At 43.4% G+C, this 71,646-nt stretch overlaps 1 protein-coding gene across 1 annotated transcript; it reads right to left on the bottom strand.

The window, feature by feature from the left end:
- Positions 1 to 29,350: 29,350 nt before the first annotated feature.
- On the bottom strand, positions 29,351 to 33,655 carry LOC145675218 (uncharacterized). The gene is made up of 3 exons (XM_081745598.1): positions 33,561 to 33,655; positions 30,080 to 30,693; positions 29,351 to 29,976 (listed from the first exon to the last, which is right to left on the bottom strand). Exons 1-3 carry the CDS (start codon positions 33,653 to 33,655, stop codon positions 29,351 to 29,353), a joined length of 1,335 nt encoding a protein of 444 aa, XP_081601724.1.
- Between the last annotated feature and the right edge of the window lie 37,991 nt (positions 33,656 to 71,646).

Raw genomic sequence — 71,646 nt, 5'->3', positions numbered from 1 at the left:
CCTTGCCATTTCGTAAGTTAACTAATTGCTGTGATTCAGACATAGTTGAAGCGTACGATTGACATGATCCTACTCTCGTGGTTTCCCGACGCTGTATTGCCTGTTTTTTTAATTCTCTCTCTCTTTGAATTGACAGTGTTTTGCTGGAGTTCCGGGCCTCAGAATTCGGCCCCTGCCTCGCATTGGAAGTACAAGTATGTGATGTAGTAGGCATACGATGTTGAATCACAGAGACGCGACTATCGCAGCCTCGAACAGTATAGGTGATGAAGAGCAGGCTACTTTTTGTACTGAGTTGTTACTAGGTCGAAGAACAGGATTGGGTGCTGGCCTGAAATTGAGCGGTCTGATTGGTCATCGTGTTCACCAACGAAGTTGTCCGGAGTGGCTCTCATAATGGTTGTCGTCCTGTACAGTGAAAGATTCTTCATTAGTTGAAAAACTCAGCAAGCATATCAATGAAAATTGACATCTTGTTGAACATATCTTTTTGTTCTCTAAACTTCGGTACATATTTCTTCACAATAGGAAATAATTTGGAAAGATCAAATTCTTTTAATAATTGAAGAAAGTCTTTAAATGTGTTAGTTGTATTGCCTTCTGGAACTGGAGTAGGTGAATCAGATGATGGAAGAGGAGGCCATGAAGTGCGGTCTTTTGTACGGAGAGAGTTGTTTGTAGTACGTTTGGGTATTTCGCGCTTTTGTTCTGGTGTTTGTTCAGATGAAGGTGTCTTGAGATTTTTCCCCTGGATAAGTCGCTGGACTCGAGGACATCCTGTGTAGTTTGCCTAGTGGTTCCCCGTACAATTAAAACACTTGGAAGGCGTGAGGCGATAATGTTTTGTGCAAGCAAAAGTCCAATGGTGTCCTGCACATTTGACGCAACGAGGTTGCGCTTTGTAAGTACTTTAGCCATGGCCAAAACGCCGAGTCGCGAAATCTGTTTTGTTTTGGTAATTGCGTGTGTTATCGATGGTGTGCGTAGCCGAAACAGGTCCTATGAAGTGACCCTGTACTTGTGGTCCTGCACTGAATGTGGGAGTCTGCCATTGATGTTATCATGTTGGATGTAAAATGGTGATAAGTGTGAGAAAGGTTTATTATGAGTTATTTGCTTAGACGTGGGTGGTGGGAGAACGTGCCTAGGTAGGTTGGAGGGCATGATTGTATGTTTTTTTTACATTGCTAGGCTAGAATGTAGGGTATCATGTGGGGATTCGTTGCGGTTTTTTCTTCGTTAGTGAAACTGTGGTTAAAGAACCGTTTGTGCAAGATTTGTCTCCGTATCTTCTATTGAGTTGGATGATTACATTCTTGATTGGTAGCAGTCGAAATTGTTCATAATACAGCTTGACATCATCTTGAAAATAGTTGGAGATTTTCCTAATCCAAAAGCACTCTGGTCTCGATACATCGGCTATATTATATCTGGAATACAAAGGATGTCCATAAAGGAGCGTGGAACGAATGATCATTTTGTATAGATATATCTAGTTTTTAAGGTTCAACGAAGGAATTATGCCAATTCTGTAGATGCCTAAAAAGGTGTGAATAGCTTGCCTTCTAACATCTTGTACCTGGGCGTTAAGAGTGAGTATTTTTTCAAGCACAACTACAAGATATCTGGCTGTAGTCGTGATTGGAATCTCTTCGTTTTGAATTTCGATGCTATTACAAATGTGGATGGAATGAAGAAAATGAGTTGTGTATTTGGAGGATTATTTTGCAATTTCCATTTGAGACACCATTTTGCAAATTGAGCAATTTGTTTCCGCAATCGGATAAGTACATTGCATGTAAGTAACGTGGTGGTCCCATATGCGGTGTCATCTGCGAAGAGCCCAAGTTCTGTTGTAAACTTCGGATTGATGGGTGTGTCGTTGACATATAGGAGATAGATCAGAGGTGCGATTGGTGATTCTTGTGGAACGCCACGTTGGATGGAAGTATTGTAGGAGTATTGGTTGTTAAGTTTAATCCTGGTGGTTCTATCAGAAAGAAAATTATGTATCCATCGAATAATTGTTGTATTTAAGTTGTAGCTGGTTAGTTTGCACAGCAGGCCACCCGGCCAGACGGAATCAAACGCATCCGTGAGGTCTAGAAATGCTGCACCAGTGTTGTGTCTCTTTATAAAAGCTAATTCAATGTCATGACAAATCCTCCTGATGTGGTCGATGGTGCTGTGTTGAGGTCGAAAGCCAACTTTCTGTGGGATTAATAGCTTGATGTTGTTGAAGTATTGATGAAGCCGTTTGACCAGTGTTTTCTCCATGATTTTTGAAAAGATATTTTAAGTGCTATTGGTCTAGGATTGCTGGAGAGATTAGCTAGTTTGCCGGGTTTAGGAAGGAGAATGGTGTGTGATGTCTTCCAAGTTGAGGGTACATATCTAGTGTAGAGACTAGCGGGATATAAATCAGCAAGTTTGACATGTAGAAGTGCTGGACCAGTTTTAAGATGGTGGGTGGTGATCTTGTTAGTTCCTGGAGCTGTGTTCTTCCTGCGATTAATGGCTTCATCAACTTCAATAGGGTGGATGTTTCCAGTAAATCAGCAACGGAGGGAGGATGGTTATCAACAAGCTTTCAGGCCTTTAAGAGTGGCTATAATCGTCTTAATGGTATGGGCGACTTCCTCAATAATATTCTGTTCTGGTGTGATAAATCGAGGTTCCTGAAACTTGGTGGAGAAGACATTAGCTAAATGTTGAATATTATCTTGTACATTTGGTTGATCGACGTTATCGATGACGGTTGGTAGTTTTAGTCTACTCCAGATTTTATGTATTTTTTAAATTTGTAACTTGAACTTGGAGATATCCTTTTGTAGTTGATTCAATTTCGCACAAAAGGGATTGAATGGTTCTTCCTTGAGTGTTTTAATCATAGTTTTAATGGTTCAGATTAGTTTAGTTCAGTCGTGAAACGGTTGAAATTTACAAGAGAATGTATGTTTTCTCCTTGATGGTTCTTTCCAGTTAGTCTTCTTGCTTTTTTTAGGCCTTTTATATTCGTCGTTGGCGCCATCGGCATCTGATTGCATACCATTAACATCATGCTTCAAATCTGGGTGACGGCCAGGTGCAGAAGGCAGCGGGAACGGCTTAGCGGAGCCCTTCATCATTTTTTGTTCAGAAGGAGGTAGATCCGTTGGATAGGTTTCTGGCATAGAAATGTGTCTTTGCGGAGGAATAGCTTCTAATCCTGTGTATTCATACTGTAGATCAGCAGTAGTCATATTTGGTGCAGCAGTTTGCAAGAGACTAGGTTTCATCGTGAAGCTCAGGCCCTCCGTGGGAAAACAAGTAGGATAACTAGCTTGATTTGACGAAAGAGCGTTGATTTTCATGTCACAGTCCGAGTTACGTGTCTCCGAAACTTGATTAAGATCTGGGTTACTACTGATATTCTAATGCTAATTCATAAGAAGTTGCACTTGCCCAAGCGCAGCAAAGTCTAGCAGAGTACGAAACAGATAAGTCTGGCACGACTCAGCTTCCCTGATGATGTGAGACCGAATGGCGATGTTCTGACTTCCAGGTTTACTATTTGGATCCCTTGCCTCTTAATTCAATGAACTAGTAATTGAATGATGAGAAATTGAAAAAAATTAAATAAAATTTTTCAGTTTAACGTTCCACAATTATGCCGGTTAGGCTAAAGGAGACGGTGATGATGAGTAATGAATGAAATGGTGGAATAAAGAAAGTGGGAGGAAACGGGAGAACCCCGATAAAACCCACGCACACAGTGTTTGTCCACCACAATGTTCACATGGCGGGGGCTGGGATCGACCTCTACCACTGAGCCACCGCGGCCACCTGATGAGCAATTGAATACAAAATTAGAGATGCAACTGTCGCAATCCCTGTTGAATGTGATGATGGATCTAAAGAATTTATAGTGATCAATTTCTAGTAAGAAGAACAAGATGGGCTGGTTTGTATTCTTCGGAGAGGACGATTGGCTGGTAACTTGTCCAATTGGTGTCGTCCGGAGTGCCCCTCATAAGGGTGTGGTCCTGTACTTGGTTTCATGAAGTTAAGGTTTTAATGGCTGATTTCTTCTATTATCTCACGAAGAATGAATAATTTTGTGAGAGTGTCTGATCCTTCCATGAGGAGACTAAGTGTGCTTTGGATAGGTTGAAATAGTTGATATATTTGCGGTTCTTGAAGGATTACATAAACCAGTTAGTGGAAAGGACAGCAGTCGTCCCCATTGGTTCTTCTTTTCCGTCTCTAGTAAGAGCCGTAAAATTGTTGGATGTGTCTACAGGTGAGAGAGGTGGTGTACGTGGCTTACAGGTCTTCTTCGGGGGACGAAAGTCATCAGGAAGTGATACCAAGCTCTCTTGAGAGGCATGCAATGAAGGACTGGGTGTGGTCCTCGCAGACCCAGTACGAAGATAAGCCAATACATCTGCTTGAGAGGCTGATGGTGACTGAGTAGTGGTGGAAGCTGGAGAGAGGTGATTTAGTGGTGGCGAAATTGCTCCGTAGATTGCTCGATGATGTTGCATAAGGTGGGGGCCGGAGCACCAGCCGCACGTCACTTTACGTTCCATGGTGGCAGTTGTGTCAAGTAAGACAGGATCTGGAGGTATGGCCAGACGAAAATTTTTATTTCGCCCTTGCCATTTCGTAAGTTAACTAATTGCTGTGATTCATAGTTGAAGCGTACGAGTGACATGATCCTACTCTCGTGGTTTCCCGACGCTGTTTTGCCTGCTTTTTTAGTTCTGTCTCTCTTTGTATTGACAGTGTTTTGCTGGAGTTCCGGGCCTCAGAATTCGGCCCCTGCCTCGCATTGGAAGTACAAGTATGTGATGTAGTAGGCATACGATGTTGAATCACAGAGACGCGACTATCGCAGCCTCGAACAGTATAGGTGATGAAGAGCAGGCTACTTTTTGTACTGAGTTGTTACTAGGTCGAAGAACAGGATTGGGTGCTGGCCTGAAATTGAGCGGTCTGATTGGTCATCGTGTTTACCAACGAAGTTGTCCGGAGTGGCCCTCATAAGGGTTGTGGTCCTCTACAGTGAAAGATTCTTCATTAGTTGAAAAACTCAGCAAGCATATCAATGAAAATTGACATCTTGTTGAACATATCTTTTTGTTCTCTAAACTTCGGTACATATTTCTTCACAATAAAAAATAATTTGGAAAGATCAGATTCTTTTAATAATTGAAGAAAGTCTTTAAATGTGTTAGTTGTATTGCCTTCTGGAACTGGAGTAGGTGAATCAGATGATGGAAGAGGAGGCCATGAAGTGCGGTCTTTTGTACGGAGAGAGTTCTTTGTAGTACGTTTGGGTATTTCGCGCTTTTGTTCTGGTTTCTGTTCAGATGAAGGTGTCTTGAGATTTTTCCCCTTGATAAGTCGCTGGACTCGAGGACATCCTGTGTAGTTTGCCTAGTGGTCCCCCGTACAATTAAAACATTTGGAAGGCGTGAGGCGATAATGTTTTGTGCAAGCAAAAGTCCAATGGTGTCCTGCACATTTGACGCAACGAGGTTGCGCTTTGCATGTACTTTAGCCATGGCCAAAACGCTGAGTCGCGAAATCTGTTTTGTTTTGGTAATTGCGTGTGTTATCGATGGTGTGCGTAGCCGAAGCAGGTCCTATGAAGTGACCCTGTACTTGTGGTCCTGCACTGAATGTGGGAGTCTGCCATTGATGTTATCATGTTGGATGTAAAATGGTGATAAGTGTGAGAAAGGTTTATTATGAGTTATTTGCTTAGACGTGGGTGGTGGGAGAACGTGCCTAGGTAGGTTGGAGGGCATGATTGTATGCTTTTTTTTTACATTGCTAGGCTAGAATGTAGGATATTTTGAGGGGATTCGTTGCGGTCCTTTCTTCGTTAGTGAAACTGTGGTTAAAGAACCGTTTGTGCAAGATTCTGTCTCCGTATCTTCTATTGAGTTGGATGATTACATTCTTGATTGGTAGCAGTCGAAATTGTTCATAATACAGCTTGACATCATCTTGAAAATTGTTGGAGATTTTCCTAATCCAAAGCACTCTGGTCTCGATACATCGGCTATATTATATCTGGAATACAAAGGATGTCCATAAAGGAGCGTGGAACGAATGATCATTTTGTATAGATATATCTAGTTTTTAAGGTTCAACGAAGGAATTATGCCAATTCTGTAGATGCCTAAAAAGGTGTGAATAGCTTGCCTTCTAACATCTTGTACCTGGGCGTTAAGAGTGAGTATTTTTTCAAGCACAACTACAAGATATCTGGTTGTAGTCGGGATTGGAATCTCTTCGTTTTGAATTTCGATGCTATTACAAATGTGGATGGAATGAAGAAAATGAGTTGTGTATTTGGAGGATTAATTTGCAATTTCCATTTGAGACACCATTTTGCAAATTGAGCAATTTGTTTCCGCAATCGGATAAGTACATTGCATGTAAGTAACGTGGTGGTCCCATATGCGGTGTCATCTGCGAAGAGCCCAAGTTCTGTTGTAAACTTCGGATTGATGGGTGTGTCGTTGACATATAGGAGATAGATCAGAGGTGCGATTGGTGATTCTTGTGGAACGCCACGTTGGATGGAAGTATTGTTGGAGTATTGGTTGTTAAGTTTAATCCTGGTGGTTCTATCAGAAAGAAAATTATGTATCCATCGAATAATTGTTGTATTTAAGTTGTAGCTGGTTAGTTTGCACAGCAGGCCATCGTGCCAGACGGAATCAATCGCATCCGTGAGGTCTAGGAATGCTGCACCAGTGTTGTGTCTCTTTATAAAAGCTAATTCAATGTCATGACAAATCCTCCTGATGTGGTCGATGGTGCTGTGTTGAGGTCGAAAGCCAACTTTCTGTGGGATTAATAGCTTGATGTTGTTGAAGTATTGATGAAGCCGTTTGACCAGTGTTTTTTCCATCATTTTTGAAAAGATATTTTAAGTGGTATTTGTCTAGGATTGCTGGAGAAATTAGGTAGTTGCCGGGTTTAGGAAGGAGAATGGTGTGTGATGTCTTCCAAGTTGAGGGTACATATCTAGTGTAGAGACTAGCGGGATATAATTCAGCAAGTATGACATGTAGAAGTGCTGTACCAGCTTTAAGATGGTGGATGGTGGTCTTGTTAGTTCCTGGAGCTGTGTTCTTCCTGCGATTAATGGCTTCATCAACTTCAATAGGGTGGATGTTTCCAGTAATTCTGCAACGAAGGGAGGATGGTTATCAACAAGATTTCAGGCCTTTACGAGTGGCTATAATCGTCTTAATGGTATGGGCGACATCCTCAATAATATTCTGTTCTGGTGTGATAAATCGAGGTTCCTGAAACTTGGTGGAGAAGACATTAGCTAAATGTTGAATATTATCTTGAACATTTGGTTGATCGACGTTATCGATGACGGTTGGTAGTTTTTAGTCTACTCCAGATTTTATGTATTTTTTAAATTTGTAACTAGAACTTGGAGATATCCTTTTGTAGTTGATTCAATTTCGCACAAAAGGGATTGAATGGTTCTTCCTTGAGTGTTTTAATCATAGTTTTAATGGTTCAGTTTAGTTTAGTTCAGTCGTGAAACGGTTGAAATTTACAAGAGAATGTATGTTTTCTCCTTGATGGTTCTTTCCAGTTAGTCTTCTTGCTTTTTTTAGGCCTTTTATATTCGTCGTTGGCGCCATCGGCATCTGATTGCATACCATTAACATCATGCTTCAAATCTGGGTGACGACCAGGTGCAGAAGGCAGCGGGAACGGCTTAGCGGAGCCCTTCATCATTTTTTGTTCAGAAGGAGGTGGATCCGTTGGATAGGTTCCTGGCATAGAAATGTGTCTTTGCGGAGGAATAGCTTCTAATCCTGTGTATTCATACTGTAGATCAGCAGTCGTCATGTTAGGTGCAGCAGTTTGCAAGAGACTAGGTTTCATCGTGAAGCTCAGGCCCTCCGGGAAAAAAACAAGCAGGATAACTAGCTTGATTTGACGAAAGAGCGTTGATTTTTATGTCACAGTCCGTGTTACGTGTCTCCGAAACTTGATTAAGATCTGGGTTACTACTGATTTTCTAATGCTAATTCGTAAGAAGTTGCACTGGCCCAAGCGCAGCAAAGTCTAGCAGAGTGAGAAACAGATAAGTCTGGCACGACTCAGCTTCCCTGATGATGTGAGACCGAAGGCTTGTCTTGATAATAGCGATGTTCTGACTTCCAGGTTTACTATTTAGATCCCTTGCTTCTTAATTCAATGAATTACTAATTGAATGATGAGAAATTGAAAAATAAAATGAAATAAAATTTTTGAGTTTAACGTCCCACGGATATGCCGGTTAGGCTAAAGGAGACGGTGATGAGTAATGAATGAAATGGTGGAATGAAGAAAGTGGGAGGAAACGGGAGAACCCCGATAAAACCCACGCACTCGGTGTTTGTCCACCACAATGTTCGCATGGCGGGGGCTGGGATCGACCTCTACCACTGAGCCACCGCGGCAACCTGATGAGCAATTGAATGCAAAATTAGAGATGCAACTGTCGCAATCCCTGTTGAATGTGATGATGGATCTAAAGAATTTATAGTGATCGATTTCTAGTAAGAAGAACAAGATTGGCTGGTTTGTATTCTTTGGAGAGGACGATTGGCTGGTAACTTGTCCAATTGGTGTCGTCCGGAGTGGCCCTCATAAGGGTGTGGTCCTGTACTTTGTTTCATGAAGTTAAGGTTTTAATGGCTGATTTCTTCTATTATCTCACAAAGAATGAGTAATTTTGTGAGAGTGTCTGATGCTTCCATGAGGAGACTAAGTCTGCTTTGGAGAGCTTCAAATAGTTGATATATTTGCGGTTATTGAAGGATTGCGAAGGCGTCTTGGAAATTGGGTACGGTTGAATTTGGATCTGAATCTGGCATAGAGTCATTTGCTTGGGTACTGGGCGGTAAAGCCTTCTTTTGAGAGTTAGTCTTCTTTGCATAGGTTTCAGCGGCAGGATTCGTATTAGGCATAGGTGGCACTAGTTTGGATGGGTCAGAAATTAAGGCTGGAAAATCTGCAGCTGTTGGAATTTTCTTAGGTGGTGTCCGTCGGGACAGAACTTTGTATATAATCGGACATCGGGAGTAGTTAAATGGGTGGCCTCCCCCACAGTTTGGTACTTCACTGCACAATCTGGAGTTTTCCTGGCACAATCCTATGTTAGATGAACACCAGCACATTTTACACACCGGGGATGAGCATGACACGAAGATTGATTATGTTCTAAGTGTTGATATCGATAGCATTGAATGTGAGGCTTGCCTTTGTATATTTCAATTTTGACTTTGTAAAATTCTAAAATTCCTAAGGAATAAGTATCTTTCACTTTAGGTGTCTTCTGTAAAGTTACAAGATAGAGGGGTATAAAGAAACCTCCTCTTCCTTTCATTTGTTGCACTGAGATAGTGGGATAACCACAATTTCGCAAGTCAGGTTTGATATTCACTAGTGATATATCTATAGGAAGTCGTCTAATGAATCCTTTTAACAGTGAGTCTTCCTTGATTTTTTCAATGCATATTGGAGTCTGTACTGTTCACAAAAGTGAATCAAAGCATCATAGTCCTGTTGATTGTCGCACTGAAATTTAATGCGATTTGGAAAAACTGCAGAATACGGGATCTCCTTACAGATAGAAGTGGCACCGTGTGTCAGCTGATATCCTTTTTCTTTCCGGTAGTCGTATATGGTAAGAGATTTTATAATCCTGGTGAAGCCTTGAGTAGATTTTGTCTGAGAGGATGCTTCAGAGGTGGAAACACTCTTAACAGTGTTAAGTTGGGAAACTTCCATGTTCGAGATTGATTGGTCTTGTAGGTTAGCTGGCGGGTCAGTGAGCGTAAGTGGATGAAATCTGTTGGCTATAAGTAAGGGTATGGAAGGAACAGATCTGGGTTTGAGGGTATTCTTTGCCGCTTTAAAGGGCGGTTGATCAGATGAGGAAGAACTGCCGCTGGCCATTTGATCCTGAAAAGAGCCTGAGGAGAGTTGGCGATTACTTTTGGAATCATTTTCTGTGTGGGAAGCATTATCTTAGTCCATATCAGATGCGTCCGGAGAACCATAGACAAATTGGTGGTGGGAGCGATAATGAGGGCCTGAACACCATTCACATGTAACCGTAGATTTCGTGAATATATTTGTATGCAGTAATACTGGATTATCTGGATAAGTAATTTTTGCTTTGATTTGACTACCGTCACTGATAGTAAATACAGCTTGGTGTTTCTCTTGATTGTCTTCCACGTCGAGAGCACAAGAAATATGCGTCCGCACTCCTTCGACTCAGCTCTTGTTCTAGTTATTTTATTAAATTGATGTGAGAGCGCAGGTTCGCAAGTTTGTCGTGACAATTTATCGAGATGGAGTTCCGGGTCAACCAAAGCCCTTGCCTCTTATTTGACGTGAAGTTGCATATGAAGTGTGCTCCTTTGAGTTTGATCCGAATCAGCAACTGTCGCTGATTTCATCGGGTATATGTATTATGTTACTTCAAAGCTGCGGGACTGGTCGTATGGTCAATGGCTGATTTTTCTGAGTGGTGATTTAGCCGATCGTGTGGTCGTGGGTGTCTCGCATAGAAGTTGAGTCTGTTTGCGTAGTTCAGGTTGGTGATTCTGGGAGTTCCAAGAGAAGATGTTTGGTGGCTGAGGTCTGGCATAGATATGACGATGAGCTGGTACAGTGCCGATGGTGCGTAGAATATGATATGGTGAATGCTGTATGGATTGCCAGAATGTTTGACGTCTGTGGATGATGATTTCTTCTAGGTATGGAAGATCTAAATCCTCGTGGAGCTGTGCAATTCTGGTGTCTGAGAGTGACCAGTGATTTGTCTTGCTGCAAAGTTCTGGACAACTTGTAGTTTAGCTCGGTATGATCGAGCTGCGTGATGCCATACAGGGCATACATAAAGCATCATACAGCGAATCATTGCGCAATAAACGTGTTTTTTCGTTTCCAACGTGAGCTGTGAGGAGCGGAGTAGACAGGAGAGTTAACCTAGTCGCTGACGAGCACGTTTTGCCAGGTATAGAAGGTGATGACGATATGTTAGTTTCCTACCCAGATATAGTCCTAGGTACTTGGTAGAAGTAACTTGTTGGAGGCGTTGGTTATGAAAGGTGAGTCGAACTGGAGTTTCCATTCGTTTCTTGGAAAAGACGATCACAGCATCTGGATTGATGCCAATACGCCAGCGAGTGGTCCAGTCTTCAATGCGATGTAAATGGCGTTGGGTCCAGAGTTGAGCATATTTGATGTTCCTGCTAGAAGCAAAGATGGCGGCATCATCACGAAAGGTGGCTGCGTATGTATTGGAGTTCGTAGGTAAGTCAGCAGTATATAGGTTGTATAGCAGCGGTGACAGGCAGGATCCTTGTGGGACACCAGCTTCGATAGACACTGTGTCGGAAAAGCGTGGATTCCTAGTGAACTTCCAATGTGCGATGGTGAAGAAATGACTTGATTACGGTTAGAAGTTGGGGTGGAATGCCAAGTTGATAAAGTTTGTAGAGGACCCCTTCATGCCAGACACGGTCGAAAGCTCGAGCGACATTCAGAAAGACGGCTACGACAAATTCTTGGTCGTTTAGGCTTTGTATAATCTTCTCTGCAATTCTTGTGAGTTGCGCTGTTGCTCCGAAGGAAAGGCGGAAGGCGAATTGGTGGAGAGGAAGCAATTGATGTTCTTCTGTGAATTGAAGGAGATGGCGGTACACGAGACGTTCAATGATTTTGCTCATGTGGCTGAGAAGGCTTATTGGTTGGTAGTTTTGAGGGAAAAGATGATTTTCCCCGGTTTCGGAAGCATGCATACTGTAGCCTGTTTCCAGGAGGTCGGATAGTGTCCTGTATTCAGGATGGCATTGAAGATCTTTGTTAATAGAACACTGAGTTTTCTTTGGGCCCGTTTCAGGGCGAGTGGGGAGATGTGATCAGGACCTGCAGCTTTGTGAGAAGGCAACTTGCGGATTATGGCAGAGATTTCTTTAGGAGTGGATAATAAAAGGGGCTCAATTTCAGCAGTTTGAGCTCTGGTTCGGAGGAAGCGATGAACTCTCCGGATGAAGTTCTCATCAATCTGATCGAAGTTTGGCTGGAATTGAGTCTGCAGTCGGCGTGTGAATGTGTGTGCTTTATCGGATGTAGTGAAGACAAGTTCTTGAGGTCCATGGAGAGTTTGGGTGTGTTTAATTCCAGTGGAGGATAAAGTGCGAACTAGTCGCAAGAACTCATGATTAGCTGTGGACAGAGAGCGGAGTTACTCGTTCCAATTCTAGGCTTGAAGACGATGTAGACAAAGTTTAAGTTTCGAGGTGAGAGTATTATACAGGGATTTAAAAGCCGGATGACGCAGACGCTGCCATTTCTTACATGCCCATCGTTTGAATGAGGTCATAATTCTGGTGCGAAGATCGTCCAGCGAAGAAGGCGTAGATGTACGCATTGATTGTGTCGACAATGAGTAGGCACTGTTGATTGTTGCGGTGAGTTGATCAACCGTGTCGTCTATTTCTGCTGGGGTGTGAAGAGGGCTATGGAGATTTATGAGACGATGAAGCTGGAGGCAGTACTCGTCCCAGTTTGTTGAGCGGATGTTTGGAAGATGTGTAGTAGGAGTGGTGTAGTCCTGTTGAATGGTGAGGAGCACCGGGTTGTGATCTGAGTCCAAGCCATGAATGGAAACCGGATCTTCAGTGATAGTTACATTCATGTACAGGGCTGTATCCAATATGTCCGGGGATCCATTGCCACGAGGAAAGAAGGTAGGTTCCATAGGAGCAGAGATTTAAAGATCGAGATCTTGTAGGTATATCTCCTTGGCTTCAATGGCGATAATATCTTTGGCATTGATATCTACTCCGATAAGAACTCGTGGACCAAGAAGACGGAGCTTCCGGAGATCTTCGAGTGCAATTCGACGATGAGGTTGTTTGTAGGCCGAGACGACTATGAGAGGTTCATCAGGAGAGAGCAATCGTATGATGGTGACTTCGAGAGAGTCTAAAGATGGAGCTGGAAAAGGTTCATAAGGAAGAGTGCGCTTAATCACTACGGCTGTGCCTCCATTACGAGATGGACTGTCATTTCGGAGAACAGTGTAGTTTCGTAGTTTCCAGATAAGAGGTGGTTTCAAAAATGTTTCTTGGAGAACTGCAAGGTCAACATGATACTCCGTTAGAAATTGTTGAAATTTAAGCGTTGGGATGAACCTCCGTTGGCGTTCCAGCAGCAAATCTTGAGGTGAGCGGAGTAGGATTTAGTCGGTGCGATTATCAATGATGTCGACGATGACTTCCACAAGTGTAGTTTTTTGTTAAAGGTATCTGATGTGGTGTTGATGTTGCTGAGTCCTGATTTTAGTTTCTGGAGAATAGATGAGAGGTTAAGATCCTTGAAGAGTTGCATTATTTCTTTGATAGAGGAGCCCAAACTAGAGTCTGAGGCAGTCTCATTAGTAGAACGAGAGGTCCATTGATTTGTTGTTGATCGTGAGGAGCTTGATGAGGATGAACGTTCTGCTGGAGTCGGTAGAGAAGGAAATTCTTTTTGAGTTAATGGTGGTGAGGTTGATAGAGGAGTCTTGGCTGCCATGTTCTGTTTTTGTTTGGTTCGTCTTTGGCGTTCCAGCTCAAAAACTTGGCATCCTCGGAAGTTGCCTGGGTGGCCTGCTCCACAGTTAGCACAGCAGGCAGGAGTTGTTCTGGATTTCTTTGGACAATCCTTGGTGAGGTGATCTTTTCCACATTTCAGGCATCTGGGTTTAGCGTGGCAGGTGCTTTGGGAATGTCCCAAACGCTGGCACGGATAGCATTGAAGAAATTCACTGGGCCTGTAGGCTTCCACAGCAACTCGGTAGCGAAGAAGATCTTTTAATGTGTATATCTCCTGAGCTTTAATGGTTATTTGAAATGAAGCTAGGAACAGTGCAAGCGGAGCTTTTTCGTCTGAGCCTTTAGTTTTACCTTTCAGTTGATGAACATCTACGACAGGATATATCAAGTCTATCAAGTCTTGTTTGATGTCCTCCACCGGCGTGTCGAGAGGCAGCTTACGAATGACAACTTTGATTAGCTGATCTTTCTTAGGCTGATCAGTGACATATTGGTAGTTATTGCGTAGACAGAACTGTTCTATTTTCTCGTAAGCTTCTAAAGAGTTGCAACTGAATTGGATGAAGACACCAGTCTGATAGGCTTTTGGCTTGATGTTGCAGGTATTGCACAGAGAGTTGCTGAAAGCGAATTTATCCTGAACACCATATACGTATATGCACTTTGGCTTGTTGGTAGAGGAAGAGTTGTTACTGTTGGTTGATGATGATGAGGGAGTAATGAAGGAAGTGAATCCTGATTCATCAGAAGTTAACGTGCTCAGTGGGGTGTATGAGTTTTTCGTGGCCACTGGAAGCGAAGTGCGAGTGCTATTTCTCGGACTGAACGCGTATTTCCCTTTCACTGGTATGAAGTTATCGGTCGGATCACTAGTTGAGTTGCGACTTGAATCTTCTACAGTTGATGTGGAAAGGCGTTGCTTTTTGTGTTTCAAAGATGAAGAACGAGCGACATCATCTCCTTCATCCATGTCGTAGTCTTGAGGATGCAATTGTCCTGAGTTCGGTAGAGTGAGTGAGGTTGATTGATTGGCTTCAGCAGTTTCGACTGCTCGTTTCACATCATGAAAAGACCGTATTTCCGCGCTTTCTTCTTCTTCTTCTTCTTCTTCTGGTATGTGACAGTTTTCATGACTGGAGTTCCGGGTTTCAATTGAAACCCCTAACTCACATTTCTAGTTGTGCATATGAAGTGTAGGGCATAGGTAGTTAGATAGGAAACGCAACTGTCGCAGCTTCCTGAGAGTTTTTTTTATGCGGCAGAGTTTATCGTCTGAGAATGGGATGGTGGTGCGGGTAGCATGAGTTGAGGTGGTGTCTTCTTAAATCCTTGCCCAATGATGGAATTAGTGAGGTGGTTGAGGTCTGGCATAAATGCGTCAGTAAGCTGGAATGGCGCCGATTCTATGAAGAATTTCATGATCAGAAGTTCGAAGTTGGATCCAGAATTTGCAAGATTGGATTAGCATCAGTTCCTCCAGATACGGAAGACCAGTGTCTTCATGAAGCTGTATTATGCGAGTGTCTCTGCTATGTCCTGTAATGATGCGAGCAGCATGATTTTGAATAATTTGGAGTTTGCGTTTGTGCCCTTTGGCTGTATGCTGCCATGCTGGGTGAGCATGAAGAAGGATGGTCGAAGAATTTGCTTGTAGATGTGAAGTTTCGTTTCCAAGTTAAAGCCTGGAGAGCGTAAGAGGCATGTTAGCGCTTGGAGTCTTTGGCGTGCTTTGCAGTTAACCTGATGAAGATGAGACTGGAATGTTAGTTTTCGATCCAATAGCACTCCCAGATATTTTACGCTGTTGACTTGGGGTAATGCGTAATGATCGTACGAAAGATGTACAGGATCATGTCGTAGTTGCTTGGAGAAGTGAATCACCACGGTTTTTGTCGGATTAATTTTGATGCGTCACTTTGCTGTCCAGTCGTAGAGTGAGTCCAATTGCCGTTGCATCCAAATCCTTGCGAAGCGAATGTTTCTGTTTGTAGCTAGAAATGCTGTATCATCGGCGAATGTAGCGGCGATGGTATGCGGGGTGACCAGAAGATCTGCTGTGTAGAGATTGTATAGCAATGGAGAGAGGCACAATCCTTGCGCAACTCCAGCGGCAATTGGATAGACTTCCGACAAGGTGGCTTCGTGACGGACTTGGAAGCATCTATCATAAAGGTAGGAGTCGACTAGAGCTCGTAGGTAAGTGGGAAATCCCATCTGATGTAGCTTGTTGATGAGGCCAGCATGCCAAACCCTGTCAAATGCTTTTTCAACATCTGAGCTGAGCTGTTGTGCTAAAGTTCGGTCGAAATGCAAACTGGTGATGCGGAAGTAGATTGAAGTCATGAACTACTGTTAAAAGTCTGGTATTGAGAAGACGTTCGAAGATTTTAATAAACGACTAATGGGACGGTAGTGCTGAGGAAATAACGCGTCCTTCCCAGGTTTTGGTATCATACAGATGACTGCCAATTTCCATGAGCTGGGGAAGTAGCCGGTGCTCAACATGGAGTTAAAAATTCTGCATAGAAGAATTTTCAATTTTCTTGGTGCATTCTTAATTGCTGCAGTTGAAACATGATCGTGACCTGCTGCCTTGGACGAATTGAGACGACGTAAAATGTTGTTTACTTCCCGAGGAGTACATAGTTGATTAGATGAGAATGGTTGTGCACGAAGTGGTTGGCGAAGAAATCTTTCTACTTGTCGAATTGTACGTTCATCAGCTGGATCTGCATTTGGTTGTAACTTGAGTTGAAGCTGGTGAGCGAAGAGTTGAGATTTATCATAGCTGTCAAAAACTAGTCCTCGAGGTCCATGAAGAGACTGAAGACGTGGTGCCGAAGATTTATTGAGGGCTCTGGTAAGGTGCCAGAGGTCCTTATTTGGAGTTGTAAGAGATTTCCGCTTGGCGTCCCAGTGTTGACATTGAAGACGAAGAAGGCGCTTTTTGATGCGTTGTTGCAGTCAATTGTAGATCTCACGATAAGCAGGATGTCCGGTGTGCTGCTATTGGCGTCGAGCCCAATGTTTGAGAGTCAGGAGTGCTTGAGGAGTCCAGGTCAGCGGACGTTTTTCCTCGGAGGAGTTCAGGTCAGTTGCAGGGGAAGTTCGGTTAGAAGTACGGATGTAAATGCTGTTAATAGTGCTAGTGATCTTGTGAATGGCTTTATCAATAAACTCAGGTGTGGTGAGCTGAAGGCGACTGTCCAAAGAGTCATGAAACCAACGGCGATACTCGTCCCAGTTTACTGAGGTGGTAGTAGGAAGATGTGGTGCAGGAGCAGAGTGAGAATATTGAATTTCCATGATGACAGGGTTATGGTCTGAATTTAATGCCAAAATGGAGACAGGACCCGTTGTGATAGTGATGTTTTCGTAGAGAGCCATGTCCAGAATATCAGGATTGCCTAGGTGACGAGGAAAGTGCGTAGGTTCAGTGGGCGTTGTGGCGGTGAGGTCTAGGTTGTTGAGGTTTGCTTCAAGTCTTGTTCCTGTCCTATTGCGAACTGGAGAGTTCCAAGAAGGGTGCTTTGCATTCAAGTCCCCAGCAATTAAGACGTGAGTGCCCAGTTGACGTAATTTCCTTAAGTCTTCTATGCAAAGTAGTTTTGGTGGTGACTTGTAAGCTGAGACTATGTAAATATGGTCAGCTGGCGTGAAAATTTTGACGATTGTAACTTTCAACGAGTCCAACGGTGGTGCAGCAACTTCTTCGAAGGCTAAGTGAGTTTTGATCAGGATAGCACTCCCGCCTTTATGTGTTGGTCTGTCTGAACGGATGATAGAGTAGTTCCGCATCTTCCAAGTGATTTGCGGAGTTAGAAAAGTTTCTTGTAGGAGTGCCAGATCAATATTATTAAAAGTGAGGAAGTGCTTGAATTCCTGCGTTTGGGTGCGAATTCTTTCAGTGTTCCAGAAGGTGATCTTGAGATTACGTCGTAACAATTTAGTCGCTGCCATCATCTAAAATATCGATGAATGTTTCTGCAAGGATGGTGAGTCGCTCAAAGTGATCGGTGGTATTTTTGTATTTATGAAGGCCGTACTTGATTTTGGAAAAGATCCTCTTGAGATTTAGATCTTTGAATAACTGGAATATTTCGTTGAATGTACTGGTCACGTCCGAAGAAGAGTTAAGATGGTCTGAAGTCAAAGAGTTAGTTTCTGAAGAGCGAGTGGCAGAAGCTATTGAAGAGGATGAATCCTGGGTGCCAGTAGACTTGATAGGTAAAGAGGGAAAATCCTCCTTTGAAGGGAGATTGCGAGTGGTGTCTTTTGACGAGTTGCGTCGTTCTGAATTGGCACTTCTTTGTTGTTCACGACGTTTCTTCTCTTGCACAAAAACTGGGCAATCACGAAAGTTCGCTGGATGGTCGCCGTGGCAGTTGTGACAGAACGCTGGCGTGGTGTGCTCTTTTTTGTTGCAAAGGCGAGTAAGGTGGTATCCATCTCACTTGAGCCATCTGGGCTTAGCTTTGCATGACACTTGGGAGTGCCCAAGGCGTTGGCAGTTGTAGCATTGCAAAACTTCCGCAGGGCGGTAAGGTTAGACAGTGATACGGTAGCTTAGTAGGTATTTTTCGGTGTATATTTCTGAACTTTTTGTATTTTTTGTGAATGTAGCAAGGAAAAGCGGCAGCGGTGGCCTATCCTCGGAGTTTTGAGATTTGCCTCGCAACTGATGTACTTCCTGAACCGGGTAGTCGAGATGAGGACTGCAATGTCTGCAACTGGAGTATCAAGCGGGAGTTTTCTGATAACTACTTTCAGAAGCTGTGCCTTGCGTGGTAGCTCTGTGGCGTATTCATGACCACTTTGCTTCCAGTATGTTTCGATTTTCTCATAATCTTCTCTTGTGCTTCATTTGAACTGGATGAAATCATCAGTTTTTGCAGAATGTGGTTTGCCTTTGCAGGTAGCAATGATAAATTTTGTGAATGCGTATTTATTCTGGATTCCGTAGACGTAAATACAGCATGGTTTAGCATTTCCAGCTGTGGAGTGAGTGGTAGAGCAGGGTGGAGACACTCTTGTGGTTGCATCAGCAGATAAATTATCCAGAGATTCGTTGTTTTCAGATTTGCAACTTGATGCGTATTAGCGCTTGGTTTGAAAGCATGCTTCCCTTTGATTGGTTGGAAGCCATTATTAAGCCTTTGTTTCTTATAGCTAGAGTTTACTTCGTCCTCTGAATCTGGTAAATCAGTATCCATATAGTCATCGTTAGTAGTAGCAGACGGAGCAGTGTCCCTAAAAACAGCCGGTTGAGTCATTTTTAGTAGAAGAGGCTCCAGGATCTTCAGACATCTTGATATGCTCAGCAGAAGTGTGATTGCCAGGACAGTAGTTGCAGAAGTATGATTGGGTTGAAGCTGTTGCTGAGTTGATTGCTGTTAATAATGCCAGAATGATTTGAAGTAGCATGGATGTGTTCTATACTAGCTTTCAAGTCTTCAAACGAGTTGACATTGAACGAATTTGCGACTTCTTTGATTTGAGTAAGTGAGTAGTTGTAGGTTGCCTGTAACATTTGTATTTGGGCCTTCGTGAGAGACGAATTGCTGGGATTGCTCATGCTGAAGACAGCAGAATCTACGTTTAGCTGTGAAAATGACTCCAACTGAAGTGATTCAGACCTTTGTTTTCCTTTATGTAAGTCTATTTTTGCTTAGTCCCTTTGTTTCTTAAAAGCGCGGGAACACAGGAAAAAATCGCGTGAAAATGTCACGAGTAGCGATATAGGCGTAGCACCAAACTAACTCAGCTCTTATTCCATTTCCACGCTTTCGAAGGTCGAAGGTCGAAGGTTGTCTTGACAGTTGTGGTGTCTGAGTTCCGAGTTCACTGCTATGTACTCTTGCCTCTTGTTATGTAGTTTCTTGATGTTTAGTTTGTGCATACTTGGATTGTTTCAGACGCTACTGCCGCTGTCCTACAGAATTTGAGATTCTTGGTGATATTAGTCATATTTTTTATTGTGCACTTGGCATTTTATAGATGTGCCGTGGTGGCTGTAGATTCCCTACCCCCTGTAGAATTTCATGTGGAGAGTTTTGGAGTCGAAACGAGAAGTTTCTTGCTTGTTTTTCCATTACTTCAGTCAGGTATGGTATTTCCAGATACTCGTGGAATTGTTTGATTTTGGTGTCTTTTGCGTGTCCTGATATGATTCTTGCTGCTTGGTTGTGTACTATCTGTAATATGATGAGGTGTGATTTAGCAGCATGTTGCCACGCTGGATGCGCGTATAACATTTGTGCTCGTACTATCATGTTGTATGTTTGATTCCCGGTAGCATGTGTGAATAGTCTTGAACTTAGTACCCCGTGGATGCTTTGTAGGATGATTTTTGCTTTTACCGCTTGCCTTTGGATATGTTCCTTGAAGATGAGTTTCCGATCCAGGTACACTCCCAGATATCTGACTCCTGGTTGTGGACGGAGTGGATGGCCTTGTAGTTGAAGATGGTAATTTTTTGGCTTTATATCTGCGGGTGAAGTGCACTAAAACAGTCTTCTGCACGTTAGTTGCAATTCTCAATCTCTTCATCCAGTCTTCTATGGCATCTAGATGTCTCTGCAGGGAGACTTGGGCATATTTGATGTTGCGGTCATGTGCAAATACAGCGGTATCATCCGCAAATGTAGCTAGTGTGGTGCTGGTATTCTTGGCAGGTCAGCGGTATACAACGCATAAAGTGTCGGCGACAAGCACGATCCTTGGGGTACTCCTGCTGTTATGGGGTGAGTTCTGGAGATGGCTTTGTTTGCTTTCACTCTGAATGTTCTCTGCTGTAGGTATGACTGGATAACTTGGGTGATTGCCCTGGGGAATCCCTGTCGGTGCATTTTGAAGATGAGGCCTTCGTGCCACACTCGGTCGAAGGCCTTGGCTACATCTAGGAAAACTCCTAGTGTGTGTGTCCTTTGTAGTTGAAGTTATAGGTGATCTCTTCTACCAGGCGTGTAATCTACGATACCGCGCAGAAGTTCTGGCGAAATGCAAATTGATGATCTGATATGATTTTGTTGGTTGTCAGGTGGGTAGTGATTCTTCTTTGGAGGATGCGTTCAACGATCTTTGACTTAACAGGCTGATTGGTCTGTAGTGTTGTGGAAACTGCTTGTCTTTCCCTGGTTTGGGTATCATTACTATCTTTGCTTCTTTCCAGATTGTGGGGAAGTGGCCTGTACGGATTATTGCGTTGTAGATTTGGCAGAGTTTGACTTGCAGCTTGCGAGGACTGTTCATCAGGGCTAGTGGCGGGATGGCGTCAGGTCCTGATGCTCTGCGGGAGTGTAAGTGCTTCATAATTCGCTGTACTTCTCTTGGAGTAGTCAGAAGATCTGGCTGAAGTTGCTCTGGAGGTGGGATGTTCTGGATGACTCGTTCCACTTCTTCGATTTGGTTGTCATCGTACGTTTCGGGATTGACGCTGAATTGGTCTTCGAGCATTTCTGCAAATTTTTCTGCCTTTTCTTCATCGGTGAAAACAAGTCCTCGTGGGCCATGGAGTTGCTGGTTGTGGTTTGCTCCGTGACTTTTGAGTCGTTTCACTAGTGCCCAGAAGTCATGGGTGGGTGCCTTGATGTTTGCCAGGGTGTCGTCCCAGTTGCGTAGACGAATGCGTTGCAGACGCTTCCTAACTTTGTTTGTGAGATAGTTATACAGTGTTTTCATAGTAGAGTGACGTGTGCGTTGCCCATCATCATCATTTTTCTTACCCATCTATTGAGTTGTACAAGGAGATGTGTACGTCGGTCCTCGCTGTAGGAAGAGTCACACTGTTTCTAAATTTTTGTGGTTGCAATGTGGTATGCACTATTGATTTGGGCGGTTAGGTTGGCCACTTGTGAGTCTAGCTCGTCTGGAGTTAGTAGTTGTGGGCGGAGATTAATAGTTGCAGAAAGTATACTTTTGTACTCATCCCAGTTTGTCTCCATTACTGTAGGTGGCGGTGGTACAACTGTGGTGCTCCCCTTTACAGTTGCAGCAGTATGCTGGTGCCTGTCTTGCCTTTTTTGGCATTCCTTTGTAAGATGATTTTCCGGGCATTTCAAGCATCGTGGAAGCGCTTGACATGTTGTCTGGCTATGTCCGAGTCTCTGGCATCTATGTCACTGAAGGAATTCTTGCGCTCTGTAAGGTTCCACTGTGATTTTGTAGCTTAGGAGGTACTTCAAGTAATACATTTCCTTTGTTTTTGGGTGTGTGTGTTTTGTCCAAGAATACCAGAAAGAGGGATAGTGGAATTCTTTCTTCTGAGATTTTGCTTTTTCCCTTCGTTTGCTTCACTTCTTGTATGGAAAAATCTTGGTCCTTGAGGTCTTCGAGTATGTCTTCTAGTGGGGTTTCCACTGGAAGCTTCCTTAGAACTGCCTTAAGGGTAAGTCCTTATTTGCTATTTCTGTTGCATATTGAAGGTTTGACTGTTTGGAATATGCAATGATCCTGTCATAATCTTCTAGCTTCTCACAAGTGAACCGGATAAAGTCTTTTATTCGTTGTGTGGTATTTCCGCCTGAAAGGGTGCTGATTAATGATTTTGTAAAGGAAAACTGCGTCTCTATTCCATATACATAGACACATCTCGGCTTGTAGGCTCTTGGTGTGTTTCCTGATGGATCTCTGGGGGGACCCTTAACTAGATCTTGCAGTACGATGTACTTGTTCCGGGATTCGGCTGTGGATGCACTTTCGTTTAAGTGTCTTGGGCGAACAGTTTTATTTGCTTGTATAAATGGATTGGATGTCTCCTGATCCGCTTCTTCTTGTACTTATTCTTCAGACATGTTCGTGTCTTGTGTGTGTCCTGCAGTCCGCTGCGCATTCTGGTGTTGAATGGCTTCCTCTAGTTGTCTGCTTTGGTAATCCATGTCTTCTGATTCCGTTGTTCTTGAGCTGCTGTCTGAGAGTGGGGAGTAGTTTGATCCTCCACTGAGTGGCTCTCTCCCTGTATCTGGTGGACTCCAAAGTGAGGTGGTTTTTCCCATTGAGGTCATGTGATGGTGTGGACTTTTCTCATGTGCTAGTATCTGTTTCGGCAGTTGCGTTCTGCCGCTGACTGCTGGGGTTCTGCTGCGCGTCTGCTTCACCATGTTGCTGTGATAGTGTCCCTGACAAGGGCCGCAGCTGCCGGTTTGGGTGGTGGGATCGATTAGCGGGGGAGGGGTCGCAGACCCTTCGTTAACACCGCTGGGTATCAAGGTCTAAAATGCTGAGTTTGGGAGTCCCTATCTTTTACAGTCCCGTCGGGATAGTTAATTCCACGCGTTGCCCGGCTGTCGGCAAAGGCTGTGCATACAAGAGCTCCTACTCTATGCTCGGAAACTCTAGAGGGCCAAGGCAACAAAAAGTTTTAACTTCTCCTTCCGGTGCGTTACTCGTCAACACTGTCGGGGGGGATTTGATTTATCCGTGGCTCTGAAAAGAGCCGAATAACATTTACTTGCACCATCTGGGTGCACTTTCCACTAGTTGACACCTCTTGTAGAAATTCTGCTTCTATTCTTTTCTTCTTTACTAGACAACTTGTCTTAATAAAGACTAGTTGTTTCTCTTCTCGAACAATACTCTTCTCTTAGCGAATCAACTTATTTTAAAAAACTCTCCACGCTTTGGGCTCACGAAATCTGTTTTGTTTTAGTAATTACGTGTGTTACCGAAGGTGTGCGTAGCCGAAGCTGGTCCTATGAAGTGATCCTGTACTTGTGGTCCTGCACTGAATGTGGGAGTCTGCCATGGATGTCATCATGTTGGATGTAAAATGGCGATATGTGTGAGAAAGGTTTATTGTTAGTTATTTGCTTAGACGTGGGTAGTGAGAGAACGTGCCTAGGTAGGTTGGAGAGCAATGATTGTATGTTTTTTTTTACATTGCTAGGATAGAGTGTAGGATGATTTTGAAGGGATTCGTTGGGTTTTTTTCTTCGTTGGTGAAATTGTCGTCAAAGAACTGCTTTCCAAGATTCTGTCTCTGTATCTTCTATTGAGTTGGATGATTACATTCTTGAGTGGTTGTAGTCAAAATTGTTCATAATACAGCTTGACATCATCTTGAAAATTGTTGGAGATTTTCCTAATCCAAAAGCACTCTTGTTTCGATACATCGGCTATATTATATCTGGAATACAAAGAATGTCCATAAAGGAGCGTGGAACGAATGATCATTTTGTATAGATATATCTAGTTTTTAAGGTTCAACGAGGGATTTATGCCAATTCTGTTGAGGCCTAAAAAGGTGCGAATAGCTTGCCTTCTAACATCTTGTACCTGGGCGTTAAGAGTGAGTATTTTATCAAGCACACCTCCAAGATATCTGGCTGTAGTCGGGATTGGAATCTCTTCGTTTTGAATTTCGATGCTATTACAAATGTCGATGGAATGAAGAAAATGAGTTGTGTACTTGGAGGATTAAATTTGAAATTTCGATTTGAGGCATCATTTTGCTAATTGAGCGATCTGTTTCCGTAATCGGATAAGTACATTGCATGTAAGTAACGCGGTGGTCCCAAATACGGTGACATCTGCGAAGAGCCCAAGTTCTGTTGTAAACTTCGGATTGATGGGTGTGTCGTTGACATATAGGAGATAGATCAGAGGTGCGATTGGTGATTCTTGTGGAACGCCACGTTGGATGGATATATTGTTGGAGTATTGGTTGTTAAGTTTAATCCTGATGGTTCTATCAGAAAGAAAATTATGTATCCATCGAATAAGTGTTGTATTTAAGTTGTAACGGGTTAGTTTGCACAGCAGGCCATCGTGCCAGACGGAATCAAACGCATCCGTGAGGTCTAGGAATGCTGCACCAGTATTGTGTCTCTTTATAAAAGCTAATTCAAAGGCATAACAAATGCTCGTGAGTTGTTCGATGGTGCTGTGTTGAGGTCGAAAGCAAACTTTCTGTTGGATTAATAGCTTGATGCTGTTGAAGTGTTGATGAAGCCGTTTGACCAGTTTTCTTCCATGATTTTTGAAAAGATATTTTTAAGTGCTATTGGTCTAGAGTTGCTAGAGAGATTAGGTAGTTTACCTGGTTTAGGAAGGAGAATGGTGTGTGATGTCTTCCAGGTTGAGGGTACATATCCAGTGTAGAGACTAGCGGGGTATAAGTCAGCAAGTTTGACATGTAGAAGTGCTGGACCAACTTTAAGATGGTGGGTGGTGATCTTGTTGTTTCTTGGAGCTGTTTTCTTCCTGAGTTTAATGGCTTCATCAACTTCAATAGCATGGATGTTTCCAATAATTCAGCAACGGAAGGAGGATGGTTATAAACAAGGTCAGGAGCTTTCAGGTCTTTATGAGTGGCTTTAATCGTTTTAATGGTATAGAAGACATTCTCAATAATATTCTGTTCTGGTGTGATAAACCGAGGTTCCCGAAACTTGATGGAGAAGTCATTAGCTAAATGTTGAATATTATTTTGTTCAGTTGGTTGATGGACGTTATCGATGACGGTTTGTAGTTTAAATTTCTAACTGGAACTTGAAGATATCCTTTTGTAGTTGATTCAATTTCGCACAAAAGGGATTGAATTGTTCTTCCTTGAATGCTTTAATCGTAATTTTAATGGTTCAGGTTAGTTTAGTTCAGTCGTGAAACGGTTGAAATTACAAGATAATTTATGTTTTCTCCTTGATGGTTCTTTCCAGTTAGTCTTCTTGCTTTTTTAGAGGTTTTTGTATTCGTCGCTGGCTCCATCGGCATCTGATTGCATATCATTAACTTTGTGCTTCAAATCTGGGTGACGGCGAGGTGCAGAAGGCAGCGGGAACGCGTAACCAGAGCCCTTCATCATTCTTTGTTCAGAAGGAGGTGGATCCGTTGAATAGGTTCCTGGCATAGAAATGTGTCTTTGCGGAGGAATAGCTTCTAATCCTGTGTATTGATACTGTAGATCAGCAGTCGTCATGTTGGATGCAGCAGTTTGCAAGAGACTTGGTCTCATCGTGAATCTCAGGGCCCTCCGGGGGCAAATAAGCAGGATAACTAGCTTGATTTCACGAAATAGCGATGTCAGATTCCAAGTTACGTGTCTCCGAAACTTCATTAAGATCTAGGTTATTACTGATTTTCTAATGCTAGGTTGTAAGAAGTTGCAATTGTCTAGCAGAGTACGTAACAGATAAGTCTGGCACAACCCAGCTTCTCGGATGATGTGAGAGCAAAGGCTTGTCTTGATAATGGCGATGTTCTGAGTTCCATGTTCACTATTTAGATCTTTTGCCTCTTAATTCAATGAATTAGTAAATGAATGATGAGGAATTGGAAAAAATTGAATGAAATCTTTCAGTCTTTCGTCCCACAGTTATGTCGTTTAGGCTAAAGGAGACGATGATGATGAGTAATGAATGAAATGGTGGAATGAAGAAAGTGGGAGGAAACGGAAGAATGCCGAGAAAACCCACGCACACGGTGTTTGTCCACCACAATGTTCACATGGCGGGGGCTGGGATCGACTTCTACCACTGGGCCACCGCGGCCCCCTGATGAGCAACTGAATGCAAAATTAGAGATGCAACTGTCGCAATCCCTGTTGAATGTGATGATGGATCTAAAGAATTTATAGTGATGGATTTCTAGTAAGAAGAACAAGATTGGCTGGTTTGTATTCTTCGGAGAGGACGATTAGCTGGTAACTTGTCCAATTGGTGTCGTCCGGTGTGGCCCTCATAAGGGTGTGGTCCTGTACTTGGTTTCATGAAGTTAAGGTTTTAATGGCTGATTTCTTCTATTATCTCACAAATAATGAACAATTTTGTGAGAGTGTCTGATGATTCCATGAGGAGACTTAGTCTGCTTTGGAGAGCTTGGAATAGTTGAAATATTTACAGTTCTTGAAGGACTGCCAAGGCGTCTTGGACATTGGGTACGGTTGAATTTGGATCCGAAGTTGGTATAGAGTCATTTGTTTGGGTACTGGGTGGTAAAGCCTTCTTTTGAGAGTTAGTCTTCTTTGCATAGATTTCAGCGGCAGGTTTCGTAGTAGGCATAGGCGGCACTAGTTTGGATGGGTCAGAAATTAAGGCTGGAAAATCTGCAGCTGTTGGAATTTTCTTAGGTGGTGTCCGTCGGGACAGAACTTTGTATATAATCGGATATCGGGAGTAGTTAACTGGGTGGCCTCCCCCACAGTTTGGTACTTCACTGCACTATCTTGAGATTTCCTGGCACACTCCTATGTTAGATGACCACCAGCACATTTTACACACCGCGGATGAGCATGACACGAAGATTGAGTATGTTCTAAGCGTTGATATTGATAGCATTGAATGTGAGGCTTGCCTTTGTATATTTCAATTTTGATTTTGTAAAATTCTAAAAATTCCAAGGAATAAATATCTTACACTTTAGGTGTCTTCTATAAAGTTACATGATAGAGGGGTATAGGGGAACCTCCTCTTCCTTTCATTTGTTGCACTGAGCTAGTGGGATATCCACGATTTCCTAATTCAGTTTTAATATTCACTAGTGATGTATCTCTAGGAAGTCGTCTAATGATTCATTTTAACAGTGAGTCTTTCTTGATTTTTTTAATGCATATTGGAGTCTGTACTGTTCACAAAAATGAATCAAAGCATCATAGTCCTCTTGATTTGCTCACTGAAATTTAATGCGATTTGGAAAAACTGCAGAACCTGGGATCTCCTTACAGATAGAAGTGGCGCCGTGTGTCAGCTGATATCCTTTTTCTTTCGGGTAGTCATATATGGTAAGAGATTTTGTAATCCTGGTGAAGCCTTGAGTAGACTTTGTCTGAGAGGATGCTTCAGATGTGGAAACTCTCTTAACAGGGTTAAGTTGGGAAACTTCCATGTTCGAGATTGATCTGTCTTGTAGGTTAGCTGGAGGGTCAGTGAGCGCTAGTAGATTAAATCTGTTGGCTGTAAGTAAGGGTATGGAATGAACAGATCTGGTTTTGAAGGTATTCTTTGCCGCTTTAAAGGGCGGTTCATCAGATGAGGAAGAACTGCCGCTGGCCATTTGATCCTGAAAAGAGCCTGAGGACAGTTGGCGATTACTTTTGGAATCATTTTCTGTGTGGGAAGCATTATCTTCGTCCATATCAGATGCGTGCGGAGAACCATAGACAAATCGGTGGTGGGAGCGATAATGAGGACCTGAACACCATTCACATGTAACCGTAGATTTCGTGAATATATTTGTATGCAGTAATACTGGATTATCTGGATAAGTAATTTTTGCTTTGATTTGACTACCGTCACTGATAGTAAATACAACTTGGTGTTTCCCTTGATTGTCTGCCATGTCGAGAGCACAAGAAATATGCGTCCGCACTCCTTCGACTCAGCTCTTGTTCTAATTATTAATTAATTGATGTGAGACCAAGTGGTTGTCTTGATGTTTCTATTCTTCTGAGTACCGGGTTCAACTTGCAATCCCTTGCCTCTTAGTTGAGTGGTTAGGTAATTAAAGTGCGATGCAATTGAATGAGGTTCAAAAGCGCAACTGACGCAACTTTAGTTGGAATACGTCTTTTTTAGGTGGTTTCTTGTATACTAGTAAGCCTTAGAGGTTTTTACAGGGGTAGTTGGGTTATGGCATAGATGTTCCTTTTTGCTGGTAGATGTCCGATAGATTAGAGTTTTGGGTGTGGTGCGTTGCGAAGTTTGTCCCAGGATCGTCTCGAGTAGATTTGCATCTGCACTTCTATGTTAGTCATACCTGTGTCCTTATGCAGTTGAGCAATTCCAGTATCTCTGGTGTGGCCGGTTTTGATGCAGAGAGAATAATTTTGAATTATTTGAAGCTTCTTCTAATGGATTTTTTCTGCGTTGTGCCATGCTGGGTGAGCGTATAGTAAGTTTGGTCGAATCATCTGTTTGTAAATGTGCAGTTTGGTTGAGAGCTTGAATCCAGGTCTGCGGAGCAAGCAGGCCATAGCGCGGAGTCGGTTTTGTGCTGTTGTAACAGTTGTTCTAAATGTTGTTTGAAGGTTAGTTTTCTATCAAGATAGATTCCCAGGTAGCGGATGCCGTCATCCTGAGGTAGCAGATGGTTGTCGAAGTAGAGATTCACTGGTGGAGGATTTCTGTTCTTTGTGAAGTGAATGACAGTGGTTTTTGCTGGGTTGATTCGGATTCTCCATTTGGCTGTCCAGTCTTCTAGATGGTTAAGTTGGCATTTCATCCAGAGTTTGGTAAGTTTGAGCTTTTGATGCCTGGAGATAAAGACCGTGTCGTCTGCGAAGGTTGCCGCTACGGTATGTGGTATTGTTGGGAGATCTGCGGTGTATAGGTTGTATAGTAGTTGTGAGAGGTTGGAACCTTGTGGAGCTCCGGCTTCGATGTAATACTGTGTTGATAGTGCTGCTCCGTGACGAACTTGAAAATGGCGCTGATGCAGAAATGGATCTACTAATTTTAAATAATAAGATGGAAAGCCAAAGCGGTGTAATTTGTAGAGGAGGCCCCCATGCCAGGCTCTATCAAACGCTTTTTCAAATACGGCGTGTGCTTGTGATTTGTCGTTAAAGGTCTGAGTGATAGTTTCTATTATTCTGGTGAGCTGCGATGTTGTGCTGAAGTCTGGACGGAAGGCGAAGTGATGTGATGGTAAAAGTTGACGGTTATTGGCGATGGTGAGCATTCTAGAGTGAAGTAGTCGTTCCATGATTTATCTAATGTGGGAGAGTAGACTGATCGGGCGGTAATTTTGTGGAAATAGTGAGTTCTTTCTTGGTTTGGGCAACACGCAAATTATGGCGTTCTTCCAGGTTGACGGGAAGTGACCTGTCTAGAGAATAGCATTAGAAATTTTGGTAAGATGCAGCATTTCCTGGGGGCGTGTTTCACTGAAGAGGCAGTTATGTGGTCTGCTCCAGCGGCCTTAGTAGGATTTAAGTTCTTCATTATGCATGCAACTTCTCGAGGTGTGCAGAGTTGATTTGGAGGAAGAGGTTCTGCTGGCAGTGATTGACGGAGGAATCCATGAACTTTTCTGATGGTGCGCTCGTCAACAGGTTCAGCATTTGGTTGAAATTGATTGTATAGTTGCATGACGAAGACATCTGTTTTGTCCTGGTCGTCAAAAACAAAGCCTCTGGGACCATGCAACGGTTGATGTCGTTGTTGAGCCGGTTTCGCAAAAGCTCGTAGAAGTTTCCAGAATTCCTTGTTAGGTGTTGTGAAAGAGCGAAGCTTGGAATCCCACAGCTGGGTCTGGATGCGCTGTAGTCGCTTTCGAATCTTCTGTTGGGTGTAGTTGTACAGTCGTTTGAAAGCCGGAATGTTATGTTTCTGCCAGGTCTTTCGTGCCCAGTTTTTGAGAGAAATTAGAGCTGCGTCGATCGTCTGGGTGTTGCTGATGAACAGACGAAGAGGTGCTTGTGGAGTAAGAATATGCACTTTTAATAGCTGCTGTCAACTGTTATATTGCTTTGTCGATTTCATCCAGGGTAGTTAGTAGAAGTTGCAAGTTAATCATACTGTGGAGACGTTGACGATATTGGTCGCAGTCGGTGTAGGTCGGTGGAGGCAGGCGTGTCTGTGGGGAATGATGCTGATTCTGAATAGACATTGTGATTGGGTTATGGTCTGACGTAAGTGCAGGAATGGAAATTGGATCTTCTGTGGCGGTGACGTTTGCATAGAGGGCCATATCCAAGACGTCCGGAGAGCCTCGATGGCGCGGAAAATGGGTTGGTTCTCTAGGCGCCGTAGCCAGAAAATCAAGGGCCGCAAGAGGAGCCTCTAAGGTAATGCCATTTCTATTGCGCACCTTGGAATTCCAATGTGGGTGTTTGGCGTTTGGGTCATCTGCTATGAAGACACGTAGACCGAGTTGACGAAGTTTGTGCAAATCTTCGATTACCAGTGGACGAGGCGGAGGTTTGTATGCAGAGACAATGTATAGTTGATCTTGTGGTAGGAGAAGTTTGATGATAGAGACTTCGAGAGATTCCAGAACGGGAGGCTGGACTTCTTCGTATGGAATATGAGATTTGATTGCTATGAGTGCTGCCTTTTGCAGTTGGACGGTCGTTTCTGATGAGGTTGTAGTTCCGTAGTTTCCAAGTGATGGGTGGCTTGAGAAATGTTTCCTGGAATAAAGCGAGGTCGATGTTGTTGGTCTGAAGGAATTCCTGTTTTTGATAGCGAATGCCTTCTCCGTTGCAAATCATCATCTTGAGATTGTGACATGGATATCTAATTGCAGCCATTGTCTAAGATATCCACAATAGTTTCAGCAATGATGGTAATTTTACTGAACGTATCTGTTGCAGCTTTAATTTTGTTTAGCCCTGATTTTATTTTTCCAAGGAGCTAGGCAAGTTGCAGCCCCTTAAACAGTTCTAGGACTTTTTTCAAAGTTGAGCCGATGCTCGACTGGGAGGAAGTGTCATCTGCCTTGTTGGATGGAGTAGTTTTCCCTGAAAGACTCTCTGCATAATTAGGTTTCGTAGGTGCCTAATATGTTGATGAAGACGTTGACAATTATATTGGATCGGACGTAGTTCGTGAAGGAACTCTTCCTGGAGGTTTTGCAGGGTCTGTAGTCTTCATTTACTGGTTTCGTCTTGCTTTTTCCTGGAAGAAGATGGGGTATCCTCTGAAGTTGGCCGGATGATCACCTGAGCAATTCACACAGTATGCTGGTTGTTTCCGATCTCTTTTGGGACAGTCCTTGGTATGGTGTGAGTACTGGCATCTTAAACAACGGGGGTTTGCATGGCAGGTTGGTTTGTTGCATTTTTGGTAGTGTGACGAGAAAGAGTGGTAAAGGCACTCGTTCATCAGACATTTTGGTTTTTCCTCTAAGTTGAGTAACTTCTGGGGAAATAAAGTCCTGATCAATAAGATCTTGTTTGATATCTTCTACTAATGTGTCAGAAGGTAGCTTTCTTATTACAACTTTTATTGGCTTATTCTTCTTTGGGACGTCTGTCGCATATTGACACTGAGATTGTTTGCAGTATACTTCCACCCGGTCATATGCTTCTATGGTTTCACATTGGAATCGAAAAGTATCTCCAGCATGGAATGCCTTAAGTTTGCCTGGGCATGTAGCTTGAAGACTCTTCGTGAGTTTGTATTTTTCTTTAACACCATTATGGTGATGGATTTTGGTTTTGTAGGTTTGGTGAGAGGTGCTGGTTTGCTGGAAAAAGACATCTCGTCTTGCATGGGAATGTCAGGTGGAGCCTTGTTAGAAGAGGGATCCGGGGTGTGATCCTATCATTTCCATCTCGTGTATTGCTTAAGGGTGAAAATCTATTTTTATGAGAAAATTGTACTATAGACTCAATATTTGAGGATTGACGACTTGAGCGCGTTCTTGTGGTTTTTCTAGAGCTAGGTGGGGGGAGAGGTCCATTAGGTTCATCCGTTTGCATGCCATATTCATCAGAAGAGACATTGGAAGCCACATCCTGTGTTAATGAAGTTGGCGTCGGATTTCCAGAAGGGGGGGGGGGCAGAGGGCCCGGCCAGTCTTGATGATGCTCGTCATTGCATGATCCTGTTGAAGCGGCACTTGGCCAATTGTCGTGTATTGAAAACTCATTTCTAGTTTCGTTGATTGTGCAGGTGCAGGAAGACAATTCATGTTCAGAGCCAAATTGGCTGTATTTCCTTGCATTTGATGAGAGGGCTCCAACTTAGCGAAGCCGATTCTTTATTTTAGCTTTTTCGCGACGAAAATGCCTAATATTTTCCCTAAAAACCAAAGCGCGGTAAAAATTTCAAAAGCGCGGGTATTTCTGCGGAGCAGTGATATAGTGCGTCCGTCACGAACGAACTCAGCTCTTATTATAGATGATGTGAGACCAACCAACCAACCAACTTAAAAATGACAGTTAAATATAGCTATTGAGTACCGAGACTGGGAGGTCCCTTACCTCGCATTTATGGTAGGTGTGTATCTTGATGTGGAACTGAGAACTTGAAGCTAAAGAAAGGTCGGAGACCGACGCCGACACAGTGTAGAATTGTTCTTTTTTTATGGTGCCTGAGGCATGGGATAGATGTTGCGTATTGGGTGCAAATGGCCGATGTTCTGCAGATAAGGTTCAGGTGAGGTTTCAAGTTTCTCCCAGAATCTGCGTGTGTGAAGATTTCCTACGTCCTGCAGCTACTGAAGATTGAGGTCTTCGTGAAGTTGACAGATTCGGGTGTTCCGAGAATGTCCTGAGATTATTCTTGCTGCTCGATTTTTCACAACTTGTAAGTGATGTAGGTGACCTGTTGCAGCAGTGGCGCAGACGGGATGACCATATAGCATTAAGGAGCGTATGAAGGTGTTGTAGAGGGTCAGTCGAGTTGCGAAGGTAAGCTGATGTGGAAAGAGCAGAGTGAACATCGCAAGAAGACGCTGTCGGGCTAGAACTGCTGTATCTTCGAGATGTTTCTTGAAGGTTGATTTGTTGTCTAAATATATTCAAGATATTTGACGCCAGGATGAGGCTGGATACGTTGATGGTCCATGTGAATGGAGATTTGTTGACGTGGTCGTCTTCTAGTGAAATGGATTAATTTGGTTTTGTCTGCATTTATTTTTATACGCCATTTATTGGTCCAGTCTAAGAGCAAATCCAGATGACGTTGGAGCCAGATTTGAGTGTAGTGGAGATTGCGGTTGAAGGTAAATATTGCTGTATCGTCTGCGGAAGTAGCGAACATTGAGTTGATAGTGGTAGGAATGTCTGCCGTGTACAGATTATATAGAATAGGTGCTAAATATGAACCTTGAGGAACGCCGGCGGTGATGAGTCGTTCATTGGAGATGGCTTGATGATGTTTGACTTTGAAGGTTCATCGTTGCAGAAAGGAGTCCAGTATAGCGATGTATGTGGGTGGTAGTTGAGCTTGCCGGAGCTTGTAGATAAGACCGGCATGCCAGACCTTATCAAAAGCTTTTTCAATATCCAGAAAAACGCCTAGCGTGTGAGCTTTGTCGTTGAAATTGTACCTGATGCGTTCTACGATGCGAAGCAGTTGTGCAGTGGTACCATGGCCTGGACTAAACACAAACTGATGATCGGAGGAGACGGTGTGTGATGACATATCGTTGTAGACGAAAGTACAGCAGGCGTTCAATGAGTTTGCTGAGATAAGAAAGGAGACTGATCGGTCTGTAATTTTGAGGAAAGCGAGCGTCTTTGCAAGGTTTCAGGAGCATGACTATTTTTGCTTCTTTCCATCGACTTGGGAAGTATTCAGTTCGTAGTAAAGCGTTGAAGATCCTGCAGATTTGGACGGCAACTTTCCTTGGAGCCTATTTTAGAGCTGCAGATGGAATGTTGTCTAGTCCATCCACTTTGTTCGGGTTCAATGAGCGAAGGAGTGAAGAAACTTCTCTTGGAGTGGTTAGCATGGACTCTTCAAGTTGATGAACTGGTAGTTCAGTGCTGTTGTAGGTGTGGACTTGGTGAATTGTATCTTCGTCATACACTGCTGAATGAGGTGAAAAATGGAGTTCTAATGTATCAGCAAATGCGTCTGCCTTAGTTCCATCTGTGAAGTTAAGTCCGTTAGCAGCATGATGAGAAGAGTGGGTGATGTTGAAGGTCTGCTAAGAGTTCAGGCGAGTTCCCAAAATTCTCTGCTGCCTGAAGCAAGATTAGTCAGTTTTCTCTCCCATGATTGAATCTTTAGGCGTTTTAGTCGCTTATTGATTCGATTTTTTAACTTATTGTAGAGCGCCTTGTAATATTGGATGCGAGTATGTTGCTACTTTTTTCTTGCCTATCTTTTGATATGAATAAGGAACATGGTGCGATGATCTTCTCCTGTGGTTGTTGATGATGAATGTTGAGAGATGGAGGTGGATAACCTGAAAGCACTGAGAATCTGAGCAGTAAAGCTGGCGATAGTGTCATCTATTTCTTCGGGCATTTGAATTGGTGAATTGAGGTCGATGAGAGTTGTGAGTAGTGGACGATAATTTTCCCAGTTTTTTTGTTTTGATGGATGGCGGTGAGATTCGCTGTACTGTAGTTTGTTGATTGAAAGAGACGTAAACTGGATTGTGGTCGGAATCCAAGGCATTGACAGATTCTAGAGGTGGAAGAACAGTGACTTGATCGTATAGCATCATATCAAGTATGTCTGGAAGATCTCCGTTTCTCGGAAAATGAGTAGGTTCTTGAGGTGCTAACGGTGTGAGGCGAAGGCGAGGCAGCGCTGCTTGTAAAATGTTGGTGGCTCTCTTGGTACGTCTGGAATTCCAAGTTGGATGTTTAGCGTTCAGTTCTCCTGCAATGATTATCCGGGGTCCTATTCTTTGGAGGTGAATTAGATCTTCAGGTTCCAAGAGAATGTGAGGCGGTTTGTAGACAGAGATAAGGATGAGCTGTGACTGAGGTGTCAAAATCTGAATTCCAGTGGCCTCCAGAGATGTGAGATTGGGTAGCTGAAGAGGAAGATATGGTAGAGATCGTTTGACAGCTATTGCAGTCCCTCCTTTGATTGTATGGAGTCTATCATTGCGAATGATGTCATAGTTTCGAAGTTTAGATGAAATGTGTGGCTTCAGATGTGTTTCTGGTAGGAGTGCTACATCTATGTTTCGCTCTTCTAGGAAATGAATGAACTCAATTCTTTGACAATTGACGCCTTCTGCGTTCCAGAAGATTAATTTGAGATGGGGTTGATGATTAGTGTGTGCCATCATCAAAAATATCAATGATAGTGTCCATAACGATAGTTATCTTAGAGATGGCATCAGTTGCTGTCTTGAATTTAGCTATGGCGGTTTTGAGACGATCCAGGATTTTTGAAAGTTGAAGGCCCTTGAATAATTCCAGTAATTCCTTGATTGATGATGCAAAGTCGCTGGCAGATGAGGTGGCAGAGTCATTCGTCGTGAGTATCCTTGGAGTTTTTTGGTGTAGTAGCTGATGTTTGATTTACACGTTGTGCGTAAGTTGATCTAGTAGCGGGATTGACGTCTGGATTTGAAGTTGGTTTTGATTGCAATGGCGGAGGAGTAGAAGAGTCGGTGGCTTTGAGTGTGGTCTTATTCTTCATTTGTGTTCTTCTTTCTTTTTCTTTTTGAAAGACTACATAGCCTCTGTAGTTCGCTGGATGATCACCTCCACAATTGCAGCAGTAAGCTGGAGTATTGGTATCTTTCTTTGGACAGTCGGTGGTGAAGTGTGATCCCTTGCATTTCAGACATCTAGGGAGGGGCGTAACACGTTGCTTGACCATGACCCAAACGCTGACAGCGGAAAAACTGTAAAAATTCTTGAGGTTTGTATTTTTCAATGGATAACTTGGATTTGAGAATATATCTACATTCGAAGATGGTTTTTGTTGTGAGAGTTTTCTCCAGAGTTACTATGAATAGTGGAAGATTGATCCTTGAGCCATCAATTTTGCTGCGTCCCTCAATTTGCGTGACATTTTGAACTGGATAGTTTGCAGCGAGAAGGTCGGCTTTGATCTCTTCAGGAGGGGTGTCCCCTGGGAGTTGGCTAATAACTACTTTAAGTGGATTGTCCTTTTTACGTAGTTCATATGCGTAGGTGAGGTGGTTAAGATTTCAGTGGTTGATAAGTTTTTCGTAGTCAGCTGGGTTAGGACATGTGAATTCTACATAATCTTTGACCTGAAAATATTTTGGTGCAATTTGACATGCATTCATCAGTTGGTTGGTGAAATTGAATTTATCTTTCACGTTGTAAACAAACAAGCGCTGTGGAGTTGGTTTCTTCAAGGATGTCGAAGGGCGTTGATGTTGTTGATCATTAGAAGCGTGTTCCATTTGGGAATCTGATGTTGTTGCAATGGATTGATTAGATAATTGATTTAATGCAGCAAATTTGTTGCTGTTGGTGAAATTACCTAATGAGTCAATGGTTGTGCCAGTTGAAGAGTTAGTCCTCTTGCACACTTTTTTCGGTTAGGGTATTTGAATTGACCATCCGCCACTGAGTCGGTTAGCATTGGTGATTCAGCTGATGGGTCAACTATGTATTCTGGTTCAATCTCTATAGATGGAGGTTGAAGAGGCGGGTAGTGAGCATTGTCCATGATGCATGATTGCTGAAGAGATTATGTTGTTCCAGAAACATCGCAGTAAGTATCTTGATTATTCATAGTATATCCTAAAGTTGTAAATTGTGGCGTTGCAGTCGCAGCTGCAAGAACGGACTGTCTTAAAGGACGTGATATGCGTGGGGCCGGGCTGGTCGTAGTGGTAGTGATGCTGGAATTTTTCTCCAATTTGAGGTACAGTTGGAGCTTTGCAGGAGTTTTCCGATCGGACGCAACGTGAGTCTTCCCGAATTGTAAGTTTTTTCTTGTTTTTAGCTTTATTTTTGACACTTTCTTTGTTTATTTTTCTTTCGCGCCAAATTATGGTACACAGCGTTATAGGTTACCGTTGCCTTTCAACTTAGCTCTTATGTGTGTGAGATCACAGTCCAAAGTTATCTTGACATTTTATCGATTATGAGTATCGAGCTCACGGGAGTGAGCTCCTGCCTCTTATAGGAGTTATAGTGAAATGACGTTTTGGTTTGGTGTCTTGGTGTGTGATCAGACGCAACTGTCGCGCCTTACAGAACTTCGTTTTTTTAGATTGCTCTAGGCATCCTGTAGGCGTTTCTTGAAGGTTGAAGATGACCCATTTGTTGGAGTACTAGGTGGTCCGAACTCTGTAATCTACGCCAAAATTTTTGGAAGTGTTTGTGCATTACTTCGTGGAGGAAGGGGAGATCAAGGTCTTCGTGCAGTTGGTAGATACGTGTATCTCTAGAGTGTCCAGCGATGATCCTGGCAGCTGCATTTTGGACTCTTTGGAGCATGAGCTGATGTGTCTTAGATGAATGTTCCCAGGCTGGATGAGCGTAAAGTAATTGAGCTCGGACTATCATGTTATAGGTGCGGATGCGTGAGGCATGAGAGAAAAGCCTAGAACTGAGTATGCTATGAATATTATGGAGCGTGTTTTTAGCCTTCGCTGCCTGCCTTGCAATGTGATCCTGAAAGATGAGTTTCCTGTCCAGGTAAACTCCCAAATATTTGACTCCGGGTTGAGGTTGTAACTGCTGTCCATTCAATTGTATATGAAATTGCTGATATTTGCTTCGCCGGGTAAAATTTACCAGAACAGTTTTTGCTGCATTGGTTGCAATGCGCCATTCTGCTAGCCAGTGTTCCAGGGCAGTAACATGATGTTGAAGTGAAGCTTGAGCATAGCGGAGATTTCGATGTTGGGCAAATATAGCAGTATCATCGGCGAATGTGGCGACTGTTGTGTGGGGCGAAGTTGGAAGATCGGCCGTGTAGAGTGCGTATAAGACGGTGACATACAAGATCCTTGTGGAACCCCTGCTTGTATTGGATGTGATGTAGAATAAGATCTGTTGACCTTGACTTTAAAGCTGCTATGACTGAAGTACGAACTAAGAAGGAGTGTAATTGCTGAGGATATATGAAACTGGTACATCTTGTATATTAATCCTGCGTGCCAGACACGATCAAAAGCCTTTTCAACATCTAGGAAGATCACTAGAGTGTGTTTCTTCTCATTAAAGCCGTGCGTAATTTGTTCTACTATCCTGGTAAGCTGAGAAACGGCACAGAAACCTTGGTGGATTGCAAACTGGTGATGAGGCAGGGTCTGATTCTGAATTAGGTGGTTAGCAATCCTGCGTTGGAGAAGTCTTTCCATTACTTTACTCAGGTGACAGAGCAAACTGATAGGACGATAGTGCTGTGGAAAAGTAATGTCCTTCTCAGTTTTAGGTACCATTATAATTTTTGCCTCTTTCCACATCTGAGGAAAATGACCCAGACGAATCATAGCATTAAAGATGTTGCGTAACAAAACGAATAATTTGCGCGGGCCATGTTTCAATGCCAGTGGTGGAATATTATCTGGGGATGCAGCTTTCCTAGGATGAAGTTTATGGATAATCCGTTGAATCTCTCTAGGGCTGGTGATGAGGTCCGGGGTGATTGGGTCCTTAGGTGGTGGTTGCCGTAAGAATCGATTGACGCGTGTGATAGTATCTTCGTCGTATGGAGCAGGATTTATCATAAATTGATTTTTAAGCATCTCAGCGAATACTTATGCCTTTGAATCATCAGAGTAAACTATGCGGTTTGGGCCGTGTATCGGTGTTCTACTAAAACGTCTAGTGCCTTTGAGTGCACGAACAAGTGCCCAGAATTCATGCGTCGGAGTTGTGAGGTTAGCCAGTTTCTCCTCCCATTAACGAAGATTTATTCGGCGGAGTCGTTTGCGTACCTTTTTAGTCAAGTGGTTGTATAAAGTTTTTAGAGTTGGATTTTGAGTACGGTGCCATAATTTTCGAATCCATCTCTTCAGTCTAACCGAGAGTTGCGTGCGGTGATTTTCTCCTGAAGTGTCGGGTGTATAGTTTGCAATCTTCTTTGTGGTTAAAGCGTAGGCACTGTTTACTTGTGCAGTGAGCTGTTCAACTGCTGAGTCCAGAGCAGTAGGGTATCCAGTGGTGTACGGAGATTTAATATGGTAGAGAGTATTATTTTGTACTGATCAAAATCTGTAATGGATGTGGGTGGTGGTGAAGACAATTTTGCAACGTGGTTATGATGAAACTAAATGTAGACTGGATTATGGTCAGAGTAAAGGGCGTTTACTGATTCAGGCATTGTCGTAAAGTGGATATCATTATATAAGATCATATCTAATACATCTGGAGCACCACCATTTGACGGGAAATGCGTCGGTTCTTCTGGCGCCGTAGGAATTAGTTGTATTGTAGGAAGAGCTGCTGCAAGTGCACCTCCTGTTGTGTTTCCTCTGCGGGCATTCCATAAGGCATGCTTGGCATTTACATCACCAGCTATGATGGCTTTTGAATTTAATGCTCTTAGAAGTGAAAGTTCCCCTGGTATCAACACTGTACCTGGAGATTTGTAGGCTGAAATGATGTTGATCGTAGCATGTGGTGCATGGAGTGTAATGCCCATTGCTTCAATTGATTGTAACGGTGGTAGTTGCAGTTTGGTATATGGTAAATGTTTTTGATTATGATGGCGAGACCACCTGCAGGAGTGGGCCTGTCTTGCCGAAGAATATCGTAGTTTCGAATTTTGAAGGCAAAATTTGGTTTTAGTTTTGTTTCTTGAATTAGGGCAACATCAACATCCCTTTCATGTAGTAGATATGTGAATTCTTGGCGTTGAGTAAATATTCCATTGGCTTTTCATGATAGTAGGTGAATATGATAATGTATCATTTTATTATTCACTGCCATCATCGAAAATGTCTGCAATGATTTCGATGAATATCTGCAATTTAGTGAGCGTATCAAGTGTTGTTTTTAATTTTTGTAGGCCTTCTTTGGCTTTCTGTATAATTGTTGCTAAGTTTAATCCCTTAAACATTTGAATGAGTTCCTTGATTTCCGAGAAGAGGTCGTTGGAGTCTGATGCAGTGGGTGGATCTGGAGAGGCTGAATTCTGTACACTCTGAGCGTAGGTATTGGTTGAGTGCTTGGATGGTCTTGAGGTTGTATTAGTGGTAGGCTGCAAGTTTTCCGTGTTCTTCTCTGATGGAGACGAGTTTTCCATCTTTTTGTTGGCATTGCGTCTGGCTTTTTTTATTCTCAAAGACAACACAACCTTTGCAGTTAGCAGGATGAGCTCCTTGACAATTCCAACAGTAAGCTGGAGTATCCTTGGTTTTCTTTGGGCAGTACTGGGTAAGATGATTTTCTGGGCATTTAAGACATCTTGGTGTTGCATTACAGTATTCCTGACTGTGACCCAGGCGCTGACACCTGAAGCATTGCAGGAACTGTTGTGGTTTATAATTTTCCACGGAGATGCGGTAGCTTAAAAGATACGGAGTGGTGAATATTTCTTTCGCTTTTTGGTCTTTCTCCAGTTGAACGAGGAACAGAAAAAGATAGACACGTTCATTGGAGTTTTTGCTCTTGCCTTTTGATTGAGTAACAGTTCGGACATTGAACTCTAGGTTCCTTAGGTCGTCTCCAATGTCCTGAATTGGATTATCAACTGGTAGTTTTCGTAGTAGAACCTTCAACGGAAGATCTTTCCGTATGACTTCAGTGGCATGCTGCTTTTTGTTCTGTTGACAAAAGACTACCAATTTGTCATAATCTCGTACGTCAGTAGACGTAACTTTTATGTAATTTTTTTGTTGTTGGAATTTGGCCGATCTAAGATTTGGTCGTAGTGTTTTAGTAAGCGTAATTTTTTCTCCACATCATATATGTACAAGCATTATGGTTTTGGAGCTTTGGGTGAAGTCTTGACATCATTGCGAAGGTTTGTTTGTGAACAAGTGATTGTTTCGTCATCTTCAAGTGCTTCAAATTGATTATGTAGTGGAAGTTTCAGCGAGTTTGTAGAACTGGTTTTAGCTCTGATTGCTTTTCTAGCGGATGGCATTTCAAAGTCATCCATTTCAATATTACTCTCATCCTGCGAGTGATGGGACAGAGATTGAGTTTGATCATCCATTGATAATTTTTGTTTCTTAATACTCGTATTTTGGTTTGCTTTAGTATCAATTGACATGTCTGGAGTTTGCTCTACAGCAGTGTTTGATAGACAGAATGTTTATACAGAGCCATATGTTCTTCAAGAGTATGGGGTCCTGAGCAATACCCACACACAGCATCACATCCATTTACATTAAGATTCAGGAGCGTGGGAACACTTGGCAGTTCCAATTGAAATGGTGTAGCCCCTGGGACTGGGGAGGTAACTTGAATGATGGGACATTTCTGGTCCACGGTAGCTCTTGTGTTTAATGATGTATACTGAAATTGCAATTTCGGAGCCGCCAGCACTGGGCTAGGAAGCGTTCGAAACATTGATACTGGTTTAATTACTTGTGAAGTCGTTTGCCCTCCTGGAGGGAAAAGGGCCGGGCTCCCCTCTGAATGTGGTAATATTTCATTGAGTTTCGTTGAGTAAGCCGTTTTTACAGTGAAAAATTGCTTTAAGTCCAACGTGTGTCCTTCCAAGATTATGAATTTATCAAAAAGTTTATTATTATTACTAGTTTTCTTTGACGGTGTTCGCGCCAAAATGAAGAGCAGTGAAATACAAGTACTTGTTATTTTGATCTTAGCTCTTATTATGTGTGAGACCGCTGCTGTTCCGCTGTTGTATTTGACGGGTTTTGTTAGTATGGAGTTCTGGGTTCGGGATGAGCCCTTGCCTCCTATTTGTATTGAGAAAAGATCATGAATTACTAGGTCTTAGAGCTAAAAAATGGTCGGAGACCGAGGCCGACGCATATAGAATTTTTTTTGTTTTTTTTAGATTTTTTTTATTTTTTATTTATTTTTTTTACGGTGAGGTAGGCATTGCATACGTGAGACGTGGAGGGTCAAGTTGACCTAAGTCTTGTAATAGGGGATCGTCGGAGTGACGAAGCTTTCTGAAGATAGTTCGGGACAGTTTCTGAAGATAGTCTGGAAGCAGTGGAAGGTCTAGGTCCTCGTGTAGTTGTTGGATTCGTGTGGATCGGTCATGGCCAGAGATCATTCTTGCTGCTTTATTTTGCACCAGTTGAAGTGTGTGGAGATGTGTTTGTGCTGCATGACTCCAAACTGGATGACCATAGATCATTGCTGAGCGAATATACATCTTGTATAAGGTGATTCGAGTTGACAGTTTGAGCTGATGAGAGTGGAGAAGACAGTATATAGCCAGTAATCGTTCCTGAGCTCTCTGAGCTGTGGTGGTGAGATGTGACTTAAAGGTGAGTTTCCTGTCGAGGTATAAACCCAAGTATTTGACTCCTGGTTGAGGTATTATGCGCTGTTGATTGAAGAATATGTTGAGCTGATGTTGCATGTGGCCACGTGAGAAGTGCACAAGTTCTGTTTTGGTTGCGTTGATTTTAATTCTCCATTTCAACATCCAGTCGGTGAGAAGATCAAGGTGTCGCTGTAACCAGATTTCTGCATAACGTATGTTTCGGCTGTATGTGAAGATGGCCGTGTCATCAGCGAACGTTGCTATCATGGAATGGCCAGTAGTTGGGATATCTGCTGTGTAGAGATTATATAATATTGGAGCAAGGCAGGAGCCTTGCGGTACGCCGGCTGTGATTGATCGTGATGTAGAGATGGTGGAAGTAAATTTGACTTTGAAGGTTCGATCTTGAAGATAGGAGTCCAGGAGTTGTAGATGAAAGTTGCTGAAGGCGGAGTTTGTACAGTAGTCCAGGACGCCAAACTTTGTCGAAAGCTTTCTCTACGTCTAAAAATAGCCCTAAGGTGTGAGCCTTGTCATTGAAGTTGTATGTGATACGTTCGACTATTCGAAGTAGCTGGGCTGTAGTACTGTAACCAGGTTTGAAACCAAATTGATGTTCTGGTAACAGAGAATGTTCTTGAACATGACGCTGGAGACGAATGTATAGAACTCGTTCAATGATTTTGCTTAAATTTGATAACAAACTGATAGGCCGGTAATGTTGTAGGAATTTAGGATCCTTTCCTGGCTTTGGAAGCATGATGATGTGAGCTTCTTTCCAAGCAGATGGAAAATGACCTGTCGCAAGCATTGCATTGAAGATGCGACTGAGTTGGACAGCAACTATTCTTGGTGCATGTTTGAGCGCAGCTGATGGAATGCCATCTGGTCCGGCGGCCTTATTGGGATTCAGGGAACGAAGTATTCGACTTACTTCTTCTGGGCATATTGCTCGGCGTCTATTGGTTGATACGGAAGATCTTGTCTGTTGAGTCTATGTACTTGTTGAATGGTGTGGTCATCATACAGATCGTGATGAGGTTGAAACTGAAGTACGAGAGCATCGGCGAATGCTTCAGCTTTATCTGCAGGACCAAATAATAGTCCATTGGGTGATTATAGCGGAAGATTTGTGGAGATAGTTTTTTTTTTTACTGAGGGAATGAGCCAGTTTCCAGAATTCTTTGCCTCCTGGTGAAAGTGAGGCTACTTTTTGTTCCCAGGTTTGTATGTTGATACGTTGAAGGCGCTTGGTGATGCGTGTCTTCAGTTTGTTGTACAGATGTTTGTATGGCAGTTGTCGTGTGGTTTGCCATCTTTTCCTGGCCCAGCGTTTTAGGAAGATGAGGAATGATGTTCTGGTTTCCACTCCTGAGGAAGGCTTATCTTCGTTAGGGCAGGTTGTAGTTGAAAGTTTGAGAGCACTGTTGATGTGCGCTGTGAAGGAAGCTATTGTTGCATCTATTTCAGCTGGTGTCGATAATGGTGACCGTAAATTGACGAGCTGAGTGAGAAGGTGACGGTAGGCGTCCCAGTCTGTTGATTTGATGATGGGTGGTCGGAATTGCTGGACTGTATGGAGATGGTTGAATTCAACATAAACTGGATTGTGATCCGAATCGAGTGCGTTGACTGACTCCAGAGGTGGTAAGACGGTCACATTGTCGTAGAGCATCATGTCCAGTATATCCGGTGGTGCACCGTTGCGAGGAAAAAAGGTCGGTTCTAGTGGAGCCAAGGGAGTGAGGCGAAGATTAGGGAGTGCAGCTGCTAATGTGTTGCCTGCACGATTGGTTCTCCTGGAGTTCCAACGGGTATGCTTGGCATTAATGTCTCCTGCAATGATGATATGTGGTCCAAGACGATGAAGAGTGATGAAGTCATTAGGATCAAGAGGCGTGGTTGGTCTTTTGTAGGCTGAGATGATATGAAGATTGGTGTTTGATGCTAATAATGTAATTCCTGTTGCTTCTAAAGAATGTAATGCCGGCAGTTGTAGCAAGTTGTATGGTAGGTCTCGTTTTATAATGCTGGCTGTTCCTCCTTTTGGTATGCGAAGACGATCGGTCCTGATGACGTTATAATTTCTAATCTTAAACTGAGTGCAGGGTTTTAGATGTGTTTCTGAAATAAGGGCGATGTCTATGTTGCGTTCCTGTAAAAAGTGTTGAAAGTCATGGCGTTGTCTGTTAATTCCTTCGGCATTCCAGAAGATCATGTTGAGTTGGCGGTGTAGTTTATTTTGTGCCATCATCAAAGATATCCATTACTGTGTCCATGATAATCGTGAATTTGGTAATGACATCAGGAGCTGTTTTGAATTTCTGAATGCCCTTTTTCAACTGGTCCAGGATGCGACTTAGATTTAGACCACGGAATAATTCCAGGATTTCCTAGAATGATGAAGCGAAGTCTCCAACAGATGCTGTAGAAGTGGATGAGGTAGTTGTTTGAGTTGATGGAGTGACTCTCTGAGCATAAGTAGGCTGCGTGGTTTTCTGTGAGGTTGTCGAGGTTGATGTAGATGGAGTGGCTGAAGTTGAAGAAGTGGATGTATCAGAAGCGTTTGCGTTTGCTTCAGTGGAATTTGTACTTTTAGCTTTGGTTCTGCGTTCTTTTTCTTTCTGGAAGGCTATGCAGCCACGATAGTTCGCGGGATGATCTCCTCCGCAATTCCAGCAGTATGCAGCAGTTGTCCTGTCCTTTTTTGAGCACTTGGAAGTCAAGTGTTTTTCTTTGCACTTGAGACATCGCGGAGTAGCATGACATGATTGTTGAGCGTGTCCAAGGCGCTGGCAACGGAAGCATTGAAGAAATTCTTGTGGTTTGTATGCTTCAACATGAATTCTATAGTGGAGTATATATTTACAGTTGTAGATGTTAGGAGTAAATTGTGTTTTATCCAGAGACACTAGAAAAAGTGGAAGTGGAATGCGTTTTTGATCCAGTTTGCTTCTGCCCATCATCTGTGTAACCTTCTGAACGGAGAATTTTTGAGTTGATAAGTCTTGCTTAATGTCGTTAGGATCTGTGTCCACTGGGAGCTGACGGATTACGACTTTAGTTTGTTGATCTTGCTTTCTGGTTTCTAAAGCATAATCTTTATGAGTCGTTTGACAGTAAGCTATAATCTTCTCATAATCTACTGCTGTTTTGCAGGTGAACTTGACATAGTCTTTGGCCTGGTATAGCGTTGGTGGTTGTTGACAACTGCTGGTGATGGTGGAAGTGAAGGTAAATTTCTTGTCAATATCATAGACGTAGATCCCTTTGGGCATGGAGGATGACGGAGATTTGCGAGACGTTTGTGCTGAGGATGGAGAATCTTGACTGTTTGGTAAAACATGAATGTTGCTAGATGAGGTTTCATTTTCTACAATCTGTGCGTTCGCTGCTGTTGAATCATTCATATTGGCTAATGGAGTAAATTTATTGTTACGTTGGAATTCCACCATTGAATTTCTATTGAAGGTGTTTGCTGCTTTCCTTCGCTTGCATGTGCGTTTTGGCTTTGGGTGCTTGAAGGGTCCAGCCGCCTGTGCATCAGTTTCCATTTCGTGTTCTGATGAAGATTCTGCAGAGTATTCTGAGGTAGTGTCTTTGTTGGGAAGTGGGGGATATTCCTCCTGAAGCTTCTGAGGACATGCAGCAGTTCCGGTAGACGGTTGCAGGTGCTGATGTTGAGTTTCCATTGTATGCGGTATATAGCCTAACGTAGTGAATTGTGGATTCATTGATGTGTTGGCCAAGGCTGTCGGTTTCAGGGGCTTGGACATTTGGTTGAATTGAGCCGTTGAATTTGCAGTGCTGTCTTGAGTGGCAAGGCCCCCTGGGAGTTCACGTGCCTGATAGAGATCAGAATTTTGAAGAATTTCTGTTATTTTTGCCGTGAAAGCCGGTTTTTCAGTGGGAGTTCCTTGTGAATTTAACGTGCGTGTTGCCGAAGCGAAAAATCGGCGAAGAAAATCTTTATTTTGAAGTGTTTTCTTTGTTTTACCGATTTTGGCGCCTAAATTGAAGAGCAGCGATATAGGTCCCTTCTCCTCTAAACTCAGCTCTTATTATGTGTGAGACCGTAGTCGTGGAATCTGTTTTGTTTTGCTAATTGCGTGTGTTACCGAAGGTGTGCGTAGCCGAAACTGGTTCTATGAAGTGACGCTGTACTTGTGGTCATGCACTGAATGTGGGAGTCTGCCATGGATTTTATCATGTTCGATGTAAAATGGTGATATGTGTGAGACGTGGGTGGAGGGAGAACGTGCCTAGGTAGGTTGGAGGGCAATCACTGTATGTTTTTTTTTTTACATTGCTAGGATAAAATTCAGGGTATTTTGAGGGGATTCGTTGGTTTTTTTTCTCGTTGGTGAAATTGTGGTTAAAGAACTGTTTTTGCAAAATTCTGTCTCTGTATCTTCTTTTGAGTTGGATGATTACATTACTGATTGGTAGTAGTCGAAATTGCTCATTATAAAGCTTGATATTATCTTGAAAGTTGTTGGCGATTTTCCTAATCCAAAAGCGCTCTGGTCTCGATACATCGGCTATATTATATCTGGAATAAAGGAGCGTGGAAAGAATGATCATTTTGTATAGATATATCTAGCTTTTAAGGTTCAACGAGGAATTTATGCCAATTCTGTTGAGGCCTAAAAAGATGCGAATAGCTTGCCTTGTAACATCTTGTACCTGGGAGTTAAGAGTGAGTATTTTATCAAGCACAACTCCAAGATATCTGGCTATAGTCGTGATTGGAATCTCTTCGTTTTGAATTTCGATGCTATTACAAATGTCGATCGAATGAAGAAAATGAGTTGTGTATTTGGAGGATTAAATTGCAATTTCCATTTGAGACACCATTTTGCAAATTGAGCAATTTGTTTCCGCAATCGGATAAGTACATTGCGTATAAGTAACGTGGAGGTCCCATATGCAGTATCATCTTCGAAGAGCCCAAATTCTGTTGTATACTTCGGATTGATGGGAGTGTCGTTGACATATGGAAGAAAGATCAGAGGTACGATTGATGATTCTTGTGGAACGCCACGTTGGATGGAAATATTGTTGGAGTATTAGTTGTTAAGTTTAATCCTTTGGGTTCTATCAGAAAGAAAATTATGTATCCATCGAATAATTGTTGTATTTAAGTTGTAACTGGTTAGTTTGCACAGCAGGTCATCGTGCCAGACGGAATCAAACGCATCCATGAGGTCTAGGAATGCTGCACCAGTGTTGTGTCTCTTTACAAAAGTTAATTCAATGTCATGGCAAATCCTCGTGAGTTGGTCGATAGTGCTGTGTTGAGGTCGAAAGCAAACTTTCTGTGGGATTAATAATTTGATGCTGTTGAAGTATTGACGAAGCCGTTTGACCAGTATTGTTTCCATGATTTTTGAGAATATATTTTTAAGTGGTATTGGTCTAGGATTGCTGGAGAGATTAGCTAGTTTGCCTGGTTTAGGAAGGAGAATGGTGTGTGATGTCTTCCAGGTAGAGGGTACATATGCAGTGTAGAGACTAGCGCGGAATAGCTCAGCAAGTTTGACATGTAGAAGTGCTGGACCAGCTTTACGATGGTGGGTGGTGATTTTGTTAGTTCCTGGAGCTGTGTTCTTCCTGCGTTTAATGGCTTCATCAACTTAATAGGGTGGATGTTTCCAATAATTCAGCAACGGAGGCAGGATGGTTATCCACAAGATCAGGAGCTTTCAGGTCTTTATGAGCGGTTAATGATCGTCTTAATGGTATGGGCGACTTCCTCAATAATATTCTGTTCTGGTGTGATAAACCGAGGTTCCTGAAACTTGATGGAGAAGACATTAGCTAAATGTTGAATATTATCTTGTTCAGTTGGTTGATGCACGTTATCGATGATGGTTGGTAGTTTTAGTCTATTCGTGATTTTATGTAATTTTTTAATTTCTAACTAGAACTTGGAGATATCATTTTGAAGTTGATTCAATTTCGCACAAAAGGGATTGAATGGTTCTTCCTTGAATGTTTTAATCATAATTTAGTGGTTCAGTTTAGTTTAGTTCAGTCGTGAAACGGTTGAAATTTACAAGAGAATTTATGTTTTCTCCTTGATGGTTCTTTCGAGTTAGTCTTCTTGCTTGTTTTATGCTTTTTTTTAGTCGTCGCTGCCGCCATCTGCATCTGATTGCATATCATTAACATCATGCTTCAAATCTGGGTGTCGGCCAGGTGCAGAAGACAGCGGGAAGGGCTTAGCGGAGCCCTTCATCATTTTCTGTTCAGAAGGAGGTTGATCCCTTGGATAGGTTCCTGGCATAGAAATGTGTCTTTGCGGTGGAATAGCTTCTAATCCTGTGTATTGATACTGTAGATGAGCAGTCGTCATGTTGGATGCAGCAGTTTGCAAGAGACTAGGTTTCATCGTGAAGCTCAGGCACTACGGGGCAATAAAGCAGGATAACTAACTTGATTTGACGAAATAGCGTCAATTTTGTTGTCACAGTCCAAGTTACGTGTCTCCGAAACTTGATTAAGATCTTGGTTATTACTGATTCTCTAATGCTAATTCGTAAGAAAATGCATTTTCCCAAGCGCAGCAACGGTCTAACAGTACGTTTCGGTTTCTTGAACATCCGTTCTCCTTGATTGGGGTTCGTGTGAGCCTGAGAAGGGCCAGTGTCTTCAGTACTAGTATGCCGTAAAAATGTAGTAAAGAGGTTGGTATCAAAGTCTTCTCCAGTTACATTTTTAATTCGCAGTTTCGCTGTTTTGTCGTTCCAAATTAATCGGTACTGAGTTCCGTGCTACCTAAAGCCTCTGCCTGGGATATGTGTTGGAGAGAGTAATTGAAGTGTGTTCCCATGATTTACAGCAGAATCAGCAACCGTCGCTGATTTCTGCGGGTATTGGTGTTCAAAATCGGGAGGTGAGATTCCTGCGAAGTGCGATGTTGAGCAGATGGTTTTGAAGAAATCGAAGAACGTCTAGTGCTAAATGAAGAACAAATGGTAGATTGAAACCAGGCGAATCGTGATTGGCAGTTGGGAGAACCAATGAGCTTCGGTGTTGCGTGGTCCTCATAAGGGTGTGGTCCTGTAGGTCTAGTGTGCATATGCTAAAGTTTTAGATAAAGTCAGTGAGAATTTCCAGTAGAATGGCCAATTTGCTGAATTTGTCTGTTGCTTGGCGAATTGATGACATCTTGAGTTTAACAGCCCTGAGGAAGGCTGTAAATGGAAGGTCTCGGTGCAGCTGTAGTAGTTCTTGCATTCCAGAACTTTCGTCAGAAGATTGTTCAGTAGGAGCGTCTTTAGACAGCGATGGGAAGTCTTCTTCGGTGAGTTTGGGCGCCGGTGGGGCCCTCCGAGACTGAATCTTGTTGAGTAGCGGACACCCATGAAAGTTTGCCCTGTGGCTTTGATCACAGTTTGCACACTTGTAGGAAGAGCTATTGGTGCACTGATAGGTGTAATGTTCGGCCGCACATTTCATGCATCTGGGTTTAGCTGCACAGAACGATTGAGTGTGCTCCAACCGCTGACATCGATAACACTGAATAAAGTTTTTCGCTTTGTAAGGTTCTACAGAGATCTTGTAGAATTCGAGGTAAGTAAGATCATAGATAGCCTGAGCTGTTGGTGTCTTGCTAAGCGTGACAAGAAAAAGTGGAAGAGGTGCTTTTTGCTTCCCCGTCATCTGTTGGACATTTGATACATTGTAGCCTCTATTGGTAAGATTAATCTTGATGTTATCTAGCTGGGTGTCAATAGGGAGATGAAGGATTACAACTTTAAGATGGCGGTCCAGTGGTACAGTGTTCATAGAGTACGTGAAGTTATATTCTTTACAGAAGTTGATCAGTTCCTCTTGGTTGTTACATTGAAATTTTAAGGTGTCCTTGGTGACTGCACAATAAGATATTTCACTACAGAGGGCAGTAGCGCCATAACTGATTTTGTATGCCTTGTCAGGTGGAAAATCGTAAATATAAAAATTCCTAATCTTCCGGGGGCGGAGAGGAGAGGCTGGAGTTTTAGCAGTGGAAGTATCATCCAAAGCTGTCATATCTACTGTAGTATCTTCGGCTTTTGAGAGGGCCGCAAACTTGTTAGTAGTAGTACTTGGCTTCGGTGTTGAAGGAGGTGAAGGCCGGCAGGCCTTTTTGGCAAGTTGAAACTGGTTAGCAAATGATTCGGTATTCTGGACAGGAGCTGGTCTTTTCTGATCTTTCTCGTCATAAAATATTATATGTTCGGTATATTCGTGTGGACCCAAACAGCGGTAGCATTTACACTTTCTTCCATTAGTGTTGAGATCCAACAGCTTCTGATCGTCGGGCGGCTCTAAAGAGCTTCTAGTGAAAACAGGCGACATGTATTGGACATTCAAAGTCTTATTTTCTTCCATGGTGAGATGATCAGAAGTCGTGTGTGGGCCACCACATCTATTACATTCTGCATGGTCTGTGCGTAAGTGATCTGAAGAACCATACAAGGTGCAGTTCCCTTATTTTTGACTTGAAGGTGTCGTGGAAGTCGACATTTTTGAGTTTTTCATCGTTAAATTAGCTGACAAAAGATTTTGGCGGGAAATCACGAGAACGAGCAACAAAGGTCCCACACTCTGCCTTTTTATTCAGTTTGCAGTTTTGTCGTGACGAATTGATCGGTTGTGAGTTCCGGGCTACCTAACCCATGCCTCGTATATGTGATGGAGAGAGCATATGTATTGTGTTGCCATGAATTTGAACCGAATCAGCAACTGTCGCTGATTTCTTCAGGGATTTGTGCTGGAGTAGTACTTGATAGGCCTGCAAAACTGCTTTGCTGGTCGGATGGTCAGGGGCTGGTGTGACTAAGTGATGCTGACGATGGAGAAGAGGATTCTTGAGTGGTGGCTATTAGCGAAGCAGGTGGTCTTGACGTTCTTGCATTGTTGGAATGCTTTTGTGGAGTTCAGGGTGGTGAAGTAGGAAGTCCTAAGAGAAGATGTTATGGTGGCTGAGGTCTGGCATAGATTAGACGATTAGCTGGGATAGTGCCGATGTTGCGGAGAATTTCATGTGGCGAATGTTGCATAGAATGCCAGAATTTTTGACGTCGTTGATTGATGATTTGATCCAGGTATGGAAGGTCCAGCTCCTCGTGCAGTTGTTCAATTCTGGTGTCCCGGGAATGTCCAGTGATTTGTCTTGCGGCGAAGTTTTGTACAATTTGTAATTTGGCTCGGTATGACCGAGCTGCATAATGCCATACAGGACATGCGTAAGGCATCAAAGAGCGAATCATTGCTGAATAGACGTGTTTCTTCGTGTCCAGTGTGAGCTGCGGGGAGCGGAGTAGACAAGAGAGTTGTTCTAGTCGCTGTCAAGCACATTTAGCGAGGTATAGGAGATGATGTCGAAAGGTTAGTTTCCGATCCAGGTGTAGACCAAGGTACTTGGTGGAAGTGACTTGATGAAGGCGTTGGGGATGAAAGGAGAGACGAACTGGAGTTTCCGTTCTTTTCTTGGAAAAGACGATCACAGCTGTTTCTTCTGGGTTGACACCAATACGCCAGCGTGTGGTCCAGTCTTCGATACGATGTAGATGGCGTTGAACCCAGAGTTGGGCATATTTGATGTTCCTGCTGGAGGCAAAGATGGCAGCATCGTCAACGAAGGTGGCAGCATATGTATTAGATGTCGTAGGGAAATCAGCAGTATAAACGTTGTATAGTAACGGTGACAAACAGGATTCTTGCGGGACTCCAGCTTCTATGGGCAGAGTCTCGGAGAACGTGGATTCATAATGAACTTGCAAAGTGCGATGGTGAAGAAAGGACTGGATGACTGCTAGGAGTGGCGGTGGTATGCCAAAGTGATGAAGTTTGTATAGGAACCCTTAATGCCAGACGCGGTCAAAAGCTCGAGCAACATCCAGAAAGACGGCTACGACAAGTTCCTTGTCGTTGAGGATTGGTATTATCTTCTCTGTTATTCTCGTAAGTTGAGCCGTTGTTCCGAAGGATGGGCGGAAAGCGAATTGATGCGGAGGAAGTAATTGGTGCTCTTCTGTGAATTGCAGGAGACGGCGGTAAAGGAGACGTTTAATTATTTTGCTCATGTGGCTGAGCAAGCTTATTGGGCGGTAATTTTGAGGAAATAAATTATTTTCCCCTGCCTTCGGAAGCATGCAAACAGTAGGCTGTTTCCAGGATGTCGGATAGTGCCCAATTAGTAAGATGGCATTAAAGATCTTGGTGAGTAAAACACTGAGTTTCCTTGGAGCCCGTTTGAGGACAGTGGAGAGATGTGATCAGGGCCAACAGCCCTGTGAGAAGGCAGCTTGCGGATTATATGAGAGATTTCTTTAGGAGTGGAGAGTAGGTGAGGATCGATGTCAGCAGGTGGAGCCCGGTTCCAAGGAAGCGATGCGCTCCTTGGATGAAGTTCTCGTCAGTCTGGTCGAAATTAGGTTGAAATTGTTTTTTTAGTTGAACTGCGAAGGTGGCTGCTTTTTCAGATCAATCGAAAACAAGGCCTTGAGGTCCATGTAGAGCTTGGGCGTGTTTGATGCCTGGTGACGATAGATTGCGAGCAAGTCGCCAGAATTCGTGGTTGGCGGTAGGTAAAAAGCGGAGTTTCATGTTCCAATTTCCTGATTGAAGGCGATGTAGAAGGAGTTTGAGTTTCCAGGAGATGGTAATATACAAGGATTTGGAAGCCGGAAATCGTAGGCGCTGCCATTTCTTCCGTGGCCAGTGTTTGAAAGAAGCCATACTTCTAGTGCGAAGATCATTCATAGAAGAAGGCGGAGATGTATGCACTGAGTGAGTGGTCAATGAATAGGCGCTGTTGATGGCTGCAGTCAATTGATCCACTGTATCATCTATTTCTGCTGGTGTATGATTTCTGCGGAGATTGATGAGGCGATGAAGTAAGAGGCAATAAGCGTCGCAGTTGGTGGTTCGGATGGATGGAAGGTGAGTAGCTGGAGTAATGTAATTCTGTTGAATGGTGAGGAGCACCGGGTTGTGATCTGAGTCCAAAGCTGGGATGGAGACCGGATCGTCAGAGATGGTTACATTCATGTGCAAGACTGTGTCCAATACGTCCGGGGAACCGTTGCCTCGAGGAAAGTAGGTAGGTTCCAAGGAAGCAGAAGCCAGAAGATCGAGGTCTTGTAAATGTGCTTCAATTGTAATGCCAGCGGTGTTATTCACATGCGAATGCCAAGCAGCATGTTTAGCATTTATGTCTCCACCGATGAGGACTCGTGGTCCAAGAAGACGAAGTTTCCGGAGATCTTCAATTTCGATCAGGCGATGAGGTTGTTTCTGGCCGAGACGACTATGAATAGGTCATCAGGAGAGAGCAAGCGTATTATGGTGACTTCAAGAGAGTCCAAGGTTGGTGCTGGAAGAACTTCATAAGGGAGAGTGCGCTTAATCACTATGGCCGTACCTCCTTTACAAGTTGGGCGGTCAGTTCGAAGAACAGTGTAATTTCATATTTTCCAGTGAACAGGAGGTTTCAGAAATGTTTCCTGAAGAAGTGCAATGTCTACGTGATACTCCATGAGAAATTGCTGAAATTCCAGGCGTTGGGAGAACACTACATTGGCGTTCCAGTAGCAAATTTTGAGGTGATTTGAAAAGGATTTAGTCGGTGCCATTATCAATGATGTCTACGATGATTTCTACAAGTGCAGTTATTGTACCAAAAGTTGCCGATTTGACCTTCCCTAGTCCTGCCTTTAGCTTCTGGAGAAGAGAGGAGACGTTGAGATCCTTGAAGAGTTGCATTACTTCCTTGATAGAAGAGCCTAAACTACAGTCTGAGGTATTCTCGGAGGGGGAGCGAGAGTTCCATTGAGTTGTTGTTGAGCGGGAAGAGGATGACGATGAAGAACGTTCTGCTCGAGTTGGTAGAGAAGGGTACTCTTTTTGCGATGATGGCGGTGGAATCGATGAAGGAGTCTTTACTGGCGAATTCTGCTTTTGTTTGGCTCGTCGTTGGCGTTCTAACTCAAAGACTGTGAATCGACGGAAATTGGCTGGGTGATCTGCTCCACAGTTAGCACAGTAGGCTGGAATTAGATCTGGATTTTTTTCGGCAATCTTTAGTGAGGTGATCTTTCCCACATTTCAGGCAGCGGGGATTTGCGTGGCAGGTGCTCTGAGAATGTCCAAGACGCTGGCACCGATAGCACTGGAGAAATTCACTTGGCTTGTATGGCTCCACAGCAATTCTGTAGGACAGAAGAGCTTTCTCGGTGTAAACCTTGTGAGAGGTGGAGGTTTTGTGGAATGAGGCTAGAAACACAGGAAGTGGCACTTTTTCTTCTGATCCTTGGTTTCTGCTTTTGAGTTGATTGACAGATACTACTGAATATTCCAGATCTTTCAAGTCTTGTTTGATTCTTCCACTGGCGTGTCAATCGGTAGTTTACGAATAACGACTTTGAGCAATTGATCTTGCTTGGGTTGGTTAGTGGCATATTTTGATTTGAGAAGTTTTCGATTTTCTCATATGCTTCTAAACAGGTGCAAGTGAATTGGATAAGGTCACCAGTCTGATAGGCTTTATGTTTAATATTACACACGTTGCGGAGAGAGTTGGTGAAAGCGAATTTATTCTTAACTCCATATACGTATATGTACTTTGGTTTGTGGGTTGTGGTAGAGTTGGCGCTGATCGTTGATGATGATGAGGTGGTGATGCGGGAAATTGATTCTTGGTCTTCAGAAGAAAGCGTGCTTAATGGAGTGAATGAGTTCTTTGTTGGCACTGAAGGTGAAGTGCGAGTGCTAGTCCTAGGGGTGAACGAATGTTTCCCTTTCACCGGGATGAAGTTGTCAGTCAGATCGCTGGTCGAATGGCGACTGGAATCTTCTTGAGTTGGTGAGGAAAAGCCTTGTTTCTTGTTTTGCAGAGATGAAGAGCGAGTGTCGTCATTACCTTCATCCATGTCATGGTCGTGAGGATGCAATTGTCCCGAGTTCGGTAGTGTCGCTGGGACTGGCTGATTGGCCTGGGCAACTTCTACTGCGCGTTTCACATCTTCAAAAGACCGTATTTCCATTCGTTGTGCAAGCAATAGGCAGTCTTCCGGGGAGATGTTCTGTTCATGAAGATAAGCATTTACTTGTGGATAATCCTGGGTGGAAGATTGAAACGTTGTGATAAATCCATGGTTTTTTGCTGATGAACGAAGAAATTGGCGGTGTTTTGACACTTCTGGTCCAACGTGCGTGTGGCCGAACTCTTATTTCTTCCTTTGGTCTGATTTAATCAGCTTTTTCGCTTGTTTTATAGAAAACGCGGGGAAATTAATAGTTTCGCGCAAAAAGTTAGCTTCAACTGTCACAGGGGTGTCTCTATGACCATCTCAGCTCTTATTATCCTTTTAATTCATAGTCGCGGAATCTGTTTTGTTTTGGTAATTGCGTGTGTTACCGAAGGTGTGCGTAGCCGAAGCAGGTCCTATGAAGTGACCCTGTACTTGTGGTCATGCACTGAATGTGGCAGTCTGCCATGGATGTTATCATGTTGGATGTAAAATGGTGATATGTGTGAGACGTGAGTGGTGGGAGAACGTGCCTAGGTGGTTGGAGGGCAATTACTGTATGTTTTTTTTTACATTGCTAGCATAGAATGTAGCGTATTTCGAGGGGATTCGTTGGGGCTTTTTCTTCGTTGGTGAAATTGTGGTTAAAGAACTGTTTTTGCAAGATTCTGCCTCTGTATCTTCTATTGAGTTGGATGATTACATTCTTGAGTGGTAGTAGTCGAAATTGTTCATAATACAGCTTGATATCATCTTGAAAGTTGTTGGCGAGTTTCCTAATCCAAAAGCGTTATCGTCTCGATACATCGGCTATATTATATCTGGAATATAAGGATGTCCATAAAGGAGCGTGGGACGAATGATCATTTTGTATAGATATATGTAGTTTTTAAGGTTCAACGAAGGATTTATGCCAATTCTATTGAGCCTAAAAAGGTGCGAATAGCTTGCCTTCTAACATCTTGTACCTGGGCGATAAGAGTGAGTATTTCATCAAGCACAACTCCAAGATATCTGGCTGTAATCGTGATTGGAATCTCTTCGTTTTGAATTTCGATGATATTACAAATGTCGATGAAATGAAGAAAATGAATTGTGTATTTGGACGAATGATTTGCAATTTCCATTTCAGACACCATTTTGTAAATTGAGCAATTTGTTTCCGTAATCGGATAAGTACATTGCATGCAAGTAACGTAGTGGTCCCATATGCTGTGTCATCTGCAAAGATCCCAAGTTCTGTTGTAAACTTCGGATTGATGGGTGTGTCGTTGACATATAGAAGATAGATCAGAGGTGCGATTGATGATTCTTGTGGAACGCCACGTTGGATGGAAATATTGTTGGAGTATTGGTTGTTAAGTTTAATTCTGGTGGTTCTATCAGAAAGAAAATTATGTATCCATCGAATAATTGTTGTATTTAAATTGTAACTGGTTAGTTTGCAGAACAGGCCATCGTGCCAGACGGAATCAAACGCATCCATGAGGTCTAGGAATGCTGCACCAGTGTTGTGTCTCTTTACAAAAGTTAATTCAATGTCATGGCAAATCCTCGTTAGTTGGTCGATGGTGCTGTGGGTCGAAAGCAAACTTTCTGTGGGATTAATAGGTTGATGCTGTTGAAGTATTGATGAAGCCGTTTGACCAGTATTTTTTCCATGATTTTTAAGTGCTATTGGTCTAGGATTGCTGGAGAGATTATCTAGTTTGCCGGGTTTAGAAGGGAGAATAGTTTGTGATGTCTTCCAGGTTGACCCGGCGTTGGGATGTGGCGTCCCCGCCCAGTTCTTCGGAACTGCAATCAGCCACTGGTCCTCCAGGTTGGGGGTTGTGCCGTGCCGATCACCCGGCATTTAAAACCAGCGATCGAGCGTAGTTACAAATAAAAGCCTCGGATGTGGACTGCTCTTTTATAAGACAACCTTGCAATGGACTGGTTTTGATTGGATTTTCTTGGATGACGCTGGACCCGGGGCCGTGGGACGGAGGAGTGCAGCGCATGTGCACCCAGCAGGACCGGAAGGAGTGATGCCCTGAAAGGGAATGCTAGGAGACTGCGGTGCGGGAATCTCCAATGAACCATTGGTTCCTCCCCTTACACGGTGGGACCTGGCTCCTCTCAAAAGTACCCATCAGTCGGCGGTGCAAGTGGCTCTGCCTCCTTGTCATTTTGACTTGGTGTCACAGCTTAGCTTGCTGACAAGGGTCATGCAGGTAGAACCTGCCAGCCTCGTTGGCCGCTGACGGGGAAGCTGAGAGGATTTCGGGCTTCATTTAGTTATGGATACGCATCAACTACCCACCCAGGACAGAGAAAGAGAGGAAAAGCTTGGTCTTGCACCAAGATATTTAATTATTAAGGATAGATCAACAGAAACCGCTGGAGCATTAAGCAAATTGTCACCGTTCCTAGTACATCGTCAAATTCATCACATTGCCACAGGAACGTTTCCTCCTGGCCATATTCGCAAATTACGGAATGGGACGCTTCTTGTTCAGACGACCACAGAAAAACAGTCAAAATTACTCCTCGCTAGTACGCAGTTAGGACCTGTTCCTATTCTGGTTGAGCCTCATGAACAACTAAACACTAGCAAAGGAGTCATCACTTGCTTTGATTTGAGAGAGTTACCAGAGGCGGAAATATGTGCTGAACTTAAGGATAGCCATGTGATAGACGTCCATCGTATTAGTACAAAGAGAAATGGTACAGTACAGCCCACAGATTCTTACATCATAACTTCCGCTATACCTGACCTTCCAACGCATTTGAACGTTGCCTTCCACCGTTTGAAGGTCCGACCCTACATACCATTACCCTTACGGTGCTTTAACTGCCAACATTTTGGCCACTCAGCCCCTTCTTGCCATGCCTCTGCCATCTGTGGCAATTGTAGTTCTGCAGCTACCCATCGAAGTGCACTAATTGTAAAGGTGACCACCCAGCTTGGTCACGTGACTGTCCTACTTTTATGGCTGAGAAGAAGATCCGTGAATTGCTGGTAATCGAGAAGATCTCCGCTATTGAGGCTAAACGAAGACTACAGCCAAAAGTCAACTTCGGCACCAGTTTCTCTTCGCTTCTAAAGACCAGCAGATCCCAAGGTACCCAGACAGTCAATTCTGCTACCCAAACTGACATTGAGGTTCCCAGTGCGCCAGTCTCTTCCAAGGCGTCCCGTACCACTACTTCTGTGAACCCAGAACTATCCCGCACGAAGCACCGATCATCATCTGCTTCGCAGCCTAAGCTTCCCTTGAACGATCGTTCGCCTCCACGAATTGTTAAGCCCATTCCTGCTTCTCAGCCTCCTGCCGCTCCGGCAGCTGGCTCTATTTCGTCTGCTCCTACTCCCTCCATAACTCAGTTTTTGAAGCAGTCAAACAGCCAGCCTCCTACCAAACCCCTTACTAAGAAGGAACGAAAAAAACAGCTCCAGGCTCAAGCTTCCAAAGCTGTCTCTCCCTCTTCCACTGCTTCTTCTACCAAGGCATCGAAGAAATCTTCACGCACTCAGTCTTCTAGCCCACCTGGGGCGAAGAAACAGAAGCATACGTCACGTAGTCCACCTAGTGATGACGAGTCTCTTATGGATGATATGGTGGAGGAGGAGCTCGATGATTTTACCCTTGTGGAAGGCCGTGAAAAAGGCAAGCGCAGTACCTCGCTTCTTGTTCTCGATGCTTGTTGAACATGTCTCTTCTTCAATGGAATTTAAATGGCTATTCCACTCACTACGAGGAATTTAAGCAGTTATTGACATTGTTTCATCCAACCATATTCTGTCTTCAGGAAACGCATTTTACCTCTACTAGCAACTCAGTTCTCTCTGGTTACACTGTATATCGTCATGATCAGCTTACTGCAGGTCGTGCAGCAGGTGGTGTAGCAATTGGGGTCTCTGATGCTTACCATTCTGCTCTCATTCATGTGCATAGTGCTTTCCAGCTTATAGCTGTTCGTGTCTTCTTAAGACAACCTGTTACTTTTTGTTGTATCTACCTTACGCGTCATGACGTCTTTACTGCTGTCGATCTTGAACAGATTGCCCAACAGCTTCCATCCCCATTTCTGTTTGTGGGTGACTTTAACTCTTACCATGCACTGTGGGGCTCTCCTCGTACTGAGCCGCGAGGTCAAGAGATTTCCACTTTCCTTGACAACAGTAGCTCACTGCTCCTCAATGATGGCAGTCCCACACATTTTACTACTGCTACTGGTACCTACTCTCATTTGGACCTCTCCATTTGCAGTCCTCAACTTGGTGCCCATCTTACTTGGCGCGTGCATGATGATCTCTGTGGCAGTGACCACTTTCCTATTCTTGTGCATGGTCTTCCGCTCATCCATTCTGCTCCGTTCACTGCCTACAATCTACGTCGAGCAGACTGGGATCATTTTTCCGCCAGTTTTCCTTTCACTTTAGACCCACGTTTTACTGTTGATGGTCATTGTGAGGCCTTTCAGCAGAGTATCCTGGCAGCTGCACACGACTCTATTCCTATCTATGCTGGTTCCCGGTGTAAACGCACCGTTCCTTGGTGGTCTGAGGAGATTCGTGACGCTATTCTGGCCCGACATCGAGCACTCCGTACTTTTCATCGTGCTCCTACAGCTGATAATTTGGCTCAATTTCGTCTTCTTCGTGCTCGAGCCCGCTATCTGATTAAGCAAGCTAAGCGTCATAGCTGGCACACTTATGTTTCTTCTCCTACTGCTGACAGCTCCATGACAGCGGTCTGCTCGCAAATTCGTCGTCTACAGGGACATATTTCCTCCGTTGCGGTTCCATCCCTTCTTCTCGATGGTGTAATGGTCACTGATCAGGATAGAATTGCTGCTGCATTAGGTCCTCATTTTGCGGATGTATCCAGTTCTACTCACTACTCAGCTGGATTCCTCACTTATAAACAACGCACCGAACGTACGCCACTTCAGTTCCGCTCTGCAACCGCTGAAGCTTATAATCTGCCTTTTACTGCTGCTGAATTTGCTGCTGTTTTCGATTCTACGAAGGACACGGCACCTGGTCCTCATGGCATCTGTTATGCTATGCTCCGGCACCTGCCTGACGATGGCAAGCAACATCTTCTTGACCTGTACAATCGCATCTGGCTTGAAGACTCCTTCCCCGATGCCTGGCATGAAGCATACATTATTCCTATTTTGAAGCCTGCTAAACCTGCCACGTCCAGTGGAAGCTACCGCCCGATCGCCTTGACCAGCTGTCTGTGTAAACTTTTGGAGAAGATGATCAATGCCCGCTTAGTCTGGTTTCTTGAACACCATGGCCTCATTTCCAATCTTCAGTGTGGCTTTCGGCGCTTCCGTTCCACTACTGATCATTTGGCGCATCTTGAAAGTGTTATTCAGGATGCATTTCGTCATCAAGAACATCTGATAGCCATCTTCTTTGACCTTGAAAAGGCCTATGACACTGCTTGGCGATATGGCATTTTGAGGCAACTCCATCTCTGGGGCTTACGTGGCCACTTGGCTCTCTTCATCCAGGATTTTCTCCAACAACGTTCTTTTAGAGTCAAGCTTGGAGCTACTCTCTCTGCTCAGTTTCCACAAGAGAATGGCGTTCCACAGGGTAGTGTTTTGAGTGTCCCTTTGTTTGCTGTTGCAGTGAACAGTGTGATGTCGCAGCTCTCCCCTTCTGTTCATGGACTGCTTTATGTGGATGACTTTACTATCTACTGTCGCTCACGTGATCTCCGTACAGTTACTCGCCAGTTGCAGTTAGCGCTCAACCGCCTTCACCGATGGTCTACCACTATTGGTTTCAGCTTTTCTCTCACCAAAACACACTGCGTACATTTTTGTCGCCTTCGTCACTGTGCCTATGATCCTGAGCTGTTCCTTGGCTGTTCTCGATTGTCCTATGTGGATCATGTTCGTTTTCTGGGCTTGGAGTTCGACCGACGACTTACCTCGGCTTTTCACGTTCGAGACCTGAAGTACCGCTGTCTCCGCTCCATGAACTTACTACTTTTGGTGTCCCACCCTTCGTGGGGTGCTGACCGTGTGGTGATGTTGAGCCTATAACGTAGCCTCATCCGCTCCCAATTGGATTATGGCTGTGTTGCATATGGTTCTGCTCGACCTTCCATCCTACGTCATCTGGATTCTGTTCATCATCTTGGCCTTCGTTTGGCGCTTGGAGCTTTCCGAACTAGCCCCATTCCTAGTCTCTATGTCGAGGCACATGCACCATCTCTTTCCCACCGTCGGGACTGCCTGCTCCTGCGCTATTGCATTCATATCCGTGCCGTCCCTGACCATCCTTCGGCCTTTGCCCTTGAGGCTGGTGCTCGCTATGACAGATATCAAGCACGACCTACTGCTACCCGGCCTTTTGGCATTCGTGCTATAGACTTGGTGCTTCTCTTGGACTTGATGTCCCTGCCATCTCTCCATTGGGCCTCCTGCCCATTCCTCCATGGACAGTTCTTCCACCAGTTGTCAGCTTTCATCTAACGCAATTTAAGAAGTCTGTTACCAGCAATCAACAATTTTGTCAGGAGTTCTTCTCTTTTCTGGATGCGTACCGTACCTACGCTGTCTTCTAAACGGATGGTTCGAAGCATGAAGATTCTGTTGGTTGTGCCTTCGTCACGGCTGATCATAGCGCTGGCTTGAAGCTCCATCCTACTTCCACTGTGTTCACTGCTGAATTGGTTGCTATCCTGGAGACTCTGCATTATATTCGTCGACGCCATCTCCGACATGTTCTTCTGTGCTCTGACTCCAGCAGCGCTTTACATAGTCTCACGGATGTGTCAATTGTGCACCCTATAGTTCAGCAAATTCTACTCTCTTCCCATTCCTTACGACTTGCAGGTTGCGATGTCCAATTTTGTTGGGTGCCTGACCATGTTGGTATTCCAGGGAACGAGCGTGCTGACCGTGTTGCCAGAGAAGCTGCCCTTACAGGACCTGAGTATCCGTCACCGCTTCCCAGCTCTGATATTCGCCCTGTAATCAACCGTCTTCTCCTTCAGCGCTGGCAGACAAACTGGGATGAGCAACTTCAGAATAAATTGCATGCTGTCAAACCGCGACTTGGTGTTTGGGCCACGAGTTCTCGTCCTTCAAGACTGGAAGAACGACGATTGGCACGCTTACGTATCGGGCACAGCCATCTGACCCATGGCTACCTGTTACGTGGTCAGGACCCGCGTTCCTGCACCCAGTGTGGTGCATTCCTGACCATGTGTTCCTCTTGCTCCTGAGCGAGCCCGCCTTGGCTTACCAGTTGATCTGTCTACGTTGCTTGGAGACGATGTCCAGATGCTCCAGAAAGTTTTCACGTACTTGCAGCTTTTGCACGTCTTGCGTGATTTGTGAGTGCATTTCTCACATATCTTTTAATTAATTTATTTCTGCTTTTATCTACCGTTTGTGTTTTTTCATGGTGTTTTTATTCTTGTCATAGCATTTCCATGCTTTTATCTTCTTTACTGCATTGTCATATACATTACTAATTATGGGTTGCCCCACGTGTGTGCACCTATTGCCGAGCTGCCCCGGCAGAGAAGATTAACATGCTGTTGTGTACTAACCCGTCCTTGTGTTTGTGTATCGAGTTTGCACATTTCTTGAATGCTATGACATTTTAATTCATAAATGACCGAAGACCTTTTATATACTCCAGCCTTTGTTTTTACTTAATTTTGTCTGTGATACAATGCTTTTTTGTTGTTGGGTACTTCATTTTACTCTCACAGAAGGGTGCAAAAGACCTCGCTGTCGACGCGCCCATATAAACTTTTTCAATCAATCAATCAATCTTCCAGGTTGAGGTTACATATGCAGTGTAGAGATAACCGGGGTATAATTCAGCAAGTTTGACATGTAGAAGTGCTGGACCAGCTTTAAGATGGTGGGTGGTGATCTTGTAAGTTCCTGGAGGCGTGTTCTTCCTGCACTTAATGGCTTCATCAACTTCAATAGGGTGGATGTTTCCAGTAATTCAGCAACGGAGGGAGGATGGTTATCAACAAGGTCAGGAGCTTTCAGGTCTTTTATGAGTAGCTATAATCATGTTAATGGTATGGGCGACTTCCTCAATAATATTCTGTTCTGGTGTGATAAACCGAGGTTCTTGAAACTTGATGGAGAGGACATTAGCTAAATGTTGAATATTATCTTGTTCAGTTGGTTGATGCACGTTATCGATGACGGTTCTTAGTTTTAGTCTATTCGTGATTTTATTTATTTTTTAAATTTCTAACTAGAACTTGGAGATATCCTTTTGTAGTTGATTCAATTTCGCACAAAAGGGATTGAATTGTTCTTCATTAAATGTTTTAATCATAATTTTAATGGTTCAGTTTAGTTCAGTCGTGAAACGGCTGAAATTTACAAGAGAATCTATGTTTTCTCCTTGATCGGTCTTTCCAATTAGTCTTCTTGGTTTTTTTTTAGGCTTTTTATATTCGTTAGTGGCGCCGTCGGCATCTGATTGCATATCATTAATATCATGCTTCAAATCTGAGTGACGGCCAGGTGCAGAAGGCAGCAGGAACGGCTTAGCGGAACTCTTTATCATTTTCTGTTCAGAAGGAGGTGGAAACCTCTGATAGGTTCCTGGCATTGAAATGTGTCTTTGCGGAGGAATAGCTTCTAATCCTGTGTATTGATACTGTGGATCAGCAGTCGTCATGTTGGATGCAGCAGTTTGCAAGAGACTAGGTTTCATCGTGAAGCTCAGGCACTCAGGTTGCCAATAAGCAGGATGACTAGTTTGATTTGACGAAATAGCATCAATTTTGAAGTCACAGTCCAAGTTACGTGTCTTCGAAACTTGATTAAGATCTAGGTTATTACTGATTTTCTGATGTTAATTCGTAAGAAGTTGCACTTGCCCAAGCCCCTCAAAATCTAGCAGAGTACGGAACAGATAAGTCTGGCACGACTCAGCTTCCCCGATGATGTGAGACCGTAGGCTTGTCTTGATAATGGCGATGTTCTAAGTTCCAGGTTTAATAGTTAGATCACTTGCCTTTTAATTCAATGAATTAGTAATTGAACGATGAGCAATTGAAAAAAAATGAAATGAAATCTTTGAGTTTTACGTCCCACAGTTATGCCGGTTAGGCTAAAGGAGACGATGATGATGAGTAATGAATGAAATGGTGGAACAAAAAAAGTGGGAGGAAACGGGAGAACCCCATAAAAACCCACGCACATGGTGTTTGTCTACCACAAAGTTCACATGGCGCGGGCTGGGATCGACCTCTACCACTCAGCCACCGCGACAACCTGATGAGCAATTGAATGCAAAATTATCGATGGAACTATCGCAATCCCTGTTGAATGTAATGATGGATCTAAAGAATTTATAGTGATGGATTTGTAGTAAGAAGAACATGATTAGCTGGTTAGTATTCTTCGGAGAGGACGATTGGCTGGTAACTTGTCCAATTGGTGTCGTCCGGAGTGGCCCTCATAAGGGTGAGGTCCTGTATTTGGTTTCATGAAGTTAGGGTTTTAGTGGTTGATTTCTTCTATTATCTCACAAATAATGAACAATTTTGTGAGAGTGTCCGATGCTTCCATGAGGAGACTAAGTCTGCTTTGGAGAGCTTGGAATAGTTGATATATTTGCGGTTCTTGAAGGATTGCCAAGGCGTCTTGGAGATTGGGTACGGTTGAATTTGGATGTGAAGTTGGTATAGAGTCATTTCTTTGGGTAATGGGCGGTAAATCCTTCTTTTGAGAGTTAGTCTTCTGTGCAATTGTTTCAGCGGCAGGATTCGTAGTAGGCATAGGTGGCACTAGTTTTGATGGGTCAGAAAGTAAGGCTGGAAAATCTGCAGCTGTTTGAGTTTTCTTAGGTGGTGTCAGTCGGGACAGAACTTTGTATATAATCGGACATCGGGACTAGTAACCTGGATGTCCTCCCCCACAGTTTGGCACTTCACTGCACTATCTTGAGTTTTCCTAGCACACACCTATGTTAGATGACCAACAGCACATTTTACACACCGGGGATGAGCATGACACGAAGATTGAGTATGTTCTAAGCGTTGATATCGATAACATTGAATGTAAGGCTTGCCTTTGTATATTTCAATTTTGACTTTGTAAAATTCTAAAACTTCTAAGGAATAAATATCTTTCACTCTAGGTGTCTTCTGTAAAGTTACAAGATAGATGAGTATAATGGAACCTCCTCTTCCTTTCATTTGTTGTACTGAGATAGTGGGATAATCACGATTCTATCTATATAGTATCTATAGGAAGTCGTCTAATGACTACTTTTAATAGTGAGTCTTTCTTAATTTTTTCAATGCATATTGGAGTCTGTACTGTTCACAAAAATGAATCGAAGCGTCATAGTCCTCTTGATTATTGCACTGAAATTTAATGCCATTTTGACAAACTGCTGAATAGGAACTTCTTACAGACAGAAGTTGCGCCGTGTGTCAGCTGATATCCTTTTTCTTTCGGGTAGTTATCTATGGTAAGAGATTTTATAATCCTGGTGAAGCCCTGATTAGACTTTGTCTGAGAGGATGCTTCAGAGGTGGAAACACTCTTAACAGGGTCAGGTTGGGAAACTACCATGTTCGAGACTGACTGGTAGATTACCTGGAGCGTCAGTGAGCGCTAGTGGATGAAATCTGTTGGCTGTAAGTAAGGGTATGGAAGGAACAGATCTGGGTTTGAGGGTATTCTTTGCCGCTTTAAAGGGCGGTTCATCAGATGAGGAAGAACTGCCGCTGGCCATTTGATCGTGAAAAGAGCCTGAGAAGAGTTGGCGATTACTTTTGGAATCATTTTCTGTGTGGGAAGCATTATCTTCGTCCATATCAGATGCGTCCGGAGAACCATATACAAATCGTTGGTGGGAGCGATAATGAGGACCTGAAGACCATTAGCTTGTAACCGTAGATTTCATGAATATATTTGTATCCAGTAATACTGGATTATCTGAATAAGTAATTTTTGTTTTGATTTGAGTACCGTCACTGAGAGTAAATACAACTTGGAGTTTCTCTTGATTGTCTGCCACGTCGAGAGCACATGAAATATGCGTCCGCATTCCTTCGACTCAGCTCTTGTTCTAATTATTAATTAATTTATGTGAAACCTGACCTGACTGTATTTGACAAGTTGAGTGCGTGAGTACCGGGTTTCGTTGGAAACCCCTGCCTCTTATTTAAGGTAAGAGCATATGAGTTGGAGTGCATAGGAGGTGAAAGGAGAAGTGCAACTGTCGCGACTTCCACTACGAATTTTTTTAAGTGTAGTCCAGTTCAGGTTTTAGATATTGAGTCGCAGTCTGGAGTGCAAAGCTTCTAGTTGATAAGGCCCAAGTAGATGGTATTACTGTGGAGGTTGAGGACGAGCATAAATGTGTCGAGTAGCGGGAATAGTGCCAATGTTGTTGAGGGAATCATGAGGTGAAGCCTGAAGATGTAACCAAAATTTTCTTGAGTAGACGGTCATCAGTTCTCGCAGATAAGGTAGTCCTGTATCTTCATGAAGTTACAATATCGTTTTATCTCGACTGTGGCCGGTGATGAGTCTGATGGCCTGGTTTTGAAGAATTTGCAATTTGCGTTTATGTATCTTGGCGGAATGTTGCCATGCAGGATGAGCATATAGGAGCACTGGATGAGTTGCTTGTAGATGAGTAGTTTGGTTTCCAGTGTAAAACCAGAGGAACGTAGCAAACATGTCAGTTCTTAAAGTCTCTGTTGTTGTTTGCCGGTAACTTGGTGGATGTGCTGTTTAAATGTGAGTTTTCGATCCAACGTGATTCCTAGATACCTGACTAGGTTGGCCTGAGGTAATTGATGGTTATCAAAGAATATTTGGATAGGAGGTGGTCGCCGATATTTAGAGAATTATAGTACAATGGTTTTAGCAGGATTAATATTGATGCGCCGTTTAGTCGTCCAAGCAGCAAGAAGATCCAGCTGGCGTTGCATCCATAAAGTCGTAAAGCGGAGATTTCTATTTGAAGCGATGAAGGCAGTGTCATCCACAAAAGTGGCAATGGTGGTGTGTGCTGTTGTTGGAAGATCAGAGGTATATAGTAAGTAAAGTAGTGGAGATAAAGAAGATCCTTGAGGGACGCCTGCTTCTATGGTATAGACTGATGATATTGATGTTTGATATCGAACTTGGAATCTGCGGTCATGAAGAAAGGAGTTAACAAGTGCGAGGTAATATGATTAAAATCCCAGGTGGTGAAGCTTGTAAAGGAGGCCGCCATGCCAGACACAGTCAAAGGCTTTCTCCACGTCGATAAACACTGCTATGGACGGAGCATGATTGTTGAGATTCTGGACAAGATGTTCCACTATTCTCGTAAGCTGTGCTGTAGTGCTGAACGTTGGTTGAAAGCCAAATTGACGACTGGGAATTAGGTGGTTATCCTGAGTAAATCGGAATAATCGTGCATTTAGAAGGCGTTCTATTATCTTGCTTAAGTGAGAGAGGAGGCTGATTGGTCGGTAATTTTGAGGGAATAATTGATTTTTCCCTGGTTTTGGTATCATGCAGATAGTTGCGATTTTCCAGGATGAAGGAAAGTGTCCTGTGAAGAGCATGGCGTTAAAAATCCGACACAATATGATTGTTAACTTCCGTGGAGCATTTTTGAAAGCTGCTGCAGCAATGTGGTCAGCACCGGCGGCCTTCGTTAGGTTGAGGCGTTTCAGTAGATGTGTTACTTCTCTGGGAGTACACAGTTGATGAGCTGGGGCAGGCAGGCAAGGGTTGATGAAGGAAGCAGCGAACTTGTCGGATGGTACGTTCGTCTACCGGATCAGCGTTGGGTTCAAATTGGTCGTAGAGTTGTAGTGCAAAGACCTGTGCTTTATCGTGATGATCAAACACTAAGCCGTTCGGGCCATGAAGCGGTTGGATGTGCTGGAACTTGGATTTCGTGAGAAAACGAGTCAGTCGCCAGAAGTCCTTGGAAGGTGAAGGAAGAGATTTGAGTTTGTCATCCCATTGCTGGTAGAGTAGGCGTAGAAGTATTTTCTTGATTTTTTGTTCTAGACGCTTGCAAATGTCTTCGTAGGCTGGATGACGCAGACGCTGCCATTGGTGTCGTGCTCAGTTCTTCATTAGAAGTAAAACCCGTGTTCGGTGTTCTTCAGGTGAAGTAGAAGATTGGTCTGCAGAGGTGGTCTTGTGAGTTGAACGTATGTAGACGCTGTTGATAAAAGACGTAAGTTCAACTGCTTGCTCAATGAGGGCAGGTGAAGAAACTGGAATACGGGTGTGGAGAGTATCGTGGAGCAGTTGTCGGTATTCATCCCAGTTGACTGTAGTGATGACTGGAAGACGTCTGGTTGGTGGAGCGTGAGTATGCTGAATTTCCAATAAAACTGGATTGTGATCTGAATTTAGTTCGGAAACGGAAGTTGGAGCGGATGTGATTGTTATATTTGCTGTTAGTACCATGTCCAATATATCCGGATTGCTTTGGTATCGTGGAAAATGTGTCGGTTCTGTTGGAGCTGTTGCGAGAAGATCAAGGTGGTGAAGGTGCGCTTCCAAAGTAATTCCTGCCCTGTTCCTGACCTTGGAGTTCCATGAAGGGTGTTTTGCCTTAAGATCGCCAGCTATTAAAACGTGATGGCCCAGTTGTCTGAGTTTTTGTAGATCTGTGCTTTTTAGCTTCTTCGGTGGTGATTTATAGGCGGATATTATGAAAACAGGATCTTGAGGCTAAGTATTTTAATTATTGTAACTTCCAGGGTGTCTAGTGTTGGAGCTGGATCTTCTTCATAGGGAATATGATGCTTTAAAAGAATCACATTCTTGTGATTTGGTCTTGGTCTTGTGTGTTGAACGTATGTAGACGCTGTTGATAAAACGTAAGTTGTTGAACTGCTTGCTCAATGAGGGCAGGTGAAGAAACTGGAATACGGGTGTCGAGAGTATCGTGGAGCAGTTGTCGGTATTCATCCCAAGAATCGCCGGCCTTTGTGAGTTGGCCGATCCTTGCGGATGACGGTGTAGTTCCTGACCTTGCATTCGATTGCCGGCGTGAGAAAAGTTTCTTGTAAGAGTGCGATATCAACCTGATGGTATGTTAAGAATTTGGAGAATTCCAAGATTTGTGATCTTACTCCTTTGCGTTCCAATATACGATCCTCAGGTGACGCCTTACTGAATTAGTCGCTGCCATCATCAAGGATGTCCATGAAAATTTCAGCAACTAAGGTAAGTTTTTCAAAGTGATCGGAAGTGTTTCGGATTTTCTGAAGACCGGTCTTGAGTTTAGTGAAGATCCTTAAATAGTTGAAGAACTTCTTTTAAAGTGCTAGCCATCTCTGAGGGAGAGTCAGAAGTAGAAATTGTCTGCTCGGAAGGTGGAGATGAGTTGCTGCCATCGATTGAGTCTTGACTTTGTAGTTGGCCTTTGAGATGTTGGAGGAACTTTTGCTGGAAGTGATGGAAAGTCCTTGGGAAAGGTGAGGTTAGAAGGCATAGTTTTGCTTGAGTTTGCTTGTTGGTTCCTGCTAGTTTTCTGCTGTTCTCTGCGTTGTTTTTCTTGAATAAAGACGAGGCAGCTACGATAATTTGCAGGATGATCTCCATGACAGTTATGGAAGTAAGCTGCAGTAGTGCGATCCGTTTTATTACAAAGGCGAGTTAAGTATAATCCAGAAAATTTTAAGCATCGTGGTTTGGCTCGGCAAGAGATTTGGGAGTGGCCAAGTCTCTGGCAGTTATAGCATTGTAGGAATTCAACTGGGCTGTATGGTTCCACAGTAATTCTGTAACTGAGCAGGTGTTTCTCATTATAGATTGTTTGACTTTTATCATTTTTGGTAAAAGTTGCCAGAAACAGAGGGAGTGGTTTCCTTGCATCTGTGTCTCTTTTCTTTCCACGTAATTGATGGACTTCTTGCATTGGATATTCCAGGTCGATTAGGTCGTCTTTGATGTCCTGAGCAGGTGTGTCGATCGGCAGTTTATGTATTATTACCTTGAGAAGTTGAGATTGCTTAGGCAGTTCAGTGGCGTATTCAATGTTTTTGGTTTGGCAGAATGTTGCTATTTTGTCGTAATCCTCTTGTGAGCCGCACTTGAATTGTATGAAATCTCCTGTCTGATGAGCGTGAGATTGCTTGGTGCAGGTGGCAAGTAAGGATTTAGAGAAGGCGTATTTTTGTTCAATTCCGTACACATAGATTCATCTTGGTTTGCGTGGTTTGGAACTAGTCTGGGTGCTAGATGTTGAAGGCAAGTCTGATGAAGTATCAGAGGCGATCCCACCAAGCGGAGCAAATTTATTCTTGGTTTTCAGATGGGAGGCTGAAGAGTGCATGGAACGTTGTTTAAATGCATGCTTAGGTTTGACTTGTTCAAATCCATCAGAGAAACGTTGTTTCTTATTGCCTGAGTGCTCATCTTCAGAATCTGGCAAGTCAGTTTGCATAAAGTCTTCATTGTCTATTGCATCTGAGGTGGTGTCCCTAATAAGAGCCGGTTGACCAGAATTCAGAGGAATTTGTGGAGAAAGAGACGCGCCCGGGGCGCCGAACTGCTGGAGATGATCATCTGAGGTGTGTGGCCCATTGCAATAGGAACATTGAAGTGTTTCAGATAACTGACTGTTAGATGTGTTGTCATTAACTGTAGCAGCAAATTTCTGGAGCTGGGCTGCAGTGCAGTTGTACTGAGTGCGAAGAAAATTACATTGTTCTTCTGTGATTAACGGAGTTTGGCTAGAATTCATACTTCAATTGTTGATTTCTGAGGTTCTGTCATGAATTTGCTCCCACTGGAGTGATTCCGAGTTGTTGTATGCTTTATTTAGTTCAATTTTTTTTGTTTTGTTTCTTTGTTGCGTGAAAAACGCGGGAATATTTAGAAAAGCGCGGAACTTGTCACGAGTAGTAATATAGACCGTATGTGACAAACGAACTCAGCTCTTATTCTGATGTGAGACCAAGGTCAAGATCAAGGTATAAATGACTGGTTTGATAGTAGTTTTGAGTCCCGGTACTAGTCGAAGTTCCTTACCTCAAATTTGTGTTGTATTAGGGTCGTGAGATAAGTCCAGAGCGTGGGGTTGAGTAATGATCGGAGACCGACGCCGACTCATTTGTAAAGGTGATAGGAAAGCGTTCCTTGACGATGACGAGAATTTTGCTGACGAGAAAATTTCAAGATGTAGGAGTAAGGGTACTCAGGCTTTCTGCATCATGAGTTTTTTTATGGTGGTCTTGGCATACGGTAAGAGTTTCGAGGTGGTTCCAGATGTCCAATGTCTTGCAGTATAGGTATGTTCAAATTCTGAAGGTTAGT

Source organism: Thermobia domestica, chromosome 18, assembly GCF_964235325.1.
Source record: "Thermobia domestica chromosome 18, izTheDome1.hap1.1, whole genome shotgun sequence".
Taxonomy (NCBI): domain Eukaryota; kingdom Metazoa; phylum Arthropoda; class Insecta; order Zygentoma; family Lepismatidae; genus Thermobia; species Thermobia domestica.
Note: the sequence above shows the minus strand (reverse complement) of the source record. Positions and strands in the feature narration are given on the sequence as shown.

Coding starts and splice junctions, on each gene's coding strand:
- LOC145675218 (XM_081745598.1), bottom strand. CDS start 33,655: ATGTCATCACACACCGTCTCCTCCGATCATCAGTTTGTGTTTAGTCCA. Junction 30,694..33,560: donor CGCATCGTAGAACGCATCAG/GTACAATTTCAA, acceptor GCTTTATTCCAG/GAAACATTTCTCAAGCCACC. Junction 29,977..30,079: donor ATATCGTCAACGTCTCCACA/GTATGATTAACT, acceptor TTACTCCACAAG/CACCTCTTCGTCTGTTCATC.